This window comes from Cnephaeus nilssonii (assembly GCF_951640355.1).
Source record: "Cnephaeus nilssonii genome assembly, chromosome: 7".
Taxonomy (NCBI): Eukaryota; Metazoa; Chordata; class Mammalia; order Chiroptera; family Vespertilionidae; genus Cnephaeus; species Cnephaeus nilssonii.
Window position 1 is genome coordinate 83,691,182 of NC_137078.1, and position 64,586 is coordinate 83,755,767.

Here is a 64,586-nt window from a genome sequence, read left to right on the forward strand (position 1 = left end):
TAAAAGAAATGAGGTTGGCTCCTATCCCGGGGAAGAAGAAGGTTGCTGGTGATGAGAGGGAGTGTAGGAGCTGGATTCTAATTGGTTGGTTGGCTTTCTGGAGGAGGGGGCCATAGCTTGCAGATGTCACTCATTGTCCTACGCTGGTCCACCTGCCAGTGGATGGCGATGGGCCAACTCCTTCTCTGGTAGCAACCTGTGCTCATAGGTAAGGGTTCCAGGGACAGACAGGCTGAGAGCCTGGCAGTGCCCGGGGCTGGCCTGCTTGTGTCCCACTCTGGGGGCCAATTAAGTCTCCATCCCTAGTGGCGCCGATTAACAGTTAATAAGGCAGTGAACACCTGCAGCTATAGAGGCGAATTAAGAGCAACAGTCGGCATAATACACAACCCGATAAGTGAGCAATTAACAACCGGAGAAAGATTAATAGAAGCAATTACGTCCTACTCGGAGCTCTGTAAATACGACTGTCAATGGCTGAGGGATTCGGTGCTGTCCCACCTGGCCTCACCCCAGGCCACAGCCTCTGCCGGGAGGGGAGCCTGCCCAGCTAGATGACTTCTGGGCCACAGAGCCATGAACACATGAGAAATGCACACACATGCAAACATGCACATAGACATACATATACAGACATGCTCAGACAGTCCGCAAGATGCAGCCGCACAGATAAATACATTACCCACTCTCACCCACACTCCTCACATTCACACAAATGAGTACACACAGCTACACATAGGACCTGCCCGAAATACACACAGACATGCACAGGAAAATAGCCGGTGTCGCAAAGAGACACTCCCCTGTTTTGCACAGAGTTAGAGCCGCATAGACTACCAGATACTGTGACAGCCACACAGACGCATTTGGACGTGTAGACACACACAGCTACCTGCTCAGAGGGTCTCCTATGCGTATGGCATCTGCCCTCCTTTGATGCCCACCTGGGAATCAAAGGGCTGTCCCCAGGTGAGAGTTGCAGCAGTGTGTGGGACTGAGAACTAGAGCGAGGGTGGGAGGGGCAGAACATGTGTGAACACACATTCAAGCATGTCTACAGGCATGTCACTCTAAGCATATGTGTCCTTGCAAGAGTGTATTTTACCAACGTATGGGCATGCTCCTGTGTGTAAAGAGGCATGTGCCTGTACATCTGTGTCCCTGGGTGAATGTCTGTGTGTCATGATGTGTGCACGGGTAGATGTACCTGTGCTTGTGGTCACAAGATCTGTGACTGTACATGTGGGTTTCTGGTTCATGTGCGAGGCTGTGCCAGTGCACACGTGTGGGTAATTGTGTGACTACCTCAGAGAGGCTTCCCGTGTGTCCTGTCTGTGTGTGGGGGGCAGGTGAGGGGAGAGCCTGCAAGGTGCTCCCAGGGAGCCTGGCATTCTGCGGGGGCCGGAGGCCAGGGTCTACCTCCAGGTACAGGGCCCGGGCACAGTCAGGGTCCTCTCGGCCTCGTTGGGCCACCTCGTTGGTTTCCCTCACAGGGACTTGCAGCCCCTCTGGTGGGACTCAGTACGATGGGGCCTCACCAGGAGAGATGGAAACAGTTTCTGAAGAAATGGACCTGGAGGTGAATTTCTCCTGGTTGAAAGCTGGGCCAGGAATTCACTGAGGATGGGCACTTCCTCTCAAGGCCAGAGCTCCAGTCCCCACCGGGCCTGAGTCCTGCCCACTCCTGCCTCCACCGCAGAACTTCTGCCGAAAACCCCAGACCCATGCACTTAGCCCGACGTCTGGGACGTACCGTCATGTCCAAAAACCCCAGACCAGCAGGAGACAGTCATGCAGGCACACATAGACAGTCATGGATACAAACACATAAAATCCTACTCAGTCATACCCAGACCTAGTCACCACACACACAAAATCTCTCTTCCACACACAGTCTCTTTTACCCCCATAAAATATCTCTTTCTCTCTCTCACACACAGACACACACACACACACACACACACACACACACACACACACCAGCACCTGTACTACAACACACACTCACCTGTGCTCCCACATGCCCATACTCTCATCACTCTTGAGATGAGCCTAGTACCAAGCCTGGGGGCCCAGAGGTCCCCCACCTTCCCCAGCACTAGCCTAGCCAGATGGCGGAGGTCGCCAGGCCCCGTGAGAGCTCTCCATCACCAGCCAACTCGCCAGCTGACAGGCCTGCGCACCGAGCTCTGGCTCTGCCAGCGGGGGCAGGGGTGTGTTGATAAAGAGGTAATGAGGCTCACCACCACTCCTCACCCCAGACCCTTGGGGGGCGTGCCTCAGGGCCTCATTATTGGGCAGGAAGGAGCTTCTGAGCAGGGACACACAGAGACGCTGGGATTCACATGGAGACGCCCACCCACACTGACACAGAAGGGCCCACATTCAGGCAGGGACCCCCCTCCAGCACTCACAGGCACAGGCACCTTCTCCCAGGCGTGAGCCGCTCACCAAAACCAGAGCCGACCTTTCAGAGAGCGTGGCCGGGCCCCTCACCCACTCTCTGCCTCCACGATCTATTGAAAGCAAACAGATCCCAGGAGCCCCAGAGCCAAAACATCTGCTGGTCGGCCTTCTTTCTGTTTGACTTTTATTCATTCACTCTTCGTTATTCATCATTCATTCATTCATTCATTCATTCATTCATTCAACCAACAATAAGAACATTAAACAAATCATTACATTCAGTTCAACAACCTGGCTGCCCTCCTGCCATCCTGGCATCCTGGCCGGGGGCGCAGTAGCTGGGGAAGGGGAAAGGGGAGCCTGGGCTCTGAGGGAGGGGAGGGAGGGAGTGAGGGTGGGTCCCCTTTCCCTACCTTTTCCTCAATCTCCAAAGCCAAAGGCAAGGTGCTTCTTCGGCAGCAGGAGGGAAAGAGCCGAAGCCCAGAATAATAGATAATAATAGCAACTCTTACTCTGTGCTTAACATGAACTAACTCAGTTCATCCTCATAGCAGCTTTATGAGGCAGCGACTATTATTACCCTACTTGGGGGCCCAGGGAGGTTAAGTAACTTGCCCAAGGTCACAGCTTGTCAGAACAACCCAAACATTTAAAGAGCCTAGGGCAGGAATGCAAAAGGAGCTCCTAGCCCTGCCCCTCCACCCCCCACCGCAACCCCTCCCCGACCCCTTCCATTCCTCCATCCCTGGGCTCCAGGGGGCTGGGTGAGGGGCCTGTACGCAGGCCTGTGGATGCCCCAACACTCGGGTTCCTGCTTGGTCCACACCTGGCATATAGCCACCCTTCTACCACTCTTAGAGCTTCAGGACAAAGGACGTGGGAAAGAGGCCACCCAGGCCCTGGCAGCTGGCTCGGGGCTGTCTGCGCAGGGAATTCCAGGGCCTGGGTTGGGGTGTGGTCCAGAAAGGGGCTGGAGCTCCAGGTGGGCACAACCCTGAGTCTGTGGACCTTCAAATTCACCCCGTGCAGAAGAGAGCCAAAGTGGTGTCATCTAAAGTGGGGGGTCCGGGGCAGGTTCCTGGGTTGCCCAGGTCTGAGAGTATTAGAGCTAGTAAGTGGCAGATCCAGGATATGACCCCAGGCACTCTGGCTGGAGTCGGCTCTTAACCAGACTAGGGGCTGCTGAGGGGGTCAGCTCTTAACCAGACTAGGGGGTTGCTAGGTTTTACTTCCCCACCCCCACTCCCAACTCTGCCTTTAACACATCCCATCCGTGGCAATGCTCTTTCCCCAGCTCCAGCAGGGTGCCAGGGGCTCTCCAGGGTGACCTGGTTCTCAGTCTTGTCACCCCTCCTACCCATTCCCACTGACATGCCACCCCTGCTGCACCAGGGGTCAGGGGAAGTGGCGGCTCCTTGGATTGAACAGGGACCACAACTGTCAACACATCCAGCTCCTGCCTCTGTTTCCCTCCCCTCAGGGTTCCTGCTGGTTGGTCTCCAGAGGCTTTTTCACACAATTACCCAGGCTAGGAATTTTGATCTCTGGTGCCAGTCAGGCCCTTCTTATGCAAATATAGGCAAATGAGATGCAAGCAGAGCAGTCCCAGATTAACAGAGAAATCCCCAGCAGCTGGAGGAGTCACCGGAGTCAGCTCACTGGAGCTTCCCGGAACCCTTCTCATCCGGCCTCTGTCCACTGGGATCTGTCCAGTCCTTCCCTGTCCTTCCCACCACTCTCCTGCTCCCCCCGCCGAGCCCCCCGCCCCACCCCCCGGCCTCCCAGCGGAGCTATCTGCTCAGACATGAGGGTCTGGGGGAACACCAAGGCCCAGGCCCTCCTCTAACCTTCTAGCTTGAGATTTCTGCCCTCACCCTCACTTTTAAGAGACCCAGACAAGGGTGGAGGTTCCAGGTGGGGGGATGAGTGGGGCTGGGAGAGAGGGAGAACTCTGTTTATCCACGTGGAAAGGGAATTCACACAAGCACACACGTACTCACAGGCACAAGAATTGTGATGGGGAGCCCTGACCGGGTTGGCTCAGTGGATAGAGCGTCAGCCTACGGACTGAAGGGTCCCAGGTTCGATTCCAGTCAAGGGCATGTACCTTGGTTGTGGGCACATCCCCAGTAGGGGGTGTGCAAGAGGCAGCTGATCGAAGTTTCTAACTCTCTATCCCTCTCCCTTCCTCTCTGTAAAAAATCAATAAAATATATATTTTTAAAAAAGGATTGTGATGGGGAGAGTCTCCCCTAAGATGCACACACGTATACACTCATTCAGACACAAGCCTCACACACACCACCACACAAATCTGGAAAAGCCCAGCCCCCCGTTTCCCCCAATACATCATCAATTAAGCCACAGACATCCACAGGCTGTAGTGGGAAGGCAGGCTGTGTCCTCATTCTGGGGGCCTGAAGGGTGGAAGGTACTGCTGGTAGAAGGACTCCTTTGGGTAAAGCTTACTTATTCTGAGTCTCACTCAGCACAGGTATCACCTCCACCAGGAAGCCTTCCCTGACTGCTCCCAGGCTGGGTTAGGAGCTTCTGTATTCTCAAGACATCCTGGGATCCCTCCCAACCCCCACCAACACACACTCTCGCACACACTGAATGCATTTCTAATGACTTTCCCCCTCCAAAATTGTAGAAAATTTAGAAGAAGTAGAAAATGCTGCCCAGGACATGACTCTGAGGAAGAAGGCTGGAGCCTGTGGAAGAAGCCTGGACATGGACAGTGCCCACCGGAACCCCCTGGGGCAGGGGTTGAAGCTGGTGTCTATGCCCTCAGGTACTGCCTGGGGGAGTCTGGCCCACTCAACCAGCCCAGGCCCAACCTCTAAAGATAAGAGAAGAGAATCTAAGCCCCTAGTTGATTCTGCAGAAGCCTGTTGCCTTGGCAACCCCTGCTCAGAGGCCTCCCTCCCGGCTGCCCCATTTGGCTGCTGGTCCCTGTGCCAGTTCCTTAGGCTGGCCCCTCTGCCAGCCTCGGTCCTGTCCTCCTGGGTGTGGGGCTGGGGGTGGAGCAGCTGGGCGGGCCTTGGGGGATCCAGCGGAGCACAATGGCCTGAGTGTGAGACCTGTGTGGGGCTAACTGTGCTGGAGGCTGCCTCTGTGTGTGTGTGTGTGTGTGTGTGTGTGTGTGTGTGTGTGTGTTACAGGGCCTGTGTCTGACGGCCTACACCAGGCTGTCTCTGTATACATCTCTGCCTGTGCCTGACGCTCAGCATCTCCATGGGTGACTTGCTCGCTCTCTGTGGATCCAGGTCCATGTGTGAGTGTGTATCTATGTCCTGAGGGAAGACCTAGCTGTGGCCGTTCCATGTCTGCCCCTGCTCATACCCCCCCCCACCCCCAGTGGGCTTTCCCCTAACCCTGCTCACTCCCACTTCCCAGAGCTGCAGGCTGGGAGGACAGGGGAGCTCAGGGTGAGCCAGAGGTCAGCTTCTGGCTGGGCCAAGGTCAGCTTCTTCCACGGTCTGCAGCCAATGTCACAGGAGCCCCAAATGTGCCTCTTTGGAGGAAATGGGGGAGGGGGATGCACTCCTGAAACTGTGCAATCTAAACCTCTCAGTTTGTGCATGTGCATGCATTTGCTGTAGTCGCTGTCAGAGGGGGCCTTCCCTCCCCACCCAGCCTCCCCTCTCCCGTTAATCACCAAGTGCTGTCACATCTGACAATCACTGCTGCGGGTGGCCCCCCCTGCTCCTCTGCCACTCCCGCCCAGCCCAGGCCACCCCCCTCTCTCACCCAGAAGATGCATCAGCCCCCCAGCTGCTCTCCCCTGGATTCTGGGCTCCGCTTCTTGCCTCACGTCATCTCCTCTGCCCCTCTCCCTTCTCCATTCTGTGGCCAGAATGAGCTTTCTAAAACGTGCAACTTGGATCTTGTTACATCCCCTGCTGAGGACCACTGATGCCGAACTTTGTGCTCAGGGCAGAGCACCAGCTCCTCAGCCTAGCCTTCCTGTCTGCTCTGCTCACCACCTGGGTTTACCTGTTGCCCTTGCATCCAGCCACACAAGCTACTAAGAGTTTCCAGAAGGGGTCAGAATCCCTCCTTCCTCTGTGCCTTTCCACATACTGTTTCCTCGCCTAGAACCAACCCTCCTTTGGGTGAAGCTTACTCATTCTGAGTCTCAGCCCAGGTATCATCTCCACCAGGAAGCCTTCCCTGACTGCCCCCAGGATTCTCAAGACATCCTAGGATCCCTCCCAACCCCCACCAACACACACACACACACACACACACACACACACACACACACACACACTGCATGCTTTTCTAATGACTTTACTCCCCAAAATTTGTAAAAAATTTAGGAGAAACAGAAAAGTATCATTTGAAACAAAAAGGTCACCCACAATCCCCTCAGATTAACTTTCAGTTTATTTCCGTCCAGACTTTCTTTAAGTGAATTGATTAAATATTTTCTTTATACAATTAAGAACATCCTCTATGTGTACTTTTGTTTCTTGCTTTGTTTCACTTACCAGTATACAGTGAGCATTTTCCCAAGTTATAAAAAATTCTTCAAGGACATGACTTCTCATGGTTGCATAATATTCTTATATATGGATAGATCATAATTTATTTAACCAGCCCTGTATTGCTGGACATTTATGTTGGGTTGTGATTTTCCACAGGCATAAATAATGGCAATAAACATCCTTATGCATGGTTCTTTCCCCACATCTTTGGTTATTTCTTGGATGGAACTCCTAAAAGCAGATTAACAGAACCAAGGGGTCAATCCGTTTTCCGGAGCTGTTGACACCATGGCCCCGTGGCCTTCCAGAAAAGTGATTTTAATTTACCCGTCCATCAGTGGAGCCGGAGAGAGCCCCAGATTTCAGCCCTCACCAACACTGGTGCTGCCTTTTACAGAAAAACAACTGTTTTCAGTTCAGTAGGCAAACCCACATCAGATTGTTGCTTTAATTGCATGTCTTTGATTACTGGTCAGGATAAACCTTTTGTATCTCCTCGTTGGTGCCATGTACGGATCACACTGAGCTGTAATTATATTTTTACGTCCTGCCTCTCTCCCGACCTCAGCTCCGGAGGGTAGAGCCTGTTTGGGTCCAGTTCTCTGTATCGGGAACAGTGACAGAGGCCCTGTGCCCAGAGGACAGCGTGGATTGAATGGAAGACTCTGTTTTCAGCCTGAGCGTTGACCTTGGGCAGGCCTGGGGTCAAGCTGAGCTCTGAGACTCGAACTTGCGAAAAGCACTCCACTCTCAGGGCCTCGGCGTCCTCGTACAGTGAGTGTGTTTGAGGATTAAACACAATGAAGAGCGGGGAGAGGTGTGTAAAGCGCTGAGAGCTGATTCCATGCAGGGAGCTGGCTTTGCCGAGGCAGGAAAGGATGCGCAGGAATGGCCGATCCCCTCCCAGAGACAAGATGGTGCCCAGGTGCCTCCTGGTCTAGAGGTGGGCAGGCAGCTCAGAGTAAAGGGCATGGACAAGGGCTGTGCCAGTGGACAGGCCTGAGTTCAAGTTCAGCTGAGACAAGGGGGTTTGTGTCCTTGTGTAAGTCTGAGAAAGGAGCTGCTGGCTGTGTTTACATTTGCCAGCGTTTGTGTGTTGTGGGCGGTTACCTACGTCCGTGTCTGGCGTGGTTTCATCACCGTCAGGGGTGCCCGCTGACCAGAGAGGGAGAGCGCCTTCGCCTGGTGGCACAGCCTCTCTTCCCGAGATTGGCCCTCTGCCACGGGAGCCTCTTGGAGACAAACCCTGGCGGGGGTGCCCTCTCCCATTCTGGCTCAGGACATGTTCCAAGACAGACACGCACAATTTCTCTGCACATTACCAGCCTAATGATATTGTCATTTGGAGTCTGGAAATGAGGAGAAATCGGCTTTTCTTGGTAATTAACGTGAGTGATGGGCCTTAAGGTGGAGTGACAGCCGCCTAAGTGAGAATCAAACTCCCAGGAAAGTCAGCCGGGTCACCCCGTGCCTTTGGGAGGGTGTGTGTTCCATCCCTGGCCGCTGCGTGGTCTCCCCTGGATAGGCCAAGCTCACCGCCCTTCCCATTGGTCATTCCTTTAGGGGCTGAGCCCTGATGGTCAGGAGGTTCCTCCTTGAGTCTGTCTATAGTCCCTCATGTTGCAGTTCAATTTGCTGTGCCATTGCCCTCATGAGAGCTGCCTTTACTTTTAGGGGATCCTGAGCTTAGTAGGGGTTTTGAAAAAATCTCATTTTTTTTTTGAAAGGCGAGATGAAAATACCTGGGTTAGAGTGGGTTGAAGTGAGGTACTGCAAGCGTTGTGAGGGTGTTCAGGAAAAACCCTGGAGGATGGGGTAAGGCTTGGCTCCAACGGGCGGAGAGCTGCAGACCAACCCAGCTTCCTTTCTAAGTGAAGCATTCACCAGACGTACGACTCTTTCTCTGGGTCCCTGCCTCAGTTTCCCCACCATCCTCAGGGGAAACGGTTTTCATTCCACCCCTTTTTCTTCTCTCTTCGTCCACTTTGGGTGCTGGATGGGGAGACAGAGGCATCAGCTCCAGGCCCTGCCCACGAGCAGCTCTGCCCCCAGTGGGACAGGCGGGCGCTGATACCAGCAGCTCCTGTATGGCGTGAACAGTCCAGCAGAAGAAGGAGGTTCCAAAGGGAGCCCCGAGGCGAGAAGAACGGGTGCTGCCCGGGGGAACTGGGAGGCAGAGGAGGCGCCTGGAAGGTTGCATTTGGTAACAAGGAAGGGGTGTTAGGAGAGCAATCGAGGCAGAGGGAACAGCATGGTCAGAGGCTGAGAGGAGAGACAGAGCCTGGCATGATGAGGCCGGACGGTCAAAGACAGTGACTGCTGAGGCAGGGAGTCCAAAGTGCTGGGGAGCCATCGAGGGTTTCAGTTGGGTTTGTTCTTTAGGGTGATCACGTGGGGGAAATATGGACAGGGGATGGGGGCAGGGCTGGCAGCTACGGTATGGTCTCTGTGGTCCTGAACAGGGCAGTGGGTTCCAGAGGCGTTCGGAGGGGAGACCAGATGGGACCCCAAGGCAGCCGTAGGTGGGATAGGTGGTTGCCGGTGGTCCAAGGCCAGGAGCCCAGGATGAGTTTGGCCTAGTCTCTTCCACTCACCCTGAGTGCCCAGCACTCCTGAGGCCTCCAGGAGAATGTTTAAATTCCCTAGAACGACAATCCCAGTCTGGCCCTACCTACCTCTGCTGCCTCAGCTCCCCCCACCATCCTGTGCTCTGGCCCAACTGGTTTCTCCATTAGTGGTGAGCTCACTTGACCCATTCCAGCATTCACTACTGTCCCCCTACATCTTCCCTCTTCGCCTCCCCAAGTCTTCTGTACCTTCTCAGTGAAGCCAGCCCTGTTTGCCTTAGCTCCTCCTTGTCCCCTCAACCCGCCTTCCCCCCTTTCCTCTCTACCCTTCCCTTAGCAAAGGCCTGGGCAGACCATGCCATCAGCATAAACAGTGGCTTAAAGATCCTTAAAGGAGAACTGCAGGCTTTGGCCCAGGGCAGGCTGGAAGCGGCTCCCGTCCTTCAGGAGCGCTGACGGGGCCAGGCCCGGTGGACAAGCCGCGCCCGCATAAAGGAGCTGTAGTTATTGCTCCAAATTAGGCACCAATTTGCCCATGTAATTGTTTGCTAATTGACCTGAAATCCTAATGTAATTAGTTGGGCCCCTTATCAGAGAGCCTGGGGAGCCAGAGGTGGTAGGGGGCCGCTGGAGCAGGGATGGTCGTAGAGGCTCGGGAGATGTGTCTGAGAGAGGAGGCGCTGAGCGGTCGTCAGGGCTGAAACCAGGTATGAGAGAAATGGCGGGCTCGCACCGCTGGAGGCCAGCCCTTGCCTTCTATCGTGGAGAAGGGGAAACTGAGGACAGGGAGAGGGAGGAAGCGCCTGGAGCTGGTGGCAGAGCTGGGCCAGGTATCCAAGTCACTTGTCTACAGAGATCACAGCTGTGGTCTGGCCGAGGGTCAGGATGGCATGGCCCATGGCTGTCTGTCCTCTGTTTCCCAAATCTAAGAGCCCCTTTGGGGGGAGGCAGGCGAAGTGGGGCCGCCGTGGGGACCAGCCCGCCTTTGAGCAGGAAGTACAGTGGGGAGAGGGCTAGGAGGGTGTCAAAGGGATTACGTTGGAGGTGCAAGGGGGCAGACAAGAGGCTCTGGGCCTCTCCCTGGGGAATGACGTGGGTGTGGAGAGGGAAGATGGGGGACGAAAGCCCAGCTTTTCTCCCTCCTCATCCACAGGCAGATCGATACCCACAAGCCCGCTCCAGGCTTTATGTCTCTGTCTCTCTGGAAAGGGTCTGGCAAAGGTGCTGGAGCCGGCTCATCCCAGCCTGTGAGAGCTGACTGTTAAACGTTTAGGAATTTTACCAGCCAGTTGACTCCACCTGGGTAGTTTAAATGGGCCATTGTGGGAGGATTTACACCCTGGAAATTGGCAAATGCCACAAATAAGGCTACTGCTCCCCACGCCCCACTAAAGCCAGTTGCTGAGCAGTTCTCGGCATGCCCAGAGACCATCTGAACTGTGATGAGATTTGTTAGGGCTGGAAAGTCCTGTTCAGGTGTTGCCTCTCAAAATCCTAACACCAGGGGGAAACTGAGGCTCAGAGGCCACCTAGGAAGTCTGTGGCCCTCCAGACTCTCAGTCCAGACTCCCCACTCCCCAGGACTGAGAACAGCAGAGGGGGGGTCACAGAGTGACTTGAGGATTCCGCCTCAAGCTAGAGGAAGGGAGCACTAAAGGTGGACGGGCTGGCCCTGATGGCCAGGATGGGGGCAGGGGGAGCCCTGGGGACCATGGGAAGGCAGGTAGAAAGGGCTCCTGTCAGCCACCGCGCCTGTTTCCCTGGTTCTCTCTCAGGCAGCAGAGTAGTTTGGCAAGCGAGGAGGGGCTGTGGGCCCAGGCAGGACCGGGAGGAGAGGCAGCTAGAACCAGGGCCATTCTGGGGATCCTGTTTGAGTCCCGTGGTCCCCACCCCCTACTCTCCATCTGCTGCGTCAGTTCCCAGGGTTCCATTCTCTCTGATCCCTATCTTTATCCAGATCTCTCCTGTTTTCTGGTCACCATCCCTGGATGTCCTGAAGGCACCTCGATGCAGCATGTCCAAAATAGAAATCATTGACTTCCCACAAGCCTTTCCCCCTCTGAGCAAATGGCACGCTCCCCCTCAGGGCCTTTGCACCTGCAGTTTCCCTGTTTGGACAGCTCTTCCTCTAAACATCCCTCACCCCCTTTAGGTCTCTGCTGAGACGTCACCTGCTCAGAGACATCGGCCCTGACCCCCTTACCTAACATCGCCCCCGATCCCCTCACTCCTGCCCCCTTGCCCGACACCATTTTCCTTCTTTGTACTCAGTCATACTAACATTTCATACGTTTATGGATGTGTGTGCCTCCCCTCCTCCACTGGAAGCAGCTCTGTGGTCAGGTTCTAGGAGTTCCTGGGGGCCCCAGATTAGTATATATTTGTTGAATGAATGAATGAATGAATGAGCCTCTAACCAGTCCCCTTCTCCAGTCCTGACTCCTCAAATCCACCTTCTAGTTGCTCCAGTTGTCTCTTTCCTTAAACAAACTTGACCGTGATTTTTTTCCTGTCCAAAACCCGTATCTCTGTTGCTTTCCGAATGAAATCTACCTCTGGTTTAGCTTCAAGGCTCTCAGTGGTGTATTTCCAGCCTAACCTCTGGCTTCACATGTCCTCCCCCAAATATCACCACACACACACACACACACACACACACACACACAGACACACACACACACACGCACACACACACACACACACGCACACACACACGCGCGCGCGCGCGCACACACACACACACGCGCGCACACACAAGCACAGGAGCACGCACAGAGCCTGGATATACTGTTTCTCCCTCTGTATGTTCCCATGGGGAGGCAGCTCCTGGCTCTTGCCCGCCTCTGGCTGTGGGGTGGCACGTTATGGGAATGACTGGGAACAACCGGATTTGGGGGCTTTCCCCTCCCACCCACCGCTCCAGAGCTTCTGGGACACAGGACGCAGGGTGACCTCTTCCAGGCCCCCAGGGCCCAGCGGGGGCCTGACAGCATAGGAGGGACTTCGAGTGACTCAGGCTGCCTCTTCTCACTGAGACTTCTGAGCCTCAGCCCACTTCGCACCAAAGGGTCCAAAACTCAGGGAGGGTGAGGGTGTTCGAGTGAGTGTGAGATGTGCACATGAACTGGCTCCATCTCTGGGTTAGTGTGTGTGTGTGTGGGTTCGTGTGTGTGTGTTCGTGTGTGTGTGTGTGCGTGTTCGTATGTGTGCATTCCTGGGTATGCACCAGTAGGCTTGCCCCCAGAGCCCGGGGTCAGGGGCCTGTCCCCACTCCTGTGTGTGTTACATGTGTTTGGGAATGTGCCCAGGTGTGTCTGAGTTAGGGATCATGCGTGTATGTGCAAGTGAGGAGTCGGCACTGCCTGGGGACCAGGCGGTCCTTCCTGTGCTCTAACTTGAGCCTCCTGTGCAGCCACACGGACACCCAGGCACACAAACCCGCCAACCCACTTGCACACCCACACAGGTTCCCAGCCCCACAGAGACGGACTCATTTCTGCAAAAACATGCCCATGCAGATTCACAGATGCCAGCGCCCGTCCACATGTATGCGCAGACACAGGGACACACCCTCACACGTCCCCTCGGTGACACAGACGGCGAGCATCCAAACACGTGGACACCTGCAGACACAAGCAGGGCCTGGAACACAGCACACCGACAGGAAGCTCATACAGACTCACCCTAAAAATACACACTCGCAGATGCAAACGCTTGGCCACAGTGCGCACGGACACGCCCGCATGCTCTTGTGGACGTTCACGCAGTGACAGACACCCCGAATGCTGGGCTCCCTGACACACTCCCAGCCCGCCCAAGGGTGTCCCAGAGGCACAGTCACAAAATAGTCACCCGGACACACCACACACGCAGGCGCACAGTGGCAGACACACGAGAGTTGCACACACACAGTCGCACAGGGCAGACACTTGGGCCCCAGCTACCTTTGAAATTCAAATCTGCAATCCCTTCAGCTGCTCTGCAGCCCCCACTCCCTGCGGTCCATGGGCCCCAGCACCCTCACCCACCACTCCTGGCTCAGGGGACTCATTAGGGTCACCAGGTCCTAGAGAAATACATTTCAGGGCAGACCTGGGCAGGACACAGGGCGCGCGCAGCCTCCGAGGTCCGGCCCTTCGTGAGATGGGAGCCGTGAGCGGCACTGCGGGAGAAGGGGCCCTGTGCTTCCTGCTATGCCCGGGTGGCCAGGCGTCTCTTGCTCTCCAGGTCAAGGCAGGGGCAGAGCTGACCAAGCTGGTTGGGAGTGGAGATCATGGCCAAGGTTTCAGCCTGTGGAAGGGGCGGGGCTGCCTGGAAAACATTAGTTCAAAAAGTCCCCAAAGACGAGAACCACAAGGTCACAGGTCCATACTCAGCACGCTAATCCACACCCCTTGTCTAAGCCATATATATAGATGACACCCAGGCTCACAACTACCCACAGACACACACCAAGTGGTATCACACACACACCCCAAACCTGAAGGCTGCCCACATCCCCAAGCACACACAGGGGCACACACCAGAGGCTGGCACAGACACATACCAAACACTGACACACAGAGACAGGCACACACAGGCCTGCAAATGCCATCTACCCTGACTCACACCCCTGCCCAGAGGCACAGACACACACAGGCCTGAAAACACTTCCTCCCCCCCCCCCCCCCACGCACACATGCACGCACACACACGCACACACACACATCACATTCAGGCTCAAGCACACACTGAACACAAAGAAACACCACATACTCTGGTTGTACACAGACTCCAACAACAGGCAAATGCATGCAAAAGGCACACACCCTGCGTACAAACACACACGCGCACTCAGAGCAGAGATCCCCAGAGCCAGGCCCAGGCTTCTGTGCAAGGCCTAGGCAGATACACACAAAACCTGCACACAGACACACCACAGACTTCCCCCACACACTGACGCACACAGCCACCCACACCTGTACCCGAGCTCAGCCCCACTCACTCCCACTCTGACACACAGAACACTGGCTTGGCGATGCACCCCGGGGCCTCTCCCTTCCAACCACAACGTTCAGGAGCCTTCTCTTCCCACCCCTGTCCCACCCACAGGCCTCGCCCCCAAGCCCGGGCCCCCTCAGAGGTCAGAGTTGTGCCAGGGTTGGCAGTGAGATAGAGGCATGATGGCTTTACTGCCAGCGTGAGGTCGAGTGTGTTCAGGGGAGAGGGATGACCTCCTGAGGTATGTCAGCCTGCAGGGGTGTGACTGAGGAGTGTGGCTGTGCCTGCCAGGGAGGTCTGTGGGTGTCAGTGATCCTAGTGTGAGGCCCTTCCCAACACCCTCAGCAGTTCTGGTTGCCTCCCCCCAAATCTGGGGGTCTAGCCCCAGCCTCTCCTTGCAGGAGCCAGGCCCTGGGAGGCAGACCCCCTCACGTCTCTCATCCTGAGGGAGCTGGTTTCGTCTGGAATAAGTTGTTTTCCAGGGTTGGCACTTGGTCTGTCCTCAGGGGGTGGCAAGGAGGACGGGGATGAGCCAGGACAGGCAGGGTGCCACTGAATGAGGGGGGCCATGGGTTCTGGCTCTGCCTCTCTCCAAGCACAGTTTTCTCGTCTGGGAAATGGGGAAGGGTGACCGGATTACTTTAAGTGGCTGTTCCGAGGGCTAATTGTGACAATAAGTTAAAAGCAGCTGGCACAGTGTCAGACTCACAGAGAGGCTCAGGAGGATGAGCCGGTCCCTCTAGACCTCTAGGTCACCCCTGCCTGCTATGTCCATTGTGTCCTGCTTGGCACAGCCCAGCCCAGCAGGATCCAGGTGGCACAGAGCCCAGGGGAGAGAACCCGGGGCATCCCAAATAGTGGGAACACACTGGGCCCCCACTGCCAGTGTGCCCAGGCCTGCCAAGTGTCCCAGGCCCTCTCCACCAGGCAGGAAGCTGAGATGACAAAGACTATCCCCCCTCCACCAGGCACCCCCTGCATGTCCACCGGCCGGCGGGTATGGAGACGGGGTATGGTGCTGTCATTTCTGGGTGTCTCGAGTGGTGGCCAGGGCTCCTGGCCCTTCAAGCCTGCAGCAGTGGGTGTGGGTTAGATCTCTGGGAGAATTTACCAAGGGGAATGCCTGGCTGCCTCCTGTCAACATGGAGGGGCTGTGTCTGACCTCAGCCTGAAGCAGGAGGTGACAGGACTGATAGATAAGCCAGACAGGTTGGCAGTGTGATAGAGGCCCAGCCCCTCACCAGCATAATTGCTTTACTGCTGGCTGAGGGGGCTGGGCCTCTATCTCACTGGACCAGAAAAATGGAGGGTGCAAAACAATAAAAAAAGAAAAGAAAAGAAAAATGGAGGTGGTTGTATCCTGGGTTGAATGTGTATGTGGTTATTTATACACCTGTGTATCCCAGCGAAGTGTGCACGTCTGTGGGCCAGCGACTGTGTAAGTGTGTGGATATGGGTTTGTACATGCATCCGTGTAAGTGCGTGTTTACACAGACAAGGAAGGTAGGAAAGGAAGAGGGTTTCCAAACAGGAGAGGAGGTGCTGCAGAGAAGTGGGTCCAGATTCTTACTTCTGTAGAGCGCGCGCGCACACACACACACACACACACACACACTGTCCAGGTCACACCGTGGCTCCTGCTGCTGCCTTTGCTGCATGATCTCAGCAGATAACTCCTGCTGGTGTGTCTCTCTCTTGGGGCGGGGGGCGGGGGCATGGGGGGCGGAGGGGAGAAAGTGGCAAGGGAACCCTGGGAAGGCCTGAAGGTCAGGGACCCATTCTGAGTCACCTCCATGACCCGAGAATCTCGAAACAGCCTGCAGCCCTGAGTAAGCCTGAAAGGGCCCACATTCACGCAGGTGACACCTCCCTGGGTCTGGCACTGGGAGAAGCACTGAGTCTTTGTCATCTCATGTGACTCAGTCAGCTCTGCTAGGTTAGGATCTTTACTTCCATTTTACAGATGGGAACACCAAGGCTTTGAGAGCAAACGTGACCTGTCCAAGGTCACACAACCAGTGAGGGACACAGGCCAACGTCTGGGTCTGTGTGATTACAGGGCCTGAACTCTTTTAAAAATATATATTTTATTGATTTTTTACAGAGAGGAAGGGAGAGGGATAGAGAGTTAGAAACATCAATGAGAGAGAAACATCGATCAGCTGCCTCCTGCACACCCCCTGCTGGGGATGTACCCGAAACCAAGGTGCATGCCCTTGACCGGAATCGAACCTGGGACCCTTCAGTCCGCAGGCCGATGCTCTATCCACTGAGCCAAACCGGCCAGGGCGGGGCCTGAATTCTTGCTGCATCGTCACAGGAGAAACTGTGAAACACTGCTTTACTGGACAAACTTCGACCAGGGACCACACACACTGGGGGCTCTGGGAGCGCAGGGCCGTTGTTTGCCTTTCACCATGCATGCAGCCAACAAATACTCATTAGTGCCTACCGCGTACCTGGCATAGTGCTCTGTGCCAGAGGAGCCGACTGCGAATGGATGGACAAGGTCCCTGCCTTTACAGAACTCAGTCCAGTGGGGGAAACAGGTGGCGTAGGTAAACAGATAACACATTTTTAGAGTAGTGAGTGTTAGAAGAAACTACAAGGCCATGGGAGGGAGCAACTGGGTGCTCTAGGAATTTAATCAGGGGAGACATCCCAGAGGAGGTGATGTTGGAACTGAGATCTTCCTGACGAGGGGTCAGCCATGGGAAGTGCTGGGAGAAGAAGGGTTTGGAGTTTTCCAAGCACAGTAAGGAAACCTGTGCTACTCAAGCCTAGTGTGGGGTGGGGTGAGGGCGGGGAGGGCGATGACTCTAGAGAGGCTGGTAAGGGTAGTGGGGGGCCATTGAAGGGCTTAAGAAATGGTGCTGATTTACACGTTAAAAAGATAGCTCAGGGGGCTCCAGGAGAACGGATTGGGGTGGTGAGGAAGAAGCGGGAGCCCAGAGATTAAATAAGGGAGAGTTTAGGCACCAGAGGATGGTGGCTGGGACTCTGGTGTTGGCGGTGGGGGTGTGACGAGGGAATAGATCTGGGATGCTTGGGGAGACAGAGGCGCGGGATTTGCTGATGGCCTGGATCCCAGTGCCTAGAACAATAGTAAACACTCAGTATTTTTTTAATTGAATGACTAAAGACACCTTTTCAGTGCCAGGCTCTTGTGCCCACCCTCCAGTACAAGGCCATGTATATTAAGATCACTCCAGACCTTAAAGGTCTTTTCCATCCTTTGCCCTAGGAACCAGGGGCCAGAGAATGCAGGTACCGACCTTCTGGGAAGATCCGGGTAGGCAGCGCGTAGGCCTCCCGTCTCTCCCTAATCTACATCACCAAGGGAGTGACAGACACGCAGCCTGGGATGCCCCCGGCTTCCCGGCATCTGCAGCAGGAAGGATGGAAGCTAGACATGCAGGACTTCCCCAGGCCCAGAAGGACAGTCCACCTTTTCCGGAATGCCCCTCCCGCATCCGTGACATCAGAGCAGTGAGGGTTTGTCATAGGAGCTCTGGGACAGACCCTGGTAGAAGACCATTACACAAATTTGGGGACATGTTGGGAGCTCCTGAGAGGTGCCTGGGGTGGGAGCGGGGGGCTGAAAGGAGATCTTTGAACACAGAATTCTGGGTGGGTGGGTGCCTGGCTGAGTGGCAATGGAGGGCAGGAATTGAGGGAGGGGCGCTCCTAGGTCCCACCAGCTAGAAGGAAACCTCAGGCTCTGGGCAAAATAAATCACTGGGCAGGGAAGAACATTTTCTCATCTGTTTAAAGGGCAATGAAGCATGGCGGTGGCTGGCCCAGTGGGAGGCGGAGCTGAGGTCAGGCGGGTAAGGCTGGGGTTGCTCCCCTCTCTGACCTCCCATCCTCCCCTGAGCTGTCCCACTGACATCTGTGCTGCCTCCAGACTGGGCCCCTGGTGGCTGTTACTGCTAACAAAAACACGAATTAATTGGTAATAAAAAATAATTCCAGCCCTGGTTGGTGTGGCTCAGTCAATGGGAGCATCGTCCCGTGCACCGAAGGGTCATGGGTTTGATTCCCGAACAGGGCACACACCTAGGTTGCGGGTTGGATTTTTTGGCCCCTGTCAGGGTGCGTGCAGGAGGCAACCAATCGATGTTTCTCTCTGTCTCTTTCTCCCTTCCCCTCTCTCTAAAAATCAATGAAAGAAATGTCCTTGGATGAGGATTTAATAATCTTCTATAATAATAAAAGCATAATATGCAAATCGACCGTTCGAACGACTGAACAGCAGCACGACTGTCCTGTCCGGACGACCTTCTGGACGACCACACGAAGACATGCACTGGCGCCAGGCCAGCCAAGGCGAGTGCGATGCGATTGATGGGGGGCAGGGGCGCCATCACCCCACGATCACCCAGCAGAGGGAGGCCCAGGCCAGCCAAGCGATCGCACCCCATGCCTGTTGCCCGCAGAGGGAGGTGACCTGGTGGTGGCGGATGGGGGGGCAGTGCTGCACAGATGGCAAGCAGTGGCAGCGGCGGGGCCAGCTGCCGGCAGCTGGGGGAAGGAAAGCCCTGATAGGCCCTGATCACCGGCCAGGCCTAGAGACCCTACCCGAGGGGTCCCCGATTGCGAGAGGGCCCAGGCCGGGCTGAGGGAACCCCCCTCCCATGCACGAATTTCGTGCACTGGGCCTCTAGTAATAATAATAATTTAAAAAGACCTTTTTCAGAGGTGTAACTGTTGCTAATCCATATCTTTTACCTTACTGAAGCCATCAGTTAAACCCAGGTGAGGTCATTTATACCATTTCACAGATAAGGAAACAGAGGCTCAGAAAGCTAAAGGGACTTACTCAAGATCACCTAGCACGGCAGTGTGAGAGCACAGAAGAGAGCCTGACTTCTACTTGCCCTGTGGGATTAGACCCCTCCCACCCACCAGAGGTTCCAGAGGGCGACCCAGTGGGGGAAAGGGCTGGGGTCATTGCCCTTTGCCCAGTCTGTGCGGGATGTCCCTCCACTCTGCCCAAGCCCTTTGTGCTTAGCTCTGGCTGGTGCCCTTTCCCGTGCCTCGTCTCTGCTCCAGGCTCCCTGGAGGCCCCTCCTGGGGCTAAGACTTGCTCTTTTCACCCCCGTCTGGGCTGTTGGAAGAGTAATTTTTCTTCAACCAGCTGGATTTGAATAGGGAAACAATTTGTAATTACTCTGAGTCCTCCTGGGTGGCATCATCACCAGAGTGAGTCTGGAAGGGCAGGGGCTCCTGGGAAAGGAGGTGGGGAAGCCCTGATGTGGGGATGCACTGTTGGGAGGGGTTCCAGAGGTTTGCCCTAATCTAGCCTGTTTCTGCACAACCCCTAGGAGGTCCTGCTCTCTCCACCCAGTTCCCAGAGCCCTCCTACCTTGCTGATCTCCTCACTCTGCCACCGTGAGCCCCTGGTAGGTGGTGCTGTCTCTGTCAGTCCTTCCCTCTGTCTGACCACCTGTCTTTCCTAGGGCATACTTTTGTGTGTGTGTGTGGCTGAAAGAATGGGGTCAAGAAATCAAAGGACTAGCAAGGAACAGAGAAACAGACAAAATGCTGCTATCTCTCTGGACCCAGCCCCTCCTATTACCTCTCACCCAGCTGGATTCTGGGGGGAAGGGGAGGGACGCAGGGATCCAGCTGCATCACATCTGCAAGAGACCTGCCGAGTTTCTCTGGGCTCTGGGTCTCTAGTATGCTGTCATGAATATTCATAAAGAGGGAGGCAGCTCCCTAGGAGTGGAAGGGGCTAGAGCTCTGTAGGATAGAGTTCTGGAGGCTTCAGAGGGCCTGCTCTTACATCCTTGTGGGTACCCCATCTCTCAGTCATTCTCCCCACCTTTGCCCATCACATTAAGGCCTCAATCCCAGCAACCGCATTGCCCCTCACAATGCCCAAGTAAGGAGGCCTGGCATCTTCCCTGCCCATGGGGTGGCTCTCAACACACCAAGCAGATAGCAAGCTGCCTGGCTTGGCTTTCACAATAGGGGCTGAGCCTCGAAACCCAGAGACCTGGGGTGTGTTTGGGGGGTCCAGAAGGACGCAGGTGCCCTGCCTGCCAGCGCTGGGCCCAAGGCACAGGCCTCCTTGGGCCCACGCTGGGAAAGGAAAGGTGCCGGCCCTCCTCCCTGCCTCACACAGCCTCATAAATCCCCTTAAGGTGACGGGTGATATTCCTTCATTGCCCCTTATTACCTCCTTCCATTAAAGTCGATAATCTCTCACAATCATTCACAACAAATGTCACTGAGGCTGCTGGGTGGGGGAGGGACTCGGGGAGGAAACAAGGGGCTTTTCTTTCTGCCTCTTCCTGGTCCTACCCTGGGAGAGGTGGAGTCTTCTCATCCTACCCCGTCTCCAGGGAGACACAACTCAAGGGGCTTCAGTGGAGAAGTGGGGTTGGGATTGGGCGGACCGGGGACTTCCTTCTTCCCACGTTTGGTCCTTTCCTGGCCAGAGAACCTTTAAAAAGTAGGGTTCCAGCTCACCCTCACTGCAAAGTTGCCTCCCTGCTGGCTTGTCCTCTGACCAGAGACATCTGATTAACCTACGTGTCTTTGGCCAAAGTGGTGTGTCCCTGGTCTGCCCATCTTCCTGGTGGCAACATGCCCAGGCCACAAACCACCCAACCAGGGCCCAGAGCCACAGGCATTTTCCTGGGTGCTGCCTTTACCATGCAGCCTCTGGCCCAACCCAACTGTCCCTGGGCACAGTGCCAGGATGGGGAGGGGGTGGGTCTGTACATTTCTGCTGCTTTTACACAAACAGATGCAACATGGGGGCGCCCCTGGCACAGGGAGAGGCGCTTATGGGAATAGACAAGGCAATCAGGAAAACATGTAACACGCTGCACACGTGTAGCATCCCCATGCCTAGGGACATGCAACATTGCAGAGTTTACACCACAGTATGCACCGAACATACCACACTGCAGTGTACATGCGTGGCTCCTACATACAAGTGACTCACAGCACTCAGCACATATGTGGCACTTGTAAGCTTGCACACAAATAGCCTCTCTACATACAATAACAAGCAACACGAATTCAGGACCTGAGCATATGTAAACACACCGTGCATGTGTGTAGCAGTTGCATGCACAGAGCCAGTGAACATTGCAGTGCACACATAAGGCACCTGTATGCATAAGCATATGCAAAGTTCAGCGCACATGAGTGGCACCTGCATGCACCGGGACATGCAATTTGCAATGCACATGGGGGCGGGGGTGGAGGGTGAGCAAATGCTCCAGTCCCCAAGGCCCCTGAGACCCTGGCTGACTGCGATGCCTCGAGCCTAGGGGATCGCTGGAGGGGCGCCGCGGATCGCCTCATTCTGCTGGTTGGGGAGGCCCTGGGCGGGGCGGGGGCTTACCCTGGGCTTCTCCCGCGCCGGCGCCTGGGGCTCAGGGCGGGGAGGGGAGGGCGCGCTTGGCTCGGCTGGCGCTGCTCCCCCTGTAACAGGAGGCGGCGTACGTCGCCCCCGCCCCCCGCCCCTTCTCCCGCGGCTCCTAGCGCCCGGCGCGGCGCGCGCCCCCTCCCGGGTCCGGCCCGCGCAGGCGCCGCGTCCCGCCTCGGCCGTCACTCGGCCTGGCGCGCGCTGCGGGCAGCGGCCGGAGCAGCCGGAGGAACCCGGTTCGGCGGCGGCGGCGGAGGCGGTGGCAGAGACAGCTGCGGCGGCTCTTGGAGACCGAGGAGGATGCGGCGCCGGCTTCCAGAGTCCGGGGCTGCAGCCGCCGCCCGCAAATAGGAGGCGGTGCGAGACGCGGACGGTGATCCGGGCGGGGGAGCGGGGACCGGGGGTGGGGGGCGGCGGCAGGAGCCCGCGCCTGGCCCGGCGCCCGCCCGCCCGCCCGCCCCGCGCTGCTCCGCGGCGCCTTTTCTGCACCCGCCGCTCCGTGGATCGGGAGCCTCGGCCCTCCGCGCGGCTGCTACGAGCTGCCCCGCGCTCGGCCCGGCCCCCGCCTTAGGGATGGCAAACTTGTGCCCCTGGGTCGCCTCCGCCAGCGCCGGCCCCCGCTCCTGCTGCTGACGGCGCCCAGGTGAGTGCTCGGCCCCAGACCCCGATGCGGGCCCTCCCCGAGCCCTCCCCGCGGGGTCCGGAGTTTCCGCACTCGCCCGGACTCGGGGCGCTCCCCTACCCATCTCTGCTGATTTCTCCCCTGCCCGAACTGACTTCATTCGGCACCTACCTACCACTCCCCTCTCTCTGAGAACTTACGAGCCTGGGGCCGAGGTCCCCTTGATCTCTGCCGAGTCCCTTTCCCGTCCCCTCCCCCTTACCCATCTTTGCTAAAGCGCCCCCCCCCCGCCATCCTGACCCAGACCTTACCCCATCGCTGTCTCCAGTCTCTCCCTATCTCTGCGTGGATCCGGGCAGTGCGCCCCCACCTTCATCAGAACCCCCTGTCCAACCTACAGCTCGATTATGTCACTCCCTTTAACCCCCCTCCTCGTCTGGATGCCGGACCCTGCTCCTCTCCTCCATTTCATCTCTGCCCGGAGTCCTTCCTGTCCCCATCTGCCCCGCATCGGTGCCCGACCATGCTTCCCCTCTCATTTCTGTCCGATTGCCCCCGCACCCCCCACATCTGTCCGGTGTCCCGCCATCCCTCGCCAATCTCTGCTGCAAGTCCCCTCCCCCTCAGCCTGACTTGGGGCCGTGTCCCCCACGTCTGCTCAGACCCCCCTCCTCTCCAGCCAGGATCTCGACTGGCCCTGCATCCCTGGCTCCCGTGTCCATCTTTGGCTGGAGTCTGTCTGTCTGTCCACCCTCCACGCCTCTCCTCCCACCCCCGGGGCGTAGAGCCAGGGACCAAACGCACTCTCCCGCAGCCCCGGGGGCTGGCAGGATGGGCGCGGGAGGGGGCTGTAGGCTTTGAAGTTGGCGGCCACTCCCGCAGTCGGCTGGGTCCCAGGGAAGTCCGCCCCGCGGCGGGTGTGGAGCGGGCGAAGGGTCTGGCGCTGGCGGGGGGAGGGGCTCCCGGGCCCAGAGATACTGCCCGCCCGCCCGTCTTGCCAGCTGCCGGCCGGGGCCCCGGGACGTCCTCTGGCGCCCCCTGCCCGCCGCCCTGGACCCACCACCCCCTTTTCCATTAGCCGGCAGCCCCAGATTTCCGCAGCCCGAGCAGCAGCGGTGGCTGCGGGATTAGCGCTGGGAAGTCCCTGTGGAGAGGCGGATGGGCGAGGCTGGGTGCTCCCTGGTGCTAGCCCTGCCGAAACTGCTCTGGTCCTTCAGGCCGTGCACTTTGGGGGTGGGGGGGGGGGGTGGGGGGAGGAGAAGGCTCATCCTAGTAGCAATTCAGGAGTCCCTTGAGCACAGACCAGCAGGACTGGCCCTGGATGTGAGATGGGCTTGTCTGGGCTCGGGCAGTTGTCCCCAGGGAGCCTCTGTCTGTCTACCCGAGGGCGGTCCCCACCAGGTGGGAGGTGGGGGTGTAGGTGGACTCTGTCTTGCTTGGGCACGGGGTAGGCAGGGGGGGAGTCCACTGGCCCCCTGGACCAGCAGCCACCTGGGGCGTGTCCCCCACGCTGCCACAGGGGTGGGGGTCAGTGTGGACTCTGTACAGGGTATGCCCAGGTGGTGGTGGGAGCATGAGAAAGGTCTCCCCTGGACCAAGATTGACGGAGATTTTCCCCTCTTCTTCCCTCCTCTTTTTCTCTTCCCCTTGTCTGCACCCCCTTCTCCCCCCACCCCCCCCCCCCCCCCACTTTCCCCACACTCTTTAGGAAGGAATAGGTCCAGGTAGGCAACAAAGTGAGGTCCTGACTAGTCTCTGCCCTCTTTCCTCCCTTCCAACCCCAGGTAACGGAGCCGAGTAGGTAGTTAGGAACTCAGCTTTTGGTCAGAGGACCTGGGTTCCAAAGGTGTGTGACCTAGGCAAGCCACACAACCTTTCTGAGCCTCAGTTGGCCTTCTATAAAATGGGTCAATGATAACTGCCTCATGTCGTTGCTGAGAGAATGAAGTTAGATTGTTTGTATCGAGTGTCTGGCATCTAATAATGCTCAATGATAATAGGTGTGCTGGGCTGTTTCTCTTCAAGGCCAAGGTCAGGGCCCCCTCTGCCCCACTCCTAATCCCAGAGGAGAAATGCAGACTAGGTCCTAGTGCCTCCACTACAACCCCCAGGCTAAGGAAGCCAGAAAACCCCTCAGCCGCCCCAAGTGGGTCCAGGGAGCCTTGACTGTTGTTCCCCTTCCTCATCCATCCTTTAGCACCCTCCTGGGCCGCTCAGGGCTCAGCTCTGCTCAGGGTTGCAGGGGTCCTTGTTCAGGTGTAGAGGCTGGCAGGTGAGATAAATACAAAGAAACCCAAGTCAAGGTCCCCAAAGATAGGCTGCCTGTTAGGGGGGGGGGGGGGGGCACGTGGGAAATCAGTCACAGAGGTGCACATGGGCCACAGAGACGTCTCCACCCCCCACTCCCCAGGTCAGATGCCATCAGTAACTTTCCAGGGCAGTTAGCACTCCAGATCAGAGTTAGGGGGCCACCTGACCCGAGGGCCCCGAGACTTTGAAGAAGCCTGGCTTTGGCGTGAGTGCAGGGCTCTGATGTTCGGTTTGGCCGGAAGTCCTGCAGGCGGCGTGGCCAGGCCTGGGTCCCACCTGGGAGTGGCAGCCTCCCTCTTGCCCTGGCAGCCCTGACATTGGGGAACAAAAGCTTTCGGTTCCTGTAGCAACGGCGGCTCCAGCTGCTGCAAAGTTCCGGGGAGGCGGGCGGAGGGCGGCTGAGTCACCGCCCCCTCCCCCGCCGCCCACGCGGCTCCGCCCCGGGGGACTGGGGGGCCGTCCCTCAACCCCCTCCTGACGGCGTGCTGGAGGCTCCCAGGAGCCCCCCTCCGGGACGGAGAGACCCTCGCGCGAGAGGTGGAGCGACTCTCTGCCAGTCTGGAGGGAGGGGCTGCCTGGGGGGCGATTCGCCCCCTCCCTCCGGTTCTGCCCACCAGCTCCCGAGGCTGGATGGAGGGTGTGCCCCCTCCTGGATGCCAGAGCTCAAGGAGAGGGGGCCCTTGAGGACCCCGCCCCTCCCGATCTCCCTCCCCTCCCCCCCCCCGCCCCCGCAGGTGCGTGGGCAGGGGACTCAGCGGCCGGGACCGGGGGTCTCTGCCCGCGCGTCGGCCAGGGTTCGCCCGCAGCGAGCACCGGGGAGGTGGAGGGTGAGTGACAGGCGGGCGAATTGGAGCTGCCGGGTGGATAAATTCGACCGTCTAGCGCCCCGCCGCGCCCCTCCCCCCATCGCGGCCAGGGCTCCCGGTTCCCGGCCACCCAGCTTCCCCTGTTCCTAGCTGGCCGGGCGGAAGAGGGTCGATCCTGGGGATCCCTAGAGACCCAGTCCTTGACTTGAGGTGCCCCACCCCGCCGCTCTGCTGCCCACCCACCCCGAGTCCTGTCTTGGTTCTTCCAGCCGCTGCCAAACCCTCTGACTCCCTCTTTGGTGCAGAAGGGAAGCCCGAGGCTGGGCAGGCCTGAGTGTGCTTGGGCAGAGGATGGGATTCCTAGGTCTGGCAGACAGGCGGTGAAGTTAGCCCGAGGAGGGTGGGGGTGGGGTGGGGGTCCCTGAGACTAAGATACTCCCTCCAGCCGCTCACCCATCTCAGCCCACTGAGGTCCTGAGGGAGGAGGCCTTTTGATTATTCTCTCCATTAACTTCCAGACCCAGGAAGTGCTTCCTCGGAGCTGACCTCATTGCCTTTCCTGTTTAGTTAGTTCTTGTGCATGGAGGGTTGTGGGCTTACAGGTGGCAAATTGTGGTTCAACCCAAAGAACCTTCCCAGAGGCAGCAGTTGACCTCAGCAGGAAAGAGGGGAGAGTTTGTGAGGTTCTGAGAAGGAGGGCAGGAGGGGGAGGGAACTTGTGAGCCCTCTCCCTGTGCTGGCCTCTGTGAGGCTGACCGAGCGGGTGCATGCGATCCAGAGGGCAGGGATCCATGCTCAGGGAGGCCAATCATGGCTAATAACGACTTAGGCGCCTGTGAGGCTAGGTCCCCGCCCAGGGGGGCTCTCTCTGACCTCGCCTGGAATTGGGCTCCTTGCATTATTTTGTGTGTGGAGAGGGATATAAAGAGGGGCCCCTAAAAAGTCATATGCCGCAGCAGGAACAGTGAGGCTCATACATACGCAGGGTGAAATTCTGGAATTGGTGTGAAGGGGTGTCTGAAGGAGACTGCGCAGAGGAGGGGTTTGGGCGGGTTAAGAGGTGCCTCAATCCTGGAGAAGCTACACTGTGGCTCTGAAGGATGTGGACCTAGTGCTTCTTGGTGGGTCTGGACTATGGCATAGGGCGCAGTGGAGGCCCCGGAGGTGGGGGAGCTGGGACTATGGAGAAGGTAGCAGCGGGGACCCAAGAGGCTTTCAGGGACAGGAATGAGCAGCAGGTCAGCTCCTGCCTGACACTTAGCTGTCACATCCTGAGCCTCAGAGATCCCAACACCTGTGTGTGTTCACACTGGAGGGTACATTGCCTCTCTGCCTCTGTGAACAAACGTTTGGCTCTTTATACCCTCCTACATGTGAATGTGCACAGTCGTGTGTGCGTGTGAGTTCCCACATCAGTGGTCTACACTCATCTATGTGCATGTGGATCTTTGTACACGCAGAACACCTGTGATCACCTGTCTAAATACGCATCCATGCTTTTGTGTGTATGCCTGTCGGGTCCAGGGATGTTCAAGCTCATGTGTGTTGGTGGTGTCTGTGTGGGGAGATTTCCCGCCTGCTCTAAGTGGGGGAGGCGAGGCCAATTATAATGAGCTCCCACCTCCCCTCTGCTGAGCCCCAGCTATGGCCTGAATTTTGCAGCCTGCTTAAAAATAATTGGGGGCAGCGGGGGGGATTGGATGTCAATCATTATCAGCTGCTGGCTTTGCTGGTGCTGCAGCAGGCTGGGCGGGCTGAACAGTTTGGGACAGGGATGACGCAGGGTGGGGAAGACCAAGAGTCTGGTTCCTTGTTCTGGGGGGACAGTGGGGACATAGCCTTGTCTTACTTCTGCTGAAAAACTCCAGGAGGGTCTTTGGAGGAAGGTGGGGTGGCTCCTCCCCAGTAAACGGGGCTGCCTAGTGCTTGCCTGCCCCCACCCCTCTAATTTGTGACTAGGGCTTGGGCCTGGCTCAGAATTGTAGCATGTGGGATCTGGCGCAGCGAGGAGCTCCCATCTATACAGGGATGGGAATTCTGAGGTTCTAATTCCTGCCCCCTCCCCCAACCTCCAGCCACGATTTAGACTCCTGAACAGCTGAGGGGAAATCTCTCCCTGGGGAGCAGCTTTGTCTTAAGAAAATCTAGCCATACCTGTGAATATTCCTGTTTGTGATTCAGTTCCCAGAGATAATGGCTTGTCCATCAGGCTTGAAGCCTGAGCAAGGAAGGGGACTGGGCCAGAGGCTATTGGTGGATGAGAGAGGAACCCACGCTGGGGCCGCAGGTCCTGAACTCCAGTTCCAGCTTGGCCACTCTTGTGTGATCTTGAGCAGGCTGCCTCCCCTCTCAGAGCCTCATCTTTTTTCCTCTAATGTGGAACAAGCAGGCTCCAGGGGCCCATCCAGTGCTGTGAGCTATGCTGTGGACACGGAGGAGGAGGCAGTGTGGATCGATTTGGGGGCAGGGCTGGAAGTGGGCCTGAGCAGGCTGTGGCAGGGACTGTGTCCTGGCTAGTGAGCGGGGCTCCGGCAGGGGTCCCGTCACCAGCTCTCGTCCACTCTGGCCTGACTGCCTGGTGTGTCTGTCAGGGTTGGACGTGGGTCCTGTTGCCCTCCCACACCTAGAGGATATTCACACTTGCTGGGAGCTCAGCTTAGGGCAGCATTTGGGGGGGTGGGGGCGGGTGGTGAATGTGGACATCAATGAACTCTGGTTTCCATTCTTAGGACCCTGAAGACTCATGAGATTTGAGCCAGCCTTGGGGAAATAGCAAGGGACAGAGGTCATGATTGGGTGGTGTGGACTTTCAGGCCAGGGCTGTGGGAGCTAAGAGCAGGGAGATGGCATGGTGGCCTCACCAGGGGTAGGCCCCGAGCCAGGCGTCAGAGGATAACCCAAGACGGGAGGGGGAGATGGGTTTGTGGGGAATTATCGCACCCATTTTGCAGATGCCACTCCTGCTCGTTTCCACCAGGAAATCCACAGCAGCAATACTGCTCATGTGCATACGTGTGATGTCCTCCCAGGGGCATGGCTCGGGTTGTACGCAGTCTCTGGCACACTGGTGGTCACGCTGCCCCCCCCATCCCCTTTTTCCTCCCATTCAGCAAAGCAAGTGAGTGAGAATGACCTTGTTCCGGGAATAACCTTGAATCCCTTTGATTTATAAAAAAGCAAATCATCAAACATCGCTACTTTGACAATTACTGCTGGATTACGCATGACACACTGTGACTGGGAGCAACAGTTTCTGGAGAATACAAGTTGGGTGGTGGGGGTGGGGCTGGATCCTACTGTCAAGCTGAGATGCTTGTGGTTGATGGGACTGACCGAGGACCATAGGATAACAGTAACAATGACAACGAATGTTTAAGTGCGCGCGAGATTCCAGGCACTCTCCCCTGTCTTCGTTCTATAGGTAAGAAACGGAGGCTCAGAGAGGCCAAGTCCCTTGTCTAAGATCATACAGGTGGTCTTAACCACGAGGCCCAGCACCTGCAGTTTAGCCACAGGAGATTCAGAGCTCATGCTGGCTGTGCCTCGAGCCACTGACACTGTCTCTCTCCACAGGGCAAGGGACATAGGATGACCCCAGCCTGTCCCCTCTTACTATCTGTGATTCTGTCCCTGCGCCTGGCCGCCGCCTTCGACCCTGACCCCAGTGCCTGCTCCGCCCTGGCCTCCGGCGTGCTCTACGGGGCCTTCTCACTGCAGGACCTCTTCCCGACCATCGCCTCGGGCTGCTCCTGGACGCTGGAGAACCCCGACCCCACCAAGTACTCCCTCTACCTGCGCTTCAACCGCCAGGAGGAGGTGTGCACCCACTTTGCACCCCGCCTGCTGCCCCTGGACCACTACCTGGTCAACTTTACCTGCCTGCGGCCTCGCGCGGAGGAGGCGGTGGCCCAGGTGGCGTCGGAAGTGGGGCGGCTGGAGGAGGAGGAAACAGCCGGGTTGGAGCTGTGCGGTGGCTCAGGCCCCTTCACCTTCCTGCACTTCGACAAGAACTTCGTGCAGCTGTGCCTGTCGGCTGAGCCCTCGGAGGCCCGGCGCCTTCTGGCACCGACAGCCCTGGCCTTCCGTTTCGTCGAGGTCTTGCTCATCAACAACAACAACTCCAGCCAGTTCACCTGCGGCGTGCTCTGCCGCTGGAGTGAGGAGTGTGGCCGCGCTGCCGGCAGGGCCTGTGGCTTTGCCCAGCCGGGCTGCAGTTGCCCTGGTGAGGCTGGGGCCAGCCCTGCCACCACCACACCTCTAGGTCCCCCTGCTACCCACACCCTGTCCAATGCCCTGGTGCCCGGGGGCCCACCCCCATCTGCTGAGACCGATTTGCACTCGGGGAGCAGCAATGACCTGTTCACCACCGAGATGAGATATGGTGAGTCTGAGCAGGGCCTGGGTGGGGTGCCTGTGTCCAGGGGACTGATGGTGCCGCCTGCTGGTGCCCATCCTGGCAGATCCATATAGCTGTTCACCCATGTCCCCTCTGTGCCCAGCCTTGTCTAGATGTTGGGGTCATCAAAATGGATTAGGGTTACACCTCCCCCTTAAAGAGTTTGCAGTCTGGGTGGATGAAGGTGGTCACAGATCAGATAGTGATTATGATAAACCCAGGGAGGGGTCTGCCTAAATGGACAGTCAGGGAAGGCTTCCTGGAAGAAGTGAAAAGGAGCAGAGATCTGAAGGTCAGGTGGAAGCGAGCCAAGCCAAAGGAAGGCGTGGTGAGGGCATTCCAGGCCGAGTGAGCAGCGTGAACAAAGGCCCAAAGCTGGGCGTGGCTGTGGAAGGCCCTGGCATGGCAAGTTGACCAGTGTGCCTGGAGGCTGGAGCTGCAGGGAGCGGGGCTGGGTTCCTGCCCACATGGGTCACTGATAGTTGGCGGTGGCCCCAGGGTCGGGGCAGAGGGAGATGCAGAAGAATGTGCCTGGGTGGAGAGGCCTGAGCTTCTAGGCCGCCTTGGAGGGCTGGGCTGGCTCAGCTCCCAGCATCCACTGTCTCCCTGCTCTGGGCCCAGGTCTTCTGGGACTGAGGCCTCCAGCTGCTAGAGCTTCCTGCTGACTGGGCAAAAGCCCTCCGAGCCCTTGAGTCCTGCCTGCTCCTGCTTCCACTCCAGCTCCCCTCTGCCAATCCTTCTTCCCGCTGCTTCAAGGCTCCAAACTCCTCAGCTGGACCCTGCGTGCCTGCTGACCAGTGCTGGGCCGGGGCCTGGCCAGGGGCCTGGCAGGGAGTTGGGTGGGAGGGAGGCAGATCTGGGATCTGATTCTTAGCTCTGGTACTAACGGAAGTTCCCTCCCCTCTCTGGGCCTCAGTTTCCCCATTTGGGATCATAGGTGTTGCCCGACTATCATGAGGATGTCACGCAGGGATATAAGTCAGAAGGGGCATCTGGATCAGACAGAGAGGACCACAGGGAGGCAGTGGGGCTCGCGGGAGGGCTGCTAGGAGTATTGGAGGAGTAGGATCTGTCCCCATCCCCGCTTTGGAGGCGAGAGTCATGGAGTTGGGCACTGCCTTTGACTGTTACCTGGAGTGGACCCCCCCTCTTTTGGCACCAATTTCTTGTCCGTGAAATGGGGAGATCTCCCTGAATTAATAAGAGGGTGTGTTTATCACGACAATCCTTTTGGGGAGGGGCTTCTCAGCCTCCCCCATGAGACATCTGGCATCGTGCCCAACCTCGGCAAGTGCCCCATGGCCTTGCTCTGGCCTCTGTCCTAGGCCAGCTTGGCCTCTGAACGGTGGTCAATGAAGCTGTCCCAGTGACAGCTAGGCCGTGGGCAGGTTGCAGGCCCCGGAGGCCGGCCTGGGATTTAGTGCCTGCAGGAAGAAATTGAATTTCCCCTCTTTGTCGAACATCTGTGGAGAGTGCCAGGCATATATCAGGAGGTTTATGGCTCTCCCTGCCTGGCCGCCGCTGCCTGTCACTCTGTGGGGGCCTCCCCCCTGCTCAGCAGAGGGTGAGTTCTTTTGTCTGGCTTTCCCTGTGGCCCATCGGCCCAGTGGTCTGTAGTGGAGGGAGCATGGCGCTGCCCTCCTGGGCAGGCACCATCTGGGCAGGCTGCCATGTGAAGCACGGAGCCAGGAGCAGCCAGCTGGGCTTGGTTGGAGCCGGAAGCAGGGGTTGGTTGGTAGCGAGGGTGTCTTTGGGGATCAGGGAGGACTGGTTATAGGAAGGGCACCATCATCCCAGCCTCTGCCGCAGCCTCTGGGACGGAGGATGGGTGGAGGTTGGATGCCGATTATCCTTGGACGCGAGGCCTGGTATCCTTGCTGAGCAGGGAGCCCTGGGCTCCCAGCTGTTCCCAAGCCTGACTCTGTTTATGCCCCTTGTCCTGCTTGGCATGCTTCCAGGCTGCTCCGTGGGCTCGCCTGCGGGAAGGCCCTGCGGGGAGTTGCGGGGAGTGATGGGCATCAGCTGTCCTAAGTGGGCTCACACAGCATGCTGGGGCCCACAGCTGGGCCAGCACAGCCTCTTTCTCTCCCCTGGTAAACAAGAGACTCTTCCTCTCTGCCAGCTCCTCCCTCTTGCCACTCTGGGGCAAGACTCAGTTTAGTCCATGTGGCAGGGAGAGTCTGAGGGCCAGTGACGTCAGCAGGGCCCAGGGCACTCTGTGCCTGGTGGCAGCACAACCTTTGCCAAGCCCGTGGCCTCATCTCCACGCTCCTCTTCACCTCCTCCCCACTGGCCAGCGGGACACATGTACCAACTGTAGGAGGACCGGCTGGCACACAGAGCTGCCAGATTGAGAACAAGGTTGGTGGGGATGGTGGTGCAGCCAGGACCCTCCTCCGGGCCCCTTTGCCAGGGACTGGGGCCGAGAGCTGTGCTCCCCTCCTCTGGCACACCCCGAGCAGGGTCAATGGCAAGGCCAGGTGGGGTGGGGCTGTGGGTCCTGGAAGAGCGGTGAGGCCTGGAACTGGTAGGCAGTGGCGGAGTGGAGGGCCAGGGCTCGCCTCAGAGCTGAGTGCGTTTGACAAGAGGGTACAGGCGCCTGTTAATTTCACGCAAACTGCCTTTGATAGATCTCTTGTTATTTTTGGTGAGTTGAGCCATAAATTTGTGCCATCTTGCTGCTGCAATCTGTTAAGTGGGGGGAAAGGAAGAAAGGGAAGGCAGGCAGGAAGGAGCTTGGGAGAGGATTGGAATGGAGGCTGGTAGAAGCCGGGGCAGGAAGGTGGGTTTTAGAGGTGGTGCCAGCTGCAGAGCCCAGCTCCGGGGGGCCGGCCACCAACCTGCAGTTCCTGCCCACCGACCCTCCTGTCCTGAGGAGGCATCAGCCAATGGATAGCTGTGCAAAGTGACACCTGAAAGAGAATGTCTTTCATTCTTACCACTCCTCTCCCTCCTCTGCCACACTCCCTGCCTCCCCCCAGGGGCCCTGTCCCGCCCTTGTCTCCCCATTGTCTGGGTTCCATTCCTAAGTCATGGCTACAGGGTGGGTCTGGGGTCTCCTGAGCATCCTGCCAGGGAGGCAAGATCCGGTTCAAATCCCCTTTCTGCCACTGCTGCTGTGTGTTACTCCCCTGATCCAGCCCCCAGTGACTGTCCTTTGTGGCCCAAACTCCTCAGCACGGCCTTCTAGCCCCACCCCGGATCCAGCTGCCACCTGCTTTTCAGCCTGCCCTCTAATTCTCTCCTACTCCTTCAACCAGGGCTCCTCACTGGCCCCTGAACGCCCTGCTTTCTGGCCTCCCTACCTTTTCTCGGGCTGTGTCCCTCACCTGGAATGCCCTCTGCCCTTGTTTATCCCGAACTTCTGAACCCTTCTACGCACAGCTCAAGCCCCGTCTCCTCTGACCTGGCGTGCCCAGTCCTGGATTGTCCTTTCTCCTCTCAACACTCAGGCCCTGCTCTTGGCCAGCCTGGTCGGGTGGCAGGAGGTGGGGCCCGACCTGCCTGTTTTGGGCTCAGACATGGGGGAGGCAGAGCCTCTCTCTGGGTGGGGTGGAGGAGACCTCGCACATGCAGTGCGTTTCCTGGAAGATCCTTCCAGCCCCGACTGGTGCTGCTGGAACTCTGTGTGCTCTGTCGAGGGATGGAGAGTGGGGCACAGACTCCCCCGCACATCTCAGCGGGGGCCGAGCCCCAGCCCATCCATCACACACGTCTTCATGTCTTTATCAGAATGCAGTTGGTGCCAGGCCTCTGGCTGCCTCAGACTGAATGAGATCCAAGGTAGACCAGACACCCCTTCTGCCCTCTGGTAGGGGAAGGTGACCGTGTGGTCAAGGCCACTGGCTGAAGTCGCCCAGCCCAGCTTCAGTTCCTGACCCCACCACTGATTAGCTGTGTGACCGCGGGCAAGTTTCTTCACCCCCGTAAAAGGGGGGTGGTAGAGCGGTTCCACAGAATAACAGGATTAAGCAAGAGAATGTGGGTAAGTGCTTAGCACAGTGCCTGGCACATGGTTCGTCCTTACTAAGTAGTTGACTGTTGTCATCATTTAGTGTCATAGGTATGATGTACATGTGCTGATGTCAAGGGAGAGGAAGAGTAAGGGATTAAACCACAAAGGGATGAGAAGGCAGTTTAAAGAAGATTCTGAGTTGGGTTTTGAGGGGTGAATAGGAATTCGCTAGCTTGTGACATTTTTCCTTAAATTGACAGGCTTTTAGAATTCTTTTTATTAAAAAGCAATTTCATATCATAAATGGAAAAAGTGCATCACTTTTTTGAAATAGAAGATAACCAAAAACAACCACAGTGTGAACAAAACGACGTTATCAAATTCTAGCGAAATGCTTGTCCCTCCTCTCAGTTTATTAGAGAAATGAGCATGTGTGGGGGAGGTGTTCAAATCTTCATCTTTCATGCACTAGGAAGGATTAGAACTAAGGTGACCACATAATTCATCATCTAAACCGGGACCGTGTGGAGGTTATAGAGGGGGAAGAGGTGCTGTTAATTACATCCGGGCAACAGGTGCAACCTGGACTATCCCAGGCAGATTGGCAAAAGTCACCCCAATTAAAAGAGACCTGGAAAGGGGACACATTCCTCTGTCCATGATCCGGCGCTACTTCATGGCACTTTTGTGAGCCACCCCGAGTCATTTCCTGTTGCATGCTTTGTGAGACCCCGTAGGAGCAAGGGCTTTCGAGGTAGAGGAAACAGCCTGTGCGAGGGTGTGGAGGTGTGGGCGTGCCAGGTATGGGGAGATGCCCAGACTGATGTTACTGGACAGTATTACCTCCCCCACAGTGGTGGGAAATGGGGCCAGGGCTCTGACTGCCGTCTGCAAACCCTGGGACCTCACCCTGTTGGCCGAGGGCTTTAAGTAAGGCAGCAAGGAGTTGGGTGTCATGAGGGAGACAGCGTGAGTCAGATGTGGTCTCTGCTCTCGAGGAGCTGCTGGCCACGTGGGGTTGGTGGCAGGGACCCAGCTATCTCTGCTGGGAGGCTGGACAGATAGGCCAGCAGCTTGGGGAGGAAGTCATTGGAGGGGGGTTGGCACTGTGGCTGGGTTTCTGGTCTCAGAGGGACACCCGGCCTGAACGGCGGAGGGAGAGCCTAGAGGTTTCAGAAGCCACCTCCCTCTGCCCCTGCCCCCCTGGGATTCTGACGCACTGTAGGGTACGAGAAGCACTGCTGGGGCTGGGGGGCCGCCTGTCATGCGGGTCAGTTGGTGCCTCCTCGGGGCTGCGGGGTCAGCCTCAGGGAGGATGCCGAGCGCCTGGGGACGGCTTTGTAAATCGCACCGCTCTCTCTGTGGAAGTGATTATTATTGTGGTTATTTTTAACAAGTTCCTGACGAAAGAAGCTGAGGAGGCTGGACTGTGTGGACTTTGGGGGACAGAGTCTGCAGTCCTGCTCACACGGCAGAGAGCTTGTGCCCACCCTGCCTGCCAGTGCCAGAGGCGAGACCAGAATGGCTCCTGGATGGATGGGTGGAGGAGCCCATGTTTGCTGAGTGCCTGTCTTGTGTCTGGCTGCTCAGAGCTAGGTCCCCTGTATAAGATGGGCAAGGGAGGTTGAGACCCTCCCTCAGGGCTCACGAGAGGGATACGTCCCGGATACTCAGCTGCAGCAGGAGGCAGCCTGGGGTCCAAGCCACAGAGAAGGGACCAGCATACCCAAACCCCTGTGTGGTCAGCCTAGGAAGGCTTCCTGGAGGAGGTGGCACTTGACATGTAGAAAATGTTGGCAGACTGACGTGGGAGAAGGGAGGGGAGCATTTGTATATTCAAGGGAAAACAAGAGGGGGTGGCAGCTCCTTATCATGAGAGGTTGTTATACTCCACGTGGGCCCTATCTCTTGTTTCCTTTTATTCTCACAATGCACCTGTGATAGAAAGTGTCATCTTTATTTTCAGTTGAAGATTTTTAAGCTCAGAGAGGTGAGGCAACTTGCCTAAGGGCACACAGCAAGACAGTGGCAGAGTTGGGAATCAGACCTACATTTGCCTTGCTCCTACATCTATGTTCTTCCCACTCTCCACATGGCCCGCCAGTGTGTTTGGCTGCCTCATGGGGAGGGGAGAATAGGACTGGGCAGGCCAGGAGGGGCCGGAACATGCCAGGCTCAGAGGTTGACCCAGTGGCTGTAGCCCTGGGAGCCACTGAAGGTTCCTCAGCAGGGGAGTGTGTCTGGAGCCAGATTCCTAGACAATCACTTTGGAGCCTGCAGAGGAGAATCAGGCTCACCTTGGGGGGTGGGGGAGGGGGTAGATGTGCAAAGGAACGGTTAGAGAGTGGTGAGAAACAGGATCATAGAGGCAAGTCTGAGGGGCTTTGGTGGGGCGAGGGAGTGACTTGGGGTCCCCTGGGAATTAGGAAAGGTGTCTCGGAGGAGGTCCAAGTGGAGTTGCATTTTGTCAGAGCCAGCGCAGTTCAGTGGAAAGAGCGCGGCCTCCGGAATCAGACAGGCCTGGGTTCGAATCCCCATCAGCCTCTCCCCAGTGAGAGGCTTTGGAGGCTCGTTCCTTACTAGGGAATGGGAGAAGCCGTCCTAACGAGGAGGACATGAGCTGATGAAGAGGCCACGGCGACTGGCACGCAGCAGTTGTGATGTAAGGGTTATGCCTCCTTCAGAACAAAGCAGAACCGGTCAGGAGTTGATCCGGAAGCCTGTCCCAGGCAGCAGGTCTGTCTGTGCCCACGTTAGGCAGCCAGGTGGGAACACTGATAGATGGCGGGTCTGTGAGCATCGGAGTCCCTGGTCCAGTAAGGCCTCAAGCTCACTGGGTGGGACACTTGGGAGTTTTAGGGGTGCTCGCACTCCTTCCTAGGCCCCTCCTTGTCTTCTTGGCTCAGCTTCCTCGCAGACTCCCCCTGTTCTGGGCCCAGAGCCAGGCTGGCCGGTGCCTGCACGTGGTAGATGCTGAATAAATGTTTGTTTCGGTAGGTGACACCTCTCGCCCTATCTGTCTTCTTCCCCCTTAACTGGCTCTCACATGTGGGGGAAATAAATAGCTGGCCACTCCTCCGAGGAGGGTGGGATGGGGGTGGAGGGAGGGCAGTCGGTGTGGGCCCCTGCTGTGTGGCCTTGGAGTTCCTTCCCCTCTCTGGCCAGCCCAGGACGCTAGGAGAGGGACTCAAGCTGGACCTGGGACATGTTCTGATTTCCAATTGGGGTGGGTTCTAGCAAACACCACCATCATGTCTGGGTCTGTTGCGGGGCTGGCCTGCACACGGCTGGCGAGTGCCGAGCAGAGGACTGGAGACCACGGGAAGCAGTGAGTCCAGGACAAGCAGGTCAGGCTGCTCTGTCACTTTTTCCTGCTTGATGGTCTTCCCGGGTGCCAGGCTGGTGGGGAGTTTTTGTCACAATGATGGTCAAGACACCAAAACAGGAGCTGGATAAGGGGATTCTTGGCTCAGTTTGCAACAGATTGAAGGCTTCTCTAGAATGCTTATTCATAAATGGGTGTCAGGTTCATTAATAAATAGGTGGATGGCTGCTGGGCAAAGCTGATATAAATAACTGTTTCCAGTGACCCTGCCATGAGGTGGGGGGAGGGAGCTTAGGAGCAGCGGGTTTATTGATATTTCCCTGGACCGGATTCTGTGCGGGCGTTCACTGCGGCCAGGGAGATGGCTCACACACAGCTCTCCTTCGAACGGCTCATGGGTGGGAGGAAGTTCAGACAGTCAGAAGATGGAATCATCTGTGAGGAGAGGGCACACCGAAGAGGGGGCAGCCCATTCTGCCTGGGAAGTGGGGGACAAAGAAGACTTCACAGATGAGGGATCATTTGAGGTGGGTTTTGAAGGCCAAGTAGGAGTTTTCCAGGCAAAGAAGGTCGGGAACAAGCAGTGGAGGTTTGAGAGGAGATGATGATCCTGTTTTGAACATGCTGAGTGTGAGCCCTCCCCCCCACCGTCGGGAGACCTGTTCAGGAGGCAGCAGACTAGACAGGAGTGAAGGGGAGGTGGGTGGGGAGCTGTCTGGGATAATGGCTTGGCAGCAGCCATTCAGAGGGGTTAATGAAGCCTGGAGCAGGGACGCAGAGTGTGCAGTGAAAACAGGACAGCGCGGATGCCTGAAGCAGCAGGAAGATGGACCAGTAGGCAGACTGGGCCCGAGGAGCCAGAGAGGCAGGAGGAGAGCAGGAGGGTCAGGGGAGGGAGTGTTTCGAGGCAGGAAGAATCAATGGGGACAAATGCTGCCCAGGGGTCAAGTGAGACGAGGCCTGCGACGTGTCCATAGGATTTAGCAGCAAGGAGGCGTGGGTGACTTTGTCAAGAATGGTTTCAGCAGGAAGATGCGGTCAGAAGCCAGACTGCAGTGGATTAGCAGGCGAGGTGACATTTGAGCCAGGACGTGAGTGGCAGGTGAGAAACTGGAGTGCCAGCTGTGACCCACTCCTTGATGGCGGAGAGGAGCCAGAGGGCCGTGGCCGGAGGAGGATGGGGGGCCAAAGGAGGGCTCCCCGCGGAATGGAGGAGGCCTGGGCACATTCCTGAGCTGCGCTGAGGAGAAAATGCTGACGGAATGCTGAGGGGAGAGGGAAATGGATGGAGCCCTCCTGGGAAGAGCGGAGGAGTGGGAGGCGGGACCAGCCGAGGGGCTGGCCTTTGTGAGGAGAAGAGCTGCAGGACAGTTGGGGGGTGGCGGGGTGGGACAGGACGTGGGTGTGAGGGGGTTCTCCTGTATTATAGCATCTGCCTTGTCTGTAACGAGCTTGTCACCGAGGGAGTGGGTGGACATGGGCTTGAGGGGAGAGGTCAAGGTCTGAGACAGCCAGCGAGGTGGGGAATGGGGCAGGCAGGGAGCCGAGAAGGGCTGCTGAGAAGCCTGGGTGCCCAGCGGATGTGCAGCCTGGATCTGTCGTGGTGCCAGTTGGCACAGCTGTGGGTCTCTTCAGCAGCCCGGGGGTGGGTGTGGAGAAGGCGGCTTGTCACACGGCTCCGGGGTGGGGGACTGGCTGAGCGGGTGTGGTGGGAGGGCTGGCTGAGCAGATTCAGAAGCTGGCAGGCGTGGCACCAACACCTTCTCAGTGGTCCCGATGGAGGTAGGGCCCAAAGGGAGGCCAGGAGGCCCCTCAGATACTGTTCAAAGGGAGGAGGCCCAGGGGCTGAAGGGTGGCATGTGTGGGTGAAGAAGAGGGGGAGATGATAAAAATAAACCAGACAGTTCCTGCCTCCTGAGCATTCGCCATGTGCCAAGCAGTGTGCCGAGGGCTTCGGGGCCTGCTGTGAGGGAGTATTCGAATATTGTGTCATATTGTGTGAAAATGAGGTCAGAGAGGCAGCGGCATGTGCCCAAGGTCGCACAGCTGGGCAGTGTCCACACCCCAGTCGGGCTCCAGGCCTGCCTGACTCCGAAGATGTTTGTGGGTCCGGAGGCAGAGAGGGTGCAGTTCGGGGGACGATGCAGAGCAAGTCTCAGGACTGGCGGCTGCCGTGGAGCGGAGGGCCTGGCGCTGATGAGACTAGAAGCTGGGCCGAGTGGCCGCCGAAGGCCCCCCGGACAGCAGTTTCCTCCGGGTGGCCACTCTTCACGCCCGGCCGGGAAGAGCTTCTCTCTGATGCAGAGCCTGGACTGGGCGCCAGGGGCCGGGAAGAGCACAGCCCTCTTGGGTTCCCTTAAACACAGCGCCTGTTGTGTGCTGACGAGGCTTTTAGAAACAGGAGGGGGTCTGGGGTTGGGGAGAGGAGTGCCTTCTGGTCTGCGGGCAGCGTGGCTGAGCCCTGTCCCCAGATGCTGTTCCAGGTCCACTTGCCCAGCAGCCTCTCCCTGAGCTGGGTCTTCCCCCTTTGCACTCACGTCTGCCCATCTTGCTGCCCAGCCTGTGGGCAGGGCCTGGAAGAGCTGCTGTCTGAGCAGGAGGAGCCAGCTCTGGGGCACGGAGCCCCCAGCCCCTCCTCCAGCGCTGGTGGAGCTCCAAGGCCTAGAGCCCTGTGAGGCCGGGGCCGAGGCAGCATTGCCGCTGGAGGGCCTGCTGCTCTCCTGGCCGGAGGGGCAGTGGGAAGGAGGGTCTCCTGGAGGTGGGCACCTGCCCTCAGCCCTTGAGTCTCAGGGGAACTGCCTTCTGACCTGGGCCTTCAGGTCAGTCCAGTGCTGCGTGGGGAGCCAAATCCAGGCCCAAGACCCAGCCCTGGCTTGTTGTGAACCGTGCCCCCGAGGCAGGCTTGGGGGTGGTCACAGCCGCCTGGCTGGGTGTTTGTCAGCCCTTGGAGTCAGCCGTGTGAGGGGAAAGAGCTTGGGTTTCAGGCTCACCAAGTTGTGTGGTCTTGACAAGTCACTTCTCCTCTCTGGTCCTCAGTTTCCTCATCTCTAAGCAGAGAGGGGGTCCCTACTTCCCGGGGGAGGATTAAAGAGATGGGTGCGGACAGCGCTGGGCACGGAAGTCTCCCAGAGCTCATTAAGGAGTGGCCACTCCCCTCGATGCTCCCCGGTCTGCCTGAGGCAAGAGGAGGAAAAGGAAGGTGTGAGGTTATGGGCGAGTCCTGTGTGGCCTTCTGAGCCTCAGTTTCCTTATCTGTAAAATGGTGGTGGTGGGGCAGGGGGCAGGACTTGATGCTCTCTCAGCATCGTCTGCAGTTGGTTCCAGACCCTCAGGCTGAGGGCGAGCGAGGCTGCCCTCCCGGTGCCCCTCCGGCAGGACAGAGCTGGCCTTGGCTAAGCCCCTGCCACCACCTCCGTGTTCCAGGTGAGGAGCCGGAAGAGGAGCCAAAGGTGAAAACCCAGTGGCCAAGGTCTGCAGATGAGCCGGGGGTATACCTGGCACAGACAGGTAACGCGGGCCCGCCTCCCTCCCTCTACGGCGGGGGCCCGACTGTGTGGCATCTGGTGGCATGTGTGCTTGGCATGTGCCCGTCCGTGTCTGTGTTCTGGAGCTCAGTCGCCTCTTTCTGTCACGTGAGGCCTGTGGGCAGGGCTGGGCTGCCTCCTGGAGGGCTTGTCACGTGGGGTCAGGGCCGGAGGATTCCGATGAGACGGAATGCTTGGGCGGTGCCCGCTGCCGCCGACGCTGCCCCTCTCTTGTAGGTGACCCCGCGGCTGAGGAGTGGTCCCCGTGGAGCGTGTGTTCCCTGACGTGTGGGCAGGGTCTGCAGGTGCGGACCCGCTCCTGTGTGTCCTCCCCCTATGGGACCCTGTGCAGCGGGCCTCTGCGGGAGACCCGGCCCTGCAACAATTCAGCCACCTGCCCAGGTATGCCCATCCTCCCGCCCGCTCTGCCCGCGGGGCGAGGGCCCGCCCGGGACTTGGGCAGGTTCATCTTCCTTTCATTCAGCAAATTTGATTGTCCCCCACGCTGTGCCCAGCCCCACCCAGGGCACGGGGGACACAGATGGAGCAGACCAAGGCCCACACCAGTGGGCTGGGTTCTGGGCACATCACTCCCCGGATGCCTGGGGCCTGGTCATCAGCTTATCTCTTTACCCTCTTTGCCCTTCGTGTTCCCTGTGCGCTGACCACACCAGCACCCCTGCACTTTCCCACTGCCCTGTCTTTCCTTATTCTCGTCCTATTCCCCACCCTCCCCACCTGGACCATCAAAATTCAGCCCGTCCTTCAAGATCTAAGACAAATGCCCCTTAAAAAAAAAGAAAAAGAAACCTTCCCTGATCATCCCTTCGCTCCTCTGACTCCCCACCCCACTCCCCAGGGAGCCTCCTGGGGCGCCCCGAAGCCTTCCCTGGTTCAGCATGGAGTTGAGTGTGCATGTGCCTGCTGGGAGGGGGAGTCCTGGGCTGGGGCACCTTCTGCAGTCCTGCTCCTCGCGCCCCGAGGGGAGTGCAGTGGCTGTGGAATTGAAGCAGGGCTACCTGGGAAGGGGTCCTGATACCTGGGAAGGGGTGTGGCAGGAGCTTGCAAAGGGCTGGGGCAAAGCTGTGTTCTGGAGTGAGCTCTGTGTCAGTGTCCGTGTAGAGGTTCACGTCTATTTGTGTGTCCATGCGCTTGGGGTCAGAGGGGCACGTCTGCTCCAGGCCTGCTGTGTTGGCTTCTTGCTCTGGGTCTGGGGGTGGGGAGGGCGGGGAGGGATAAAGTAGGGTAGGGTACGTGTAGATCTTGAGTCTTTTCCTGGTCTTCCCTGTGCTCCCAGGAGAGGATCCCCCCCTCCCCTTCTGGGCTGATCCTAGGCTCCTGTCTGGGTGTCTTGTGTGACTTGGGACTGTAAACTGTTGTCATCCACACCTCCCCGCCCCCCCTCCCGCCCAAGGGTGGGGCCTAGGACAGAGCCAATGAGGAGTGGTCGCAGCACTGCCGGAGCTCCTGATTGGTGGGTGGACGGGCAGTGGGCGGGGCCAAGGTGCAGCCCAGCCCCCAGCCACGTGCTTCCTTGCAGTGCACGGCGTGTGGGAGGAGTGGGGGTCCTGGAGCCTGTGCTCCCGCAGCTGCGGGCGGGGGTCCCGGAGCCGGATGCGGACCTGCGTGCCCCCCCAGCACGGCGGCAAGGCCTGCGAGGGTCCTGAGCTGCAGACTAAGCTCTGCAGTATGGCTGCCTGCCCGGGTCAGTAGCGCCCAGGGGCTTCCAGGCGGGCGCTGCCCAGCCGGGTGGGGGTTGGGGTTGGGGTTGGGGTCGGGTTCGGGAGACTCAGAGGAGGCAGGCATGTCCCATGCCCTGCCTCTGGGGGCCCCATGACCAAGCATGGGGAGACTGTCAGCGTGGGAGGTGACCTGGCCCAACCCAGTTGGAATTGGCACATGGTGACCCCATCCAAGGGGGGTCTGCTTGCCAGTGCCCTTCCCCCAAGCCCTGGGCTACCCTTGCTGTTCATAGCACTTTGGTGCTCACGGCCTCCTGCGCTGTGAAAGGACGCAAAGCTGGGCCTTGAGTTAGAGAAAGATCAGTCCGAAGGGGACCCGTTTCCCCAGCCAAATGAGAACGGGTGCCTCCTGCTGAGTGGAGAGGTGCCTTGTGTCCCTGGAGCGGGTGAGAAGCAGGCGGTACCCGGCCCAGGCACCACCTGCTCCCTCCAGCCCCCTTTCACCTTCCGCTCCCCCCTCTTCATCCACCCCTCTCAAGTACCAATGCTTAGCAGGCCCTGCCATCTCCCTGCGGTGCGCTGCCCCCTCCGATCCCCACACCCCTCGCTCAACGGCCACCCCTGCTTGTGTCTCCCCATGCAGTGGAAGGTCAGTGGCTAGAATGGGGTCCCTGGAGCCCCTGCTCCACGTCCTGTGCCAATGGGACCCAGCAGCGCAGCCGGAAGTGCAGTGTGGCGGGTCCGGCCTGGGCCACGTGTCCGGGTGCCCTCACGGACACCCGCGAGTGCGGCAACCTTGAGTGTCCTGGTGAGTGCTTGCACGGGTGGCAGGTGGCCATGCTGGCCCGGGGGGCCCCGGAGGCCGCTCAGTGCACCCCCTCTCCTGTAGCCACAGATGGCAAGTGGGGACCGTGGAACTCATGGAGCCTGTGCTCCAAGACGTGTGACACAGGCTGGCAGCGCCGCTTCCGCATGTGCCAGGCCCCGGGCGCGCAGGGCTACCCCTGCGAGGGCCCCGGAGAGGAGGTGAAGCCCTGCAGTGAGAAGAGGTGTCCAGGTATGGCTCGCAGGACCCTGGGGGTTGGGGCACAAGCATGTGGGCCTGGCTGAGCCCCGTCACTGTGCCCGCAGCTTTCCACGAGATGTGCAGGGACGAGTACGTGATGCTGATGACGTGGAAGAAGGCGGCTGCTGGCGAGATCATCTACAACAAGTGTCCCCCCAATGCCTCAGGTGAGGGGCAGGTGGCTCCCCCGCAGGCCCCCACCCCTGTCACTCTTGCTGCCCCCTTCTGGGTTTCCAGCTTCTTGGATCATCCTGAGGAGCAGAATGAAGTGGGTGAGAGCTCAGCTCCCACACCCAGCCCTCTGTCCTGTCCCCTGCAGGGTCTGCCAGCCGCCGCTGTCTCCTCAGTGCCCAGGGCGTGGCCTACTGGGGCCTGCCCAGCTTTGCCCGCTGCATCTCCCACGAGTACCGCTACCTGTATCTGTCCGTGAGTGTTCCCTGCTGGGCTGGGGCCACACGAGATCTACCCCAGACGCTGGTAGGGGGCGGAGGGAGAGTTTAATTCTCACACATGCCCATGTGCCTTGGCATATGTATGCTGTGCTCACTTCTGCCAGGCTGTGCCTCTCCTTGTCTGGCAAACTCCTACTCATATCTCAAGGCCTAACTCTCAAGAGTATTCCCTTATCCCTGGGCCTACCTCTGTTCCTACAGCTCTTCAGTCATTAAGTGTAATGAGTGCTGTCCTGTTAGACTGGGAGTTCCTTGATGGCCAAGGGACAAAGTTGAACTTATTTTTATGTCCCCAGTGCCCAACTTAGGGCCTGTCTTGGGGTAAGAATGTTTTCAGTGAATGTGGCCTGTGTGTACTTGAAACTTGTATTTGAGAGAGAAAGAGAGAGAGAGAGAGAGAGAGAGAGAGAGAGAGAGAGAGAGAGAACGAACATGAATGAGCTACACTGCATGTGCGCCTGACCCTTTTGGGATGGGGAACACCCTATTCCTGTATCATGCTTTTCATCTTTATATGTACATCTGAGCACCTTCCTTCACTAGCTATTTCTCTTTTAGCCTTTTAAAAGCATCTTTAGAGATTCTCTCTATGGGTCTCTTTCTCCAACTCTGTCTCTCCATGAGTTCCTTTGAGCATCTCTGCCTCCCCCCCACCCCCCAGGCCTGCAACTCCCCCCCTCCCTTCTCTTTCCTCCAGATGCAAGGAGTGGGCGGACTGGAGTGGGATGGGCCAGGGGTGGTCCCAGCTCCCAACACTCCGATGACAGTAGCCCACCTGTCACCTGCAGCTTCGTGAGCACCTGGCCAAGGGGCAGCGCATGCTGGCGGGGGAGGGCATGTCACAGGTGGTGCGCAGCCTGCAGGAGCTGCTGGCCCGGCGCACCTACTACAGTGGAGACCTGCTCTTCTCTGTGGACATTCTGAGGAACGTCACTGACACCTTCAAGCGGGCCACCTACGTGCCCTCCGCTGATGATGTGCAGGTACCTCCCTGCCTTGCTGGAGGGAAGGAGGACCGAGGGTGCAGAAGCGCCAGACTGAACGAGTCTGGGCCCCTATGGCAGAGTCTGCTGGGGGTGGGATTGTGGCTGTGATGGGGACGCTCTGGTCCCTGGGGCTGGGGCTTCCTGACAGTCACTGCTCGCTCCCCAGCGTTTCTTCCAGGTGGTGAGCTTCATGGTGGACGCGGAAAACAAGGACAAGTGGGATGATGCTCAGCAGGTGAGGGGCTAGGCTTCTGGTTTCCTCCCCCACGGATCACCTCCATCTTGGACCCTTACATACCTCCTGTCCCCAGGTGTCCCCTGGCTCTGTGCACCTGCTCCGGGTGGTGGAGGACTTCATTCACCTGGTGGGCGATGCTCTCAAGGCCTTTCAGAGCTCCTTGATTGTCACGGACAACTTGGGTACAAGAGGCCGGTGGGGAGGGTGCTGGCTGTGGAGCCCAGGCCCCCGTGGAGGAGGGATGGTTTCTGAGGCTGCTCCTGTCCCTCTGTCTTGGGGCCTTGTCTTTTCCATAGTTCACTCGTATTTGTATCTTTCTCTCCACGTTCCTTCCCCTCCTTCGTCTCTGTGTTGTGTCTCTCTGTGTGGGGGTCTCTGCACCTCTGGGTTGGTACCGATCTTGGTGTCTGCATCTGCTTTCCTGGTGTGTGTCCCCCACATGTCTCTCTCCCTTGTGTCTGTCCTCCATGTGTCCGTCTGTCTCTGCTGTCCCCCGGCCCGCCCCCCTGCAGTGATCAGCATTCAGCGAGAGCCAGTCTCAGCAGTGTCCAGCGACATCACATTCCCCATGCGGGGCCGCAGGGGCATGAAGGACTGGGTGCGGCACTCTGAGGACCGCCTCTTCCTGCCCAAGGAGGTGCTCAGCCTCTCCTCCCCAGGGAAGCCAGCGGCCTCTGCAGCATCCAGCAGCCCTGCCAGGGGGAGGGGCCCAGGAACAGTGCCCCCTGGTCCAGGCTACTCCCATCAGCGCCTCCTCCCGGCAGACCCCGAGGATTCCTCCTCCTACTTTGTGATTGGTGCTGTGCTCTACCGCACCCTGGGCCTCATTCTGCCGCCCCCCAGGTGAGTCCCTGGGAAGGGTGGATGGGGCTTCCGAGGGACCAGGGAGTTCCAGCTGAGAGAAGGTGGACCGCGCCTGTGCGGGCCACAGAGAGATCCAGCTGCACCCTCCTGCAGCCTCAGGGACCCCTCGCCTGGCTCTGGATACAGGTGCTTCTCAAAGGTGTCTATGAAGCTCCCGGAGGCTTCCCTGGGGTTCAGGGGCTGTTGGACTGAGCTCCAGACCTCACCCGAAATCCTGGGGCCCCCTGAGCTCTAGGCCTCTCCCTGGACTTGACCCCTGGTACCCCCCTCCCCCAATCCAAAGCACCTTCGGGGTTCCTGACTGGGTGTGGGCACCCGCTGGCAGGAGCTGACCTCAGAACCTGTCCCCAGGCCCCCGCTGGCTGTCACATCCCGGGTGATGACAGTGACTGTGCGGCCCCCTACGCAGCCGCCAGCCGAGCCCCTCATCACGGTGGAGCTCTCCTACATCATTAATGTGAGTGGGGGCTCGGCAGGAAAATCCCAACGTGGGCGACCAAAGGCCTGTCTGATGGGGAGGTGGTGTGCACATGGCAGGCTGACCCTCTGGCCCGTGGGGCCTGCGTGGCAGGGCGGGTGGTGGTCAGGGTGGTGAGCCCCCAGCCCACACTGCGCTCATGTCTTCTGCTCCCCAGGGCACCACAGATCCCCACTGCGCCAGCTGGGATTACTCCAGAGCGTGAGTCGGGCAGGGGCTCTGTGTGGAAGGCCAGAGGGCTCCTTGGTGCCATCTTGGCCTAAGGGATGAAGGACTCTCCGCGGCCTGCCGTGTGGGTGTGGCCTTGCCCGGATTCACCTCATTGGGCAGAGGCCAGTGGGATGGGGGTGGAGCCATGAAGCTGGGCTGGGGCTCATTCCCCCTCTCCCCCCACCTAAGCGATGCCAGCTCAGGGGACTGGGACACCGAGAGCTGCCAGACCCTGGAGACCCAGGCAGCCCACACCCGCTGCCAGTGCCAGCACCTGTCCACCTTTGCCGTGCTGGCCCAGCCGCCCAAGGACCTGGTGAGTCGGGGGTGCCACCTGTGACAGTGTCGGAAGGGACCGGGTGACCCCACATGGGTGTCTGAGCAGCTGTACTTCTGGGGCTGCACATGGAAGTCTGTGCCCTTGGGACGGTGCTCACAGTGATGACATGTGCCTGGGGATGTGTGGCGGTGGGCATTTGTGAGTGTGTACACACGTGTGCGTATCTGGTTGAATGCACAAAAGCGTGGGTGACTGAGCATAAACGTGCCTCCACGTGTGTGACTGGGTCTGCGCTGTGTACCTGTGAGGACCGTGGTGAGTCCCCTTCTGTGTGTGGCTGTGACAACGGCACAGGCGCCAGTCCCTACCAGGCAGGGAGTGGGGGGGGTGGAGGGCACCCCCTTCACTGCGGTGACCCATCTGAACCTCCGATCATCTTCCCCAGACCCTGGAGCTGGCGGGCTCCCCCTCGGTCCCCCTCGTGATTGGCTGTGCTGTGTCCTGCATGGCGCTGCTCACCCTGCTTGCCATCTACGCTGCCTTCTGGAGGTAGGTGGGATGCTGGGGAGATGGGATGGGAGGTGACCAGTCATCCCAGGTTGGGCTGGGACAGCCAGCTCCTCTGTCTCTGCCTGCTGTCCCCTCAGGTTTATAAAATCTGAACGCTCCATCATCTTGCTCAATTTCTGCCTGTCCATCCTGGCGTCTAACATCCTGATCCTGGTGGGCCAGTCGCGGGTGCTGAGCAAGGCAGGTGCAGGCTCATGGGGTATCAGGGAGTGCGAGTGGGGTGAAGGGGGTGAAGGTAGGGAGTGTTTGCAGGTGATGGCGCGTGCGTTTGTGTTTATGCACCTAAGTGATGGATGTTTCTGTACACTCCAGCTGTGTGTTGGGTGAGGGTGTGGGAAATGGTGTGTGAGCATACATGCAGGCGTTGGAGAGGAGGGGGTGTGTACTTGAGTGATGTCTGTGTGCATCTGTGAATGTCTACGTGAGTCAGGCGCCTGTGTGCACATGTGTGGGCGGGTGACGTTTGTGGAGCCTGAGCCTTCTCACGTCTGGACACGTAAGAGCCTCACAAGGCCTTTGGTGCCATCTGCCTGTGGATGACCTGGGCTGGCTGTCCCTTATGCCCCCCTCGCCTTCTCTGCACAGTGCCAGCACTGTGGGTGCCAGGTGTGGGGCCACCCGGCCGTGACGTGGCAGGCGCTCCTGTCTGTCCCCCTCCCTGCCAGCCCCATCTGTGTGTGGGCAGCCTGCCCGACCGCCTCTCGGATGCTGAATGCTGTGTGCATGTCACCAGGCCTGTGTCGTGCTGTGTGTGGGTGCAGGAAGACGGGGGTGCCTGGCAGGGCTCTGTGGGGGGGCGGAGCTCGGGTGGGCAGCTATGGCAGCCCAGCGCGGGGCGTGGGAAGCCTGGCGCCTCCCACACTGGCTGCTGCTCAGGGCCACTCCCTCCTCTTCCCTCTCCTTGTAGGGTGTGTGCACCATGACAGCCGCCTTCCTGCACTTCTTCTTCCTCTCCTCCTTTTGCTGGGTGCTCACTGAGGCTTGGCAGTCCTACTTGGCTGTCATTGGACGGATGCGCACCCGCCTTGTTCGCAAGCGCTTTCTCTGCCTGGGCTGGGGTGAGCAGGGCCTGTGCTGGACTCTGCCAATGGGCGTTGGGGGCGGGGGCAGCCAGATAGGTTCAGCTTCGGCCATGGCCCCCTTCTGTGGGCACGAGAGACACCTGGGCTGGGGGCTGGGCGGATGAGCGGTCCCTGAGGACTAGCCGTCTCATCCGGGCTCCTCTTCTCCCCCAGGTCTGCCTGCCCTGGTGGTGGCCGTGTCTGTCGGCTTTACCCGCACCAAAGGATACGGTACATCCAGCTAGTACGTGGGCCTCCCACAGTGGGCAGTGGGGGTCACGGAACCTGCGAGGGCCCCAGACTGGGCCCCCGGCCTTTCCAGGCTATACCTCTGGCCCACACCTGCTGTGGGGCTTTGGGCACATCCTTCCCCATCTCAGAGCCTCAGTTTCCCTGGTTGTAAACGGATGTGCTAGGATTGTAATCTCTAAGAACTATTTAGTTCAGGGGTCTGCCTTGTTTGATCCCCAGGGGGCTGGGCTTGATGGTCTTCACTTTTGCCAGAGGGGAAACTGAGGCTTGGCTAGAGCCAGTGGCTCCTCTAACCCTATCTGGGGCTCGGCCTCATTTGCTGATGTGGGCCTGGCAGCTCCGCAGGCTCTGAGGGATGGCATTTTAGGGTGGGGAGGAGCCTGCGTGGGTGTCTGATGCTCTCTCTCCCCCCAGCTGCTGGCTCTCCCTCGAGGGGGGCCTGCTCTATGCCTTTGTGGGCCCTGCAGCCGTCATTGTCCTGGTATGTGCCCCACTCAGTGTCCCGGGAGGGGTGTGGCCCCGGGGGTCGACTCCTCTCTGCACTCCAGCTCCCACCTGGGGCTTTCCCTGCCAGGAGGGCACCTGGTGATCCTGTCTCCCTCACCCCACTCCACGGGGCCCCCAGGTGAATATGCTCATCGGAATCATCGTCTTCAACAAGCTCATGGCTCGAGATGGCATCTCAGACAAGTCCAAGAAGCAGAGGGCCGGGTAAGGGGGCGTCTCTGTGACTTGGCCTTGTGGGAAATGGTGTCGGGAGGGAGGGCTCTGGGCACTCTTGGAGTCAGGGCTTGACAATGCGACTGACCGGGGCCCCCTAACCTTGGTGCGTCAAGGGTGCAGGCAAGGTGGGCACTTGGAGTGCTCAGCTGCAGCCCCTCGCCCACCCTAACCCACCTCTCTCTCTCTCACCTGCCCTCCCCTCCCACCCTGCTCTGGGGCGCACGCTGCCCCTCTCCTCCCACTTCCCATGTGTCTCCCCCCTTCTCCCGTGTCTGTGCTGCCCCCGAGGTCGGAGCGGTGCCCCTGGGCCAGCCTGCTCCTCCCCTGCTCAGCGTGTGGAGCGGTCCCCAGCCCCCTGCTCAGCTCAGCCTCGGCCAGGAATGCCATGTTAGTTGTGCCCCACGGGGGGCGGGGAGGTGGGTGGGCAGTGACCTTGGTGGGGGGAGGAGGGATATCAGCCCAGTGCCCTGGAAAGCTTGGTGTCCAGATGGCAGAGGGTATCGGGAGTGAATGTCTGTGCTTCCTTGGAAAATGCTGGGTTCCTGTGCCCACCCTCTGCTCCCACCCCTGTGCTCACTGCCAGCTTAGGTTTTATCCAGGCCCAGCTGAAGACCCCCCTTACACCTCCACCTGCAGAAGCTTATAGTCCTTAGAATTCTTGAGGCCATAGAACCTTAGGATGAGAATGATAGAATCTTAGAATAAGACAGTCGGAAGCTAAGAATGTTAGAATGTGAATCATATATAGCCTTATCGTCTGTCATGGAATCTGAAAGGTAGAATTTTAGAGGTATTGAATCTCAACCAGTTGGGAGATAGAGAATCTTGGAGGTAGAGAATTATGTCACTGAGATACCCCTGTCCCTGGTAGCTGAGAATCTTAAAATTTCAACCATGCACAAATCCACAAGGGCCTCAGGGCCAACCTCCCGCCCAGGGCCAGGAATCCATCTCAGCCTCCCTGACCGGTGGGGTCCAGCTTTATCTTGCACACTTCCAGGGTCAGAAGCTCACTGCCCCTGGAGGCGGTTGGCACCATTTCTGGGAAGCTCCGTGGAGTCGGGAGCTCGCTGTCCCTTGGGCTGCCAGCTGCCTCTCTGACCCAGGCTGTCAGAACTCGCAGATAAAAGCCTGGGCTTCGGAGGCAGCCAAACTGGGTCTGCATCCCAGCGTGGTCTCTCTGCCCAGCTGGGCGCACTCCAGTTTCTTCATCTGTAAATTGGGATAATAATCCCCATGGCTGTTTGTTGGAGTTGTTTTGATTACAGTGTGAACTAATGTATGTAAAGTGTTCCGTGTAGGGCCTGGCAGAGAATAGGTGGTTAATCAATGGTAGCTCTTATGACTGCGATTAGGCCCTCTCTTGGTCTTGGCTCTGCCCCCGGGGGCTGTGGAGACCACTGCGCCTGCCCCCACGCCAGGCTGAGCAGCTCCCCACCGCTCTTCGAAGGACAGATCTTGGCCCCTTGCCCCTCTTTCTGCCTTGTCCAGAGCTGTGTCCCCCCCTTGCCTGACTCTCCCACCTGGGGTGTTCATGAGGCAGAGGGGCTGGGTATGGCATGGCACCTGGCCCAGTAGGGCAACACTGCCCTCCTGCACCCAGGAGGGCGGTTGGCACTGGTGGCTGGATGCAGGGCCCATCTTCTGCCTTTTCCCCTCTGCCCTCCCCTGTTAAGGAGGCGAGGCATGTGTGGGTTTGGCCCTGATCCCGGCTTTTATCCCCAGCCCTCTGAGCAGGCACTGGGGGCCTGGGCCCCCTCCTTGGGGAATTGAAAGGGAGGGGAGCCTCTGATGCACTGGCCCTGGCCCCAATCTTCTCCCCACAGATTTGTGCTCTGTGACATCCTCTGTGGCTGTGCCTGTTTAATCTTTCTGACTGTGTGTCTCTGCCTGCCTCAGTCTCTCACTGTGTCTGCCATCTCTCTCTGTCCCTGTCCTCTTCTTCCTCTCCCGGAATCTCTGGGGATGTGGCCCAGGCTGTGATTTTGTACAAATTGGAGCTGAAAGTCACAGCAGTGTCTCCCTTCTCCTCCTCTTCCACTGTCCTAGTCCACCTTCTCCACCTCTGTCCCCTGATGCTGCCTCTGGCTGTGGCTCAGTCCCATTGTGTCTGTGTGTCTGTCCCTCCCACCTCTCCGGGTCCCTTCCCCGGCCCCATAGTTCTTACTTTCTGTCTCTGTTCTGTTTCTCCGACCCCAGCTCCTCAGCCCGCCTCTGCTTTGGGACATTACTGAGGCCTTGGAGGGTGGGGCCCTGTCAATCCTGGGCAGCTTAAGGGCCCCGGGCTCAGTGCAGGCCTGGCTCAGCTCACCCTGTTTGCTGGTGTCACCCTGACGGACCCTCTGCTGTGTCTTCAGGGCCTCACTCTGGAGCTCCTGCGTGGTGCTGCCCCTGCTGGCGCTCACCTGGATGTCCGCCGTCCTGGCCATGACAGACCGCCGCTCCGTCCTCTTCCAGGCCCTCTTTGCTGTCTTCAACTCCGCCCAAGGCTTCGTCATCACGGCCGTGCACTGCTTCCTGCGCCGAGAGGTGGGCTGGGCCTCCTGTCCTTGGGCACCCACCTCGCCAGGCCGGCTCTCGCTTCTCCCCATGTGCAGACAGAGAGGATGGAGGCCCCAGCCAGGCCTCCAGCTGGGCAGCCCTGGGTGTGGAAGCTGAGAGCCTGGGGCAGCCTTGTCCCCGGCCTCCTGGGCTCCTGCTCCCCTCAGCCTTCCCCTAGGCTGGATGTGCTTCTGTCCTTCCAAACCGCCTGGGAGCCTGGGTGGGAGGCACGGCCAGCTGCGGCCAGCGGCCCTGTGGCGGCCTCAGGCCAGCAGGCACCCACTGCCCCCAGGTCCAGGACGTGGTGAAGTGCCAAATGGGCGTGTGCCGGACCGATGAGAGCGAGGACTCCCCTGACTCATGTAAGAACGGGCAGCTGCAGATCCTGGTGAGTGACGAGGCCTGGCAGGGTCGGTTCTGAGCACGCCCCCACCCCCATTTCCCTGCTCCAGGCCCCTCACCTTCCCCATCCATGGCAGGGAGGGGACAGAGGCCAGGTTTGGTTCAGTCTCAGCCACTGACCACTGGGTGGCATTGGGCAAGTCTTTCTCTCGTTCAGTTTTTAAACCTGTCGAGTGGGTTTGGAGTAGACATGTCTGGGGTCCCGGGGGCTCTGTTGGGTGTGCCCTGGGTAGCACCTCTGGGTGGGTAGGGAGGGGACTGAGCCCCCCCACCCTGATACATTGATTCTCTCTCTGCCCACCTGCTCTGTCCCTCTCTGCCTATAGTCAGACTTTGAAAAGGATGTGGATCTGGCTTGTCAGACAGGTGAGTCTGCTGGCACAGAGCTGAGCATGACCCCCGGGAAGGCCAAAGAAGGGAGGGCCCCCAGCCCCACTGTGGGAGGCCCGAGAGGGCTCTGACTGTAGAGTTTAGCTTTAGGGTCAGGCAGCCCTTAGCGGATTCCAGGCTGTGAACACACTTACTGTGTAACTTCGGGCCGCTTTCCTCTCTGAGCCTTAAACGGGTTAGGAGGCATCAAGTGCCTAGCAGGGTGCTTGGCACATAGTAGCTGTTACAGTGTAGTCTTATTTCCAGGATTCCTACCAGATTCCCTTTCCAGTTCTGTCTCCTGGAGAGGAGCTGCCCAGGGAGGGGGCGGGGGAAGGCCCTGTGACAGCCTCAGGGCTGTGGGGTCAGAGGTCAGGAGCCGGCCTGTAGGAGTTGGGCCTTGGCTTTGTTCCTTGCGCTGCCTTGCTGTGGGTCTGTGGGCCAGTTGGTGTGGGCGAGAGTACCAATCACCCAGCCATCTCGCCAGGACTGTTTGCTTCTCTGAGCTCAGGGGCTTAGTACTGACCAGTCTGGGCAGGGGCATCTTGGGGTTCCCCCTCCCCAGAACTTACCTCCCTCCCACTCCTGCCCCCAGTTCTGTTCAAGGAGGTGAACACTTGCAACCCGTCCACCATCACGGGCACCCTGTCCCGCCTGTCCCTGGATGAGGACGAGGAGCCCAAGTCCTGCCTTGTGGGTCCGGAGGGTGGCCTCAGCTTCTCAACGCTGCCTGGGAACATCCTGATGCCCATGGCAGCCTCGCCAGGGCTGGGGGAGCCGCCGCCCCCCCAGGAGCCCAACCCCGTGTACATGTGTGGGGAGGGCAGCCTGCGGCAGCTGGACCTCACGTGGCTACGGCCAGGCGAGCCAGGCTCCGAGGGGGACTACATGGTGCTGCCCCGAAGGACTCTGAGCCTGCAGCCTGGCGGTGGGGGTGGAGGTGGTGAGGAGCCCCCAAGGACCCGGCCCGAGGGCACCCCCCGACGCTCCGCCAAGGCGTTGGCCCATACGGAAGGCTACCCCAGCTTCTTATCTGTGGACCCTTCGGGCCTGGGGCTGGGCCCTGCCTATGGGTCTCTACAGAACCCCTACGGGATGACCTTCCAACCGCCACCACCGACGCCCAGCGCCCGCCAAGTGCCCGAGCCGGGAGAGCGCAGCCGGACCATGCCCCGCACTGTGCCCGGCTCCACCATGAAGCTGGGTTCCTTGGAGGTGAGGCTCTGTAGGGCTGGGAGGCCTGCCACCAGGTGCCTGAGACTGTCTGAGTCCCGGGCAGCAGCCGGGAAGGGACAGCCAGCAACCTCCCCAGAGCAGCATCTTTGTACCACGTCGCTGTGCATCTCCTCCTCTGCTAGTGCCCACGGCAAATCCAAGGGAATCCTGCTCCTCTGGACTCCCCAAGGGGGCTTGGACTTCACGCTCGGAGGGTGCCCTGTTCTCACTTGCTTTAGTGCCTGCTTTGGGGTGAATGGTTAGAATGGGCCTTCCTTTAAGGGGCCTGTGGCTCAGGGCAGGCACTGAGAGCCTGGGCCTCCTGGTCACACAGATCTGGGTTCAGATCAGAGCGCTCTGGTCAGCAGTGAGATCTTGAGCAAAATCTCTCTCTGAGCCTCAGTAGATCTCTCCTAGCATTCATATCTCTGAGCCTCAGTTTCCTCATTTGTAAAGTGGAGATAACAGAGCAGCTTCTTTGTGGATGGAGTTGTGAGGACTAGTTAATTGATATAAAACATTTATCTCTGCAGGGCGGGTAGAAAGTGCTAGATGATTGGGGATTACTGCCAACATCATCCCTGAAATCAGCCTCAGCATGGCCCGTAGGCCTGTGGCAATTGACCCTCCCCTTTCTAAGAAAATGTAAGCCCCGCTCTCTGCCCCCTGTGTGGTTTCTGTGGATGCCCCACTTTCCCTCTGGCCTCCTCAGACTTGCTCCCTGCACAGAATCACTGGGAACAGGCAGACGGTAGTGACATAGAACTCTGGAACATTCTAGAACTCTAGTTGGAGGGATGAGGGGGCTGTGGGTAAGGAAGGGGGCAGGAGTCAGGGCTCAGACACCGTTGGCTGCTCATGCTCGGCCTCAGAATCCTGCTCCCCATCCTCCGCACGGAGGAAATTAAGTTAGCATCGAGGAGCTTCACAAGTTTAGATTTTTTCCCAAAATGTTTCTTGAACATTTGGTGCCTGCTCCTGTTACAGATGGCAAAACAGGAAGGCGTAACAAAGACAAAACCCAATACCGGCATTGGGGATGGGGGTGAGCTCAGCCTCATGGTTTCGGTCTGTGGACACCTGCCTATGGTGGACCACACAGGAGGGGCCAGCGTTGGGCTCCTTGTGTGGGAGGTGGCAATACATGTGGCGGCATCTTTAGGGGTCAAGGATGACTTCCCAAATTCTGGTGTGCGTAACTGCAGTGGGGCAGAGGGGGGGGTGGTGGATTTGCGGTGGGGGGATTCCAAATTCATTCCGTTGGGCACAGCTGTGGGTATTGGGAAGGGAGAGGTGTGCTGCCCCCAGAAGTAGAGGCGTGGCTGGGAACGGGGGACACACGTGTGCGTGGTGAAGGGCAGGAGAAGGTCCAGGGCAGATGTGCAGGGCCTAGTGTTGGGGAAGCCAGGGTGGCCGGTGGAGGGAAGCAGGCAACCAGGGGAGTGGTGCCCTGAAGGCCGGTGGTGGGGAACATGTCTGCGGGCCTGGGACTTGGGAGATCTAGATGGTGTTTTAGCCGCATCCTTGAGGGCCTCGGGGCAAGTCCCTCCTCCTCTCTGGATCTCCGTTTCCCCCGTGTAACCGGGGAGAGTTGGCCTTGGTTTCGTGAGTGCTCCATGCCAACATTCTAAGACCCTGAGGCCTCCTCCTTGGGTGGCACTGGACACTGAGTGGGTTGTTAGGGCCCCGGAGGTGGATCTTGGGCAAATGAGGGCCAGAGAGGCCAGTGAGGGGGTGGGGAGGCCAGGGAGGCAGGGCCTGGTTTTTGAGGAAAAGGGGCAAGGCAGGGTTAAAAAAAGGACTAAAAACCCTCGTCCTGTGTTTGCTGGACAAATGGAGGGTTCTGGGCAGAGGGGAGCCCGGGGCTGGCAACGAGAAAGGGGCAGGATGGGCAGAGGGGTAGAATCCAGGGCACAGAGGCAGGAGCGTCTGCTCTCATCGTGTCCCTGCCACCTTGGAAGCCTGTACTGGGGCATTGGCCCAGGTGCGGTTGCGTGTCTGCGCGTGTGCCAGTGTGTGCGTCCTGTGAGCGTCTGCCTGCATGGGTGCCCTGCAGGGGGCCTGGGGGCAGAGCCGCAGCCCTGTGGCAGGGCAGTGCCTCGGCTCCTCATCTCCTCGTCCCCCAGGCCTCAGCCCCTCTTCCCACAGCCCCAGGGCTGCCTTTTAAGGATCCTGAGCTCCTAGGCCCAGGCAGGGGGCAGCCCCTGGGGTACCAGGTTTCCGGTCGGTAAAGCCCCTGCGTGTGGCAATAAACTTTCCTCTCCTTCACGGCCTCCTTGCTCCTTCCAGAGAAAGAAGCTGCGGTATTCGGACCTGGACTTTGAGGTAAGTGCCGTGTGTATGTGTGTGGTGAGGGGGTGGGGGTTGTCCCCGGAGAGTCCACTCCTGAAATTAGCCCAAGCCCCATTGCAGAGCCTGACCTGTGGGATCCTCCCAACACCCCCTCCCTGCCCAATCCCGTAGCTCTGGGTGAAGAGGGAGCCAGGCCTTGTCCCAGAGGGGCCAGCAGAGGCAGGGATGTGGGGACCCAGGGTGCCGAGTGCCCTGAGTGCAGGGCTGGCTCACGGTGCTGCCCCCGGGTGGGGGTGGGGGGGCACCGCCTCTGACGCCCTGTGGCTCCCAGAAGGTGATGCACACCCGGAAACGGCACTCGGAACTCTACCACGAGCTTAACCAGAAGTTCCACACCTTCGACCGCTACGGCAGCCAGTCCACGGCCAAGGTGAGGGTTCCTCCTGGGGCTGCCCTGCCCGCAGCTCAGGGCCCAATCTGGTGCAGTGGCCCCGGGGGTCAGACCCTGACCCATGGCCCCCGTTACAGAGGGAGAAGCGCTGGAGTGTGTCCTCGGGTGGGGCGACCGAACGGACTCTGTCCAGCGTAAGTCCCCCTGGGCTGGGTGGGGGTGAGTGGGCTCTGTCCACCTCCCCTGCCTGGACAAACTCAGCCTGCCTCGCCAAGGGCCTGCCCGTGCCATAAGCAACAGTTCTGGGGTTGCACGGGGATAGGGAGCATTGATGGGGGCTCCTCCGGGGTCTTCAGGAGGGTGGGCAGAGCACAGATTTGAACCCAACTTGGGCACCTGATTGCTTAGTGACTTCGTGCATCACTGGCTCTCTCTGGGCCTCCTCAGTTTGCTCTTCTGCACAGTGGGTGAGAAAGTATTGTTCCATCTCCATGGGCCCCTCCTGCTCCCTCCACAGGAGAAGCCCAGTCCGGGGGAGCGCCCTAGCTTGGCCCAACAGCGGCGACACCAGAGTTGGAGCACCTTCAAGTCTATGACGCTGGGCTCACTGCCCCCCAAGCCCCGAGAACGGCTGGCCCTGCACCGGGCAGCAGCCTGGGAGCCCACAGAACCACCGGATGGTGACTTCCAGACAGAGGTGTGAGTGCCACGCCAGACTGCCCTCTGCGAATAAAAATATATATATCTCTCTATTTTCACACTCCACTTTGGAACTACCCAGGAGCCAGCGCCCCCTCCCCTCTCCCGAGGGCTGGGCAGGACGGTGCGGTGGACTCAGCTGGTCTGGGGGAGCCAGACTCGGTGTCGCCTGGGGGCCAGGGCCCTTCCCTGTTTCTTAGAGGCCCCTCGGGCACTGGAGCCCCATCTTTGCCCCAGCCTGTCTGTCCCTGTCCTGGGCTGGGGAGGGGGAGGGGAACTTTGTTGGGAATAAACTTCACTCTGTGGATTTTGCTGCGGAGCTGTTTGCTTCCCTCCGGGGAGGGCCCAGCCCTGGGACCCCAACAGCTTTGTTTATCTCCCTGGTTCACTTCGCTTGGTCTCATCAAAGTGTGTGATGGGTCAGTCCAGCCCTGACTTGGAGTGAGGGGCGCCCGGGCTCTGACCCTGTCTTTGCCCTTGAATCCCTGGGCGACCTCGGGCACACCCCTTTCCCTGTTGGGACCTGGGGTAAGCAGGTTGGGAATGTGGGGTGGGGCCCCTAGCAGCTGGCCTTCCCCAGTGGCTCTGATGGTCATGGCTGCCTTTCCCTGGGGCCCAAAGGCCAGACTTTAGTGACCTCAGTTTCCCCATCAGTGAAATGGCGATGGTACTAATCCTTACCTCTTCGGGTTGTTACGAGGATAAAACAAGTTACTATGTAAAAAGCCTAGCGAGTACCTGGCACAGAGTAAGCTCTGTGAGTATCAGCTGTCAGTCCTTGGCACTTGGTCTCGAGCTGTGCTCTGTGTTAGGAGCTTCACACACACGACCCCTGACCCCTCACCACAACCTCACTGGGAGGTTTTAGGTTGCCCATTTTGTGGATGGGAAAATAAGGCCAGAGATGGGCGTGACTTGCTCAAGGCCACAGTCAGAGGCAGGGCTGGGACTTCACCTTTATTAATATCCCCTGGTAGGACAGGGAGCTCGAGCTCAGCTTCTCAGCACCTGATCTTCATGGCTGCAGGGAGCTGGGTGCGATAGAGCCTCAGGTTCCAGGGCTCAGGGTGGGTGTGGGGTGGAAGGGACAGGCTGGCTTGGTGTCAGAGGACAAGGATGGGAGGCTCCTTGCTGGGGTATGTTCTCTACATGCCTGAGTGAACCCAGCCTTCCTCACTGCGTATCCAGAAATCGATGTGAACTTATTCATGGGGAGCAGTTTGCAAGTGATATCTACCCCTCCCCTGGTTATTCCTTCCTGGGCCTGGATCCTATTCTAGGACCCCAAGTGGGAAGCCAGTCCTGGGTGCTGTCCAGGGTTCTGAAAGCGACCTGCTGCCCTCCCAAGAGATAACGAGACAGCTTGAGAGGCTCACCCAAGCTCAGCTGCAGCCTCTCCTTGCCTTCCAGACTGTGGCAGGGTCATGGGTGAGCAGACAGCCTGACTTCCATAAGACCAGATCCCAGGGAATGTTCAATTAAAAAAAAATGCAAACTACATCTGTAACTTTACATCTTCTAGTAGTTATTTTTTAAAAGTTTTTAAAAGGTGGAATTCATTTTAATAATATATTTAATGCAACATATTAAAAAACACCATTTCAACTAATAAATTATCAGCAAGATACTTTTAAATATATATTGATTTCAGAGAGGAAGGAAGAGGGAGAAAGAGAATCATTGATCGGCTACCTTGTGCACACCCCTCACGGGACTGAGCCCACAACCTGGGCAAATGCCCTTGACCAGAATTGAATCCGGGAACCTTCATTCCACAGGCCAACACTCTATCCACTGAGCCAAACTGGCTAGAGCTCAACATTCTTTTTTTGTACTGCATCTTTTATTTTTTATATTTTAAAATCTTTATTGTTGAGATTATTACAGATGTGCCCCCCCATTGCCTCCCTCCACCTGGTTCCAGCCCCGCCCCAGGCCTTCGCCACCCTATTGTCTGGGTCCATAGGTAATGCATATATGCACATAGATCTTTGTTTAATCTCTTCCTGCACCCCACCCCCCTTCTCTCTGAGAATTGTCAGTCTGTTCCATTTCCATGCCTCTGATCCTATTTTGTTCACCAGTTTATTCTGTTCATTAGATTTCTTATTTGTTTCTTTTGATTTTTAGATTCAATTGTTGATAGGTATGTATTTGTTGCCATTTTCTTGTTCATATTTTTTTATCTTTATCTTTTTTTTCTTCTTCCTCTTCTTAAAGAATACTCTTCAATATTTCATGTAATACTGGTTTGGTGGTGATGAACTCCTTTAGCTTTTTCTTGTCTGTGAAGCTCTTTATCTGACCTTCAATTCTAAATGATAGCTTTGCTGGGTAGAGTAATCTTGGTTGTGGGTCCTTGCTATTTATCACTTTGAATATTTCTTGCCACTCCCTCTGGCCTACATAGTTTCTGTTGAGAAATTAGCTGACAGTCGTATGGGCATTCAATTGTCGGTAACTAACTGCTTTTCTCTTGCTGCTTTTAAGATTCTTTGTCTTTAGCCCTTGGCATTATAATTAGGATGTGTCTTGGTGTGGTCCTCTTTGGGTTCCTCTTGTTTGGATTCTCTGTGCTTCCTGGACTTGTAAGTCTATTTCTTTCACCAGATAGGGGAAGATTTTTGGCATTATTTCTTCAAATACGTTTTCAATATCTTGCTCTCTCTCTTCTTCTGTCACCCCCATAATATGAATGTTGGTACACTTGAGGCTCCTTACACTATATTCATATTTTTGGGTTCTTATTTCTTTTTGCTCTTCTGGTTGGATGTTTTTTACTTCCTCATACTTCATATCATTGCTTTGATTATCAGAATCCTCTAGTCTACTGTTGAATCCCTGTATATTATTCTTTATTTCAGCCAGTATATGCTTAATGTCTGACTGGTCCTTTCCATGTGTTTGGCCTCACTAAGATCCTTGAAAGTCTCACTATGTCCCTTAGATGTTTCTAGAAGATTCTTGAGTAACCTTATAACTGTGGTCTTGACCTCTATATCCAGTAGTTTGCTTTCTTCCATACCTTTCATTTGTGACATGTTTCTTTGTCTCCACATTTTGGTTGCTTCCCTGTGTTTGTTTCTATGTATTGGGTAGAGCTGCTAGGTCTCCTTGAGTTGATAGAGTGGCCTTGTGTAGTAGGTGTCCCATAGGGGTCCATGGGTCAGCCTCCCCAGTCACCTGAGGTGGACACTCTAGGTGCACCCCTATGTGGGCTGTGTGCACAGTCTTGTTGTAGTTGAGTCTTGATTGCTGCTGGTGTCACTGGGAGGAATGAACCTCTAGGCCAATTGGCTGTGGGGACCAGCTGCGACTACAGTGGGAGAGCTGCTGTGCAGGAGACCCCCTATGGAGCAGGACTTGCAGGTGCTCACTGAGTCTGCCCCTTAAGTGTGTTGCTTATGGATGTGTAGAGTTGTACTCTGGTATGGCCTGACACTGACCACTGGGTGCACTGGCTCTTGGGTCTCCAGGGAGGTGCAAAGTCAGCCACTGCCTGGGGCCACCCAGCAGGAGCTACAGAGAGATCTGCAGATTCCTCCTCTTTGTATTGGGTTTGAAGTGCCCAGATGAGGCCCACCTGTGAAGCAAGGAAGGCTGGTGCTAGTACCAGGTCTTGGGCCTTTTATTGATAGGTTTGGGGTTCCCTGACCCAGCTGCAGCTTGTTTGCTATTTTCAAGGACAGGCCATTCATATGCAAAAGCTGCTGCTGGCAGCTGGGGTGAGGTTGTAAATTGGATGAGGTGGGGTCTTAGGGAATCACCAGGGTGGAGCAAACAGAAATGGCTGCTAGTCAGTCCTGTGACCAGGGAGGACCCAGCACAGGAACAATGATCCCTGTGAGTGCCTCTGTCTGGGAGAAAGCAACCCCCAAGTTCCTACCCTGATGCCAGACAAATGTGTCCCCCAGAGCCTCGCCCTGGTGCTGGAGCTCAGAGGAAGCAGGACCTTGTAAGTTCAGTTCATGGTGCCGGCCTTTTAAGAGGAACAGCTGGGCCTCCAGCAGCCTCAGTGTCACTGAGCTCTAATCTGCACTGGTTTTCACAGTCCGCAGTTACAGGGACTTCTCTTCCCAGCTCTGGGACTCTGGGCTGAGGGTCTGGTGTGGGGCTGGGACCCCTTGCTCCTCCAGGCGGCCTCCAAAGAGACAATCTCCCTCCCGATTAAATAGTGGCCCATGTGGGCACAGGACCAGCCCGTTCCACGCCTCCGTACCTTCTACCAGTCTCAGTGTGCTTTCTTCTTTACTTCTCTGGTTGTAGGACTTCTAGTCAGCCTGCTTTCCGGCGGTTCTGGAGGATGGTTGTTCTGTATTTTAGGGGAGGCAGTGAGTATAGGCATTTGCCTATGCCGCCATCTTGGTTCCTCTCCTGTACTACATCTTGGAAATCTAGTGTGCCTTACATGTGCAGCACATCTCAATTCATCTCGACACGTTTTGAGTGCTCCATAACCACATGTGGCTAGTGGCTACCATATTGGACAGCACAGCTCCAGACAGAGAAAAGGCAGTGACCTTGGACAAGTCAATGCTGTGTCCTCTGTGAAAAGGAGGTGTGAGTCCTACCTTGCATCCCTGGTTCATGGTGAGGGTTCAAGGAGGCGAGGTAGGGAAGGTTCCCAGCCCTGAGCCAGCGTTCCTGGAATCTACAGGTGGGCAGGGAGGGGAAGCAGAAGGAGGTCTTGAAGCCTGTGGACTGGTATCAGGCCTACCTTAGCAGAGCTGGGGCGGCTATCCTCCCCCCACCCCAACAAACATCCCTGGAGCCTGCCTTCCCTCTTCCCACCTGTTGCCCCAGACCCTGGGGGAACAGGGGCAGGTGGGGTCTGGCACTTGAACAGACACATTAAAACGCAGTTGGATTTAATTTCCTTCCATTAGACACCAAATAAAAGGAACTTAAGTGGCCTAGGTGGCCTGGGGGAAAGCCTGGTTGTGGCATGCTGCCAACTCCTGCTTCTCTGGACTCATTCCCCTTGAGGCTTTCTCTTGCCCACCACAGCAGCTCATGGGGTCCACAGTTGGGGTTTTTTAGGGCCACCCCCCAGCATCCCGATTATTTCCCCTGTCTTCCTCCAAAGCTACCAATCCCAGGAAGACCCCTACCCTCTCAGGTCCTAAGGTGTGCTAAGTGTCCAGCGGAGACTCTAATCAGGGACTTCAGACTAGTGGGCTGTGAAAAAGCGTGTTGAGCAGGGGACTGGCATGATCAGATTTATATATTAACAGGATTGCTCTGGGTGGATGGGAAATGGACTGGGGTGGGGGGTTACTGAAGAGTGAGAGAGGATGTGGAGAGACCAGTGAGGAGACCATTCATATGAAGGCAACTTAACTAGTGGGGGTGCCATGTAGGAGGCATGGGATCTACGTATATGTATGTAGTAAGTGGAATTGTCAGTCCTGGTGTGGATGATAGGGGAGGAGCCAAGGATGACTTGTCGGCTTGTGTCTTACACACCTAGATGGATGACCTTGCCATTGGATTTGGGGTACAGGAAGAGGACCAGATTTGGGGGAGACAATCATGACTTTGGCCTTGGGCATGTTAACCTTGAAGTACCTTAGAGATGGCCAAGGGGGAGTTTTGAGTGTGAAGTGGGTGGTAGGACAGGACTGGAACTCAGAAGGGCTGGGCTGGAATCACTGGCATGGCAGGAAGCTGGGTTGGAGCCGGCCATAGAGTGAGTGGGAGGAAAAGAGGGTGTAGACAGCTCTTGAAGTGGGGCTATGAAAAGAGGGAGATAAAGCTCAGGGCCCTCTGTAGGCTCTGAAGGTGAATTAGCTGGAGAGGGTGATGGAATGTTTCCAGCAATGGAGAGGCCCTTAACCCCTCCCCAAGATCCTACATAACGACAGACCAAAAATAACCAGCCCTATGGTCCTGGGAGGCAGGGTCCTGAGACCTGATAACAGAAATCATCACAGAGATTGATTCTGCTCATTTTTTTGGGCTGCAGGCCAGCCCTGTTCCTGAAGGTGGGGGAGAGGTGATGAGGTAGGCGCTCCACAAAACCTCAGACCTGGGAGGAGGGAACCTGGGCTCCAGGGGGCGCACCCAGGGCACAAGGTGGAGACATAGACAAGGTGCCCTGGCTCTCTGCAGCCCTTGCCCCTGCTCCCCCTGACCAGACAGGAGCAGGGGTGAGCCCTCCCCCAAGCCTCAGCTGCCACGGGCCTGCTCCAGGCGGGTATGTCCCCATCCCCTGTGGTGGTATGGCTCAGCCCCAGCCATCAATCCCGGAGTCCCTGGAGTCCACCAGGAAAGTCAATATTTAATTTGGGCACCATGTTAATGCCATCGATTACTGACTCCCCCCTCCACTTCCTCAGGCTCATTTGTCACTTCCCACTGGGGAAAGGGGCAGAGTTTGGACTCAGTAGAGGCAGAACTCAGCCTGGGGTTGGCTTGGGGAGACTGGCCTGCATGTGAGGGTCCTGCTACCCAGCTTGCTTTCTCCCTAAGAATCACTGATCTGCTTTGTTTGAGTTTCCTGAGCCTTGTCTCCGGGAGGGTGGTGACAGGGAAGGGGTGGCAGTGGAGTGTGGTGGAGTGTTGGGGGAAGGCCCACTTTCCTCCCAGGTAGGCCGAGACTAATTCCCTGCAGGGTCCGGAACCAGAGCAGGTGGTGAGGGGTTGAATGACAGAGGGAAGGATAGAACCCGTGGAGTACGCCGCCACCATGCAAGCCAGGTGAGAGGCCAAGGGCTGTGCTGGCTCAGGCTCCCGGAACCTCCCCTGGGTGCCCCGTGCTGAGCCCGTGGGATGCTGTGGGACCCACATGGGGACCTTGAGGCAAAGGTCCACCTCTGGGTCCCAGGCAGTACCTTTGGGTGCATCGAGCTTAGGGGCTTCGAGCCTACCTGGGCAGTGAAAGAGGCTGGGGGCGGGGCAGGACCCGTGTCAAGGCTGGGCTGCGTCCCGCTCCACCGTTTGTTCTGGTCAGTTCTGTGGACCCGGATATGAGCAGGAGAGCTGGGACCCTTGGCGTTCTCCCCCAGCCCCGCCCATTCGCCCTCAGGAAGGGAATGGCCT

The 64,586-nt window shown here is 57.9% G+C and overlaps 1 protein-coding gene across 13 annotated transcripts; it reads left to right on the forward strand.

Moving 5' to 3' along the window:
- Positions 1–22,043: 22,043 nt before the first annotated feature.
- ADGRB2 (adhesion G protein-coupled receptor B2) lies at positions 22,044–57,956 on the forward strand. 13 transcript variants are annotated; one of them, XM_079777967.1, is made up of 31 exons: positions 22,044–22,479; positions 29,148–29,955; positions 40,674–40,757; positions 41,012–41,176; positions 42,315–42,479; positions 43,100–43,264; positions 43,346–43,513; positions 43,588–43,689; positions 43,842–43,948; positions 44,763–44,957; positions 45,127–45,195; positions 45,272–45,380; positions 45,711–46,041; positions 46,414–46,519; positions 46,698–46,741; positions 46,940–47,066; positions 47,476–47,579; positions 47,678–47,780; positions 48,508–48,658; positions 48,836–48,905; positions 49,328–49,394; positions 49,539–49,624; positions 49,925–50,023; positions 51,994–52,165; positions 52,470–52,565; positions 52,906–52,945; positions 53,544–54,163; positions 56,453–56,488; positions 56,787–56,885; positions 56,984–57,040; positions 57,364–57,950. In XM_079777967.1, exons 2-31 carry the CDS (start codon positions 29,163–29,165, stop codon positions 57,547–57,549), a joined length of 4,716 nt encoding a protein of 1,571 aa, XP_079634093.1. In that variant the 5' UTR covers positions 22,044–22,479; positions 29,148–29,162; the 3' UTR covers positions 57,550–57,950. The 13 variants fall into 13 exon arrangements, with proteins under 13 accessions (XP_079634093.1, XP_079634095.1, XP_079634090.1 ...); XM_079777969.1 differs by lacking the exon at positions 22,044–22,479 and adding an exon at positions 25,479–25,595 and having other exon boundaries at positions 56,790–56,885; positions 57,364–57,956; XM_079777964.1 differs by lacking the exon at positions 22,044–22,479 and adding an exon at positions 25,479–25,595 and having other exon boundaries at positions 57,364–57,952.
- Positions 57,957–64,586: the final 6,630 nt, after the last annotated feature.

Excerpts from the sequence above, each read along its gene's own strand:
- ADGRB2 (XM_079777967.1), top strand. The coding sequence starts at position 29,163 with ATGACCCCAGCCTGTCCCCTCTTACTATCTGTGATTCTGTCCCTGCGC. Across the intron at positions 47,781-48,507 it reads AGTCGCGGGTGCTGAGCAAG|GGTGTGTGCACCATGACAGC; the intron begins GCAGGTGCAGGC and ends CTCTCCTTGTAG. Across the intron at positions 49,625-49,924 it reads TCCAAGAAGCAGAGGGCCGG|GTCGGAGCGGTGCCCCTGGG; the intron begins GTAAGGGGGCGT and ends GCTGCCCCCGAG.